The sequence below is a fragment of the Gossypium arboreum genome, chromosome 7 (genome assembly GCF_025698485.1).
Source record: "Gossypium arboreum isolate Shixiya-1 chromosome 7, ASM2569848v2, whole genome shotgun sequence".
In the NCBI taxonomy this organism is placed as follows: domain Eukaryota; kingdom Viridiplantae; phylum Streptophyta; class Magnoliopsida; order Malvales; family Malvaceae; genus Gossypium; species Gossypium arboreum.
In genome coordinates, this window is record NC_069076.1 from 3100300 (window position 1) to 3171396 (window position 71097).

Genomic DNA, 71097 nt, shown 5'->3' on the forward strand with positions numbered 1-71097 from the left:
ATCATCACCGGCTCGCCCGGGATCCATTACTATAAAACAAAATATTTAAAAAAATCGTCGAGAGTCGTCACACTATCAAAACACAAGTATGGCATGTATAGCTAGACTTTTTCTCACACTAACTGTTCCGAGAACCGACTAAACCTGCTCTAATACCAATAAATGTAACACTCCTTACCCGAGACTGTTGCCAGAATCGAGCACGAGGCATTACTAAACTTATTCTATCCCTTAAATAGGTTTAAATTGTTTATTTAAGCATTTCAGAATGTGCTGCCATTCTGCGTCGTAGTCGACAAAAAATTCATATCTTGAGTTCCGAAACTCGAAATTAAGATCCGTAAATTTTTCCTGAAACTAGACTCATATATATATCTACTAATTTTTTTCATAGATTTTTGACTTGGCCAATTAGTACAGTTTATTAGTTAAAGTTTCCCCTATTTCAAAACTCGACTGCACTAACCTCTTGTTACTATGAACCATGTTTCTTCCTGTAAAAAATTCATATCACTAAGCCGTTTGTTTCTCTTAAAACTAGACTCAACAATGATTATAACCATATAAAGTATACCTTCTAATTAGTTTTGTACAATTTATGGTGAATTTCCAAAGTTGAAATAGGGGTTCCAGAAATTGCTCTGACCCTGTTTCACTAAAACTCAGATATATCATGAAATATAATACCTTTACCTATTTTTCTTATTCCATAAGAAAATAGACATAATAAGATTTAATTTCATATATTATTCATCTTCAAACTATGTTTATACAATTTTAGTGATTTTTCAAAGTTACGTCATTGCTGTTACTTGAATCTGTTTTAGGTTACTTTCACATTTTCATAATTTTCATGTGATAATCACCATTCAATCATACATATTAATAAACATGCATATCATCGGCCATTTTATTAGCTAATCACTAGCAAGTATTTACACATCATTCATTGTTCATATTATACCAAAAGTGGCTAAGTTTCTATACATGCCATACACAAAACAAAACGCCTAATTATACCGAGTTATTTCTTTGATAGTGTGATCGGCCTCCGACGTTTCCTTCGATCCCCGAGTGGCTAGATAAGTACTATAAGAAGAAGAAAATAAAGAGATTAAGCACTAGGCTTAGTAAGCTTACAAGCAAATAAATCACAACATTCAACATAATGGATAATTATGCATAATATCATCTAACATCATAAATTTCTTTACTTCTCAATTTCTATCTTCTTCTTTATTCCCTTACCTTCTTTCTTACTTGACCTTTCCTTTTTCATAAGTATAATCTACTTTTCCTTTGCTGTTAATTCACTGTAATTTAACTCGTATCCTGACCCGTTGAACCACTCGAATACTAAGGATACTAGGGTCGCTTCTGTCTATCAATATCTCGCCAATGCCATGTCTTTGACATGGACTTACATGAATTATTCTGTCTCCAATGCCATATATAATATGGACTTACATGGCTCAATCCTGTCTCCAAAGCCATATTTCTAATATGGACTTACATGGCTCATTTCGTTACATCTGTCAACCCTAATATCCTAACATTCCTAGGGTTCAACCGGCTTTCTAACACTTTTCCTCTGTCACTTCACCTTAAATTCGACTTTAAATATTTTCATAACATAAATATATAAATGCTGAAATTGACAATAATAATGTAAAATAAAAGAATATTGCATTTATTTACTGTAAACTTACCTCGATACAAAATGTGACTAAACTTTACAATTTAGTCCTTTACTTTTCTTTTCCCGATCTACTCTCAATTTCGCTCTTCTTGATCTATAATAGCAAATTTAGCTTATTTAATATCAACATTTATCAAAACAACCCTTTACTCAAACTTTGGAAAAATTACATTTTGCCCCTAAACTTTCACATATTTGCACTTTTGCCCCAAGGCTCGTAAATTAAACTTCATCCCATTTTCTTATGTTTTATGACATGCTGATCATTTTTCCTTCTATGGCAACATCAAATTCACACACTAACATGTACTTATGACTATTAGGTATTTTTACCGATTAAGCCTTTTACTGTTTTCACTTAAAACCAAGTAGCACAAGTTGTCTAACATAATTTAAAACCTCATATTCCATCATAAAACATCAAAATACACAAATTTCACCTATGGGTATTTTTCCAAATTTGATTCCTAACTTAAATTATTGCTAGCATAAGCTTTATCGAGCTACGGGACTTCAAAACGTAAAGATCATTAAAAACGGGGCTTGGAATCACTTACTATGAAGCTTGAAAGTTGAAGAAACCCCAGCTATGGAGAGAGGTAAGGTTCTGCTGGTAACTTGAAGAAGATGATACAATTTTATCATCTTTTTTACCTTTTTATTAATGTTAATAACCAAATGACCAAAATGCCCCTCCTTACTAAACTTTCAAAAATTCCTTCCATGTCCTAATTTTGTCCATGAACTTAAAATTGGTCAAATTACCATTTAAGATCTCCTAATTAATATTCCAAAATAATTTCATACTAAAAACTTCTAGAATGCAAGTTTTGCAAATTATTCAATTTAGTCCCTAACCTCAATTTAAGCACTTTATGCATAGAATTTTATCACGAATTTTTCACACAATCATGTAATCATACCATGAACCTCAAAATAATAATAAAATATATTTTTTTTACCCTGAATTTGTGGTTTCGCAACCACTGTTCCGTTTAGGCCCTATTTCGGAATGTTACATAAACAATTGTTGACATGGCTTATCAACAAAGAGGAGATTCGACTGAGGTGAGGAGCATTTCACCCTTGAAGAATGGAAAGTCGTTGTTCTACGACGGTGAGGAAAGTTGTAAATGTTGGAAAGGAGAAAGGAAAGGTTGAGGGAATTGATTTATGTTTTTAATAGTGAGATTGGAAGAGATCTCTACTATTTGAATGAGAGGGCTTATATACATGGGATAGAAAGGATACCACGTGTTAACATTTCACGACAGCAAGGTTACATCTTGTTTCTTTATAGACATGGCGATGTGACCCAACAGATCAGTGATGTGACATTATAAAATGACTTAGCAATTAATGGGTGTGGGGTGGGGCTTTAGGTACTTTTAACAATGGTAGTCAATCGCTCAGTTGCGTGGAATTTAAGAAGTGACATATTGAGCCATTTGCCGAGATGGTATAACAACAATATTAGTATAGGTGTCTCAATTAAAATTGTTTTCATATTGGTACGTGCTTGATTATTATTAATCATTTTATTTTGTTAGTGGGGTGAAATCGAAACATAAAAGGGACCTCATTTGAAAACTCGAAATTCATGAGGGACATTTCAGTTATTTACTAGGAATTAAGCCCTAGTTTGTAAAAGGTCAATTAATTAAACTTACGATAATAATAAAGAATTTAAATAAACAAAGAAACTGGAAAAATCCCGCAAATTTCCGGGCGACTTCTCCAACAATTGGTGTTAGTTCCAAACATTGAAACCCATTGCCGTTAGTATATATATCCAAAACCTGCTTCCGATAAGGCCATTTGAATCACGAAACACAGAACAGCAAAATGAACATCTTCAGCAAAAAACCTAATCCCAAAGGTAACTTAATTCAGTTTACTTTTCGCACCTTAACCATATTAATCTCTTGAATTTCGATCAAACGTCACTTGTTTTTCTTCTTCTGGAATCTTTTTTAAATTATCTTCAATTCAATGTTCATATCTTGGAACAATAAAATTTTACAATTTACATGATTCTAGCCATTTTTTTTAATCTTTGGTTACGGTTCGCCTTGACTTGTTAAAGCTTAACGATCATGGCTTCTTATTTTGTTATTATATATATACACTTTATTTTTATTTTTTTGGATTTGCAGAGGCTCTTCGTGAGAGTAAGAGAGAAATGACGCGTGCTACTAGAGGTGACGTTTGATCATTTTCTCCGAACTTGGCCTTCTACCTTTTTATGATAAAATCAATTAAATTTATTTATGTATTTATTAAATTTACGAAGTTATAAATTTGATGACAATGATTCTGTATATATATTTTGGAATGGATCGTTGCATTAGTTTTACTTATACTTTGGAGTTGGATCATTGCTTTGGTCTGAAATTCGATATACTTTGTGGTCTTGACTCAGGTATAGAGAAGGAAATAGGAACCCTGCAATTAGAGGTACATCCTGTTGCCAACTCATGATGATCTTGTGAGGGTTTTCAAGCTGATTCTGACCTGATTTATCTTAATTTCAGGAAAAGAAACTTGTTGCTGAAATTAAAAGAACCGCTAAAACCGGGAATGAGGTATTTTTAGCTTTGTACTTCGATTGCATTTATGTCTCTCCTAGAGAGTTGAGTGTCAAGTTCATTTGAATGCTTAAAGCTGTTTAAATTGTCCCCTTTCTCCGCATATGCATTGTGCAGGCTGCGACCAAAACTTTAGCCCGACAGCTGGTCAGGCTTAGGCAGCAGATAGCTAATTTACAAAGTAGTCGAGCTCAAATGAGAGGCATTTCAACTCATACACAGGTGTATATCCCTCCCTCCTCTTTCCTCCGCTATTGCATGGTGTTATGGTCAGTTTGTTGCACAGTACCTCTAGTAATGCTTGTCTTTTTAATAGGCAATGCATGCTCAATCTTCAGTTGCCATTGGCATGAAAGGTGCCACCAAGGCAATGTCAGCTATGAATAAGGTCAGTTAATATGATATATATATATATATATATATGTTAATTTTCTTTTGACACATTCGATTTTATGGATCATATTCATCTTTGCCTTTAATAACCAGTTTACCAAAATGTTCCTCTTAACTGTTGGTGGATATCTGTCTCACGTGTAAACTTCCATCCATACATCACTATATACATTTATGTTATCATGGACTTCAGTTCTTACAATCATTCTCCCCGTTCAAAATAGTTCTTGATTCTTAAACAACTGATGACAGAGACTTCATTGCAGCAAATGGCCCCTGAAAAACAAGCTAAGATTATTCGGGAATTTCAGAGGCAGTCTTCGCAGATGGATATGACTGTAAGATGATGCTTGATTTTTAGAATATTGGAAATGTGGAGTTGAGTTCATGCTTGTGTTTTTAGTTCATATTCATGGAATTCAACAGTCTAGCATCCATGCTTGCAGACTGAAATGATGTCAGATGCCATAGATGATGCTCTTGACGATGATGAGGCAGAAGATGAGACTGAGGACCTTACCAATCAGGTGTGATTTTTTCCCTTCCATTTTTTCTGAGAAAAGAAAAAGGGGATTTGTGGGATGGAGGGTTATATCATAAAATTTAGGTTTGGAGCCGATGGGGTAGATTAAAAAACTGGCGAAGTGATAGATTTTGGGTGCTTCTATGGAGCTTAGACAAGCTTTCTTGGGCAGGACAATAGTTTTAAGTCCATTGTTTGGCTGTTGTAGCTCCCAAAGCAAAGAACTGTTACTGACCTTTGTTAATTTTCTTCTGTTCAGGTTCTAGATGAAATTGGTGTTGATGTTGCCTCACAGGTTGGTATTTCACAGTTTTCCCCTTTCTTTATTTTGGGATTTATTGTGAACCAATTATCATATTTTGTGCAACAGTCTGATGTGTATAAGTTTCTGCAGTTGTCATCAACTCCAACAGGTAGGATTGCAGGAAAGAACACTGAAGCCGTCAGCAGGTATTTTTCTGTCTTCTCCCTTGTCCTTCTCAATTGGAATGTTTTTTGCAGTTGTCAGAGACCCACGTGTTTGATGAAGATCCCCACCTTAGATTTGAATTTCATGCCCAACGATTTCCACCTTACTTGCAATAATAAGCTTACACGTCATTGTGCAATGTGTGTGTATAGGAAGATCACCCAAATATTCTAAAAGTTGGGTCTCATAAACCACTGTTTGAATTTGTTTCCTGAAAGAGAATGCGTTATATCTTTTGTTTGATAATTTTTTATTCCGTAATGCAGCTCTGGTGTTGATGAGCTCGAGAAGCGGTTGGCAGCCCTTAGAAATCCATGAACCAAAAATATAAAAGTTAAACTCCAGGTTTTACTTCATTAAATCATTGAAGTTATTCCCTAGAATTATCATATCTGCAAGTTGGTAATTTTGTTTTGTAGATATGACAGTGATGATTCATGTTTCCACAAGGTAGCAAATACCTCCATGTAACTTTGATATAATTGTGTATGGTATACCTGTCGATACCGAATTTTCTTCTACTGATATGGTACTGACTATGACTATCATGATACAAATGTTTGAGAAATACAGAATGCATAAACCTTAAACGTTACTTGTTAGTAAAATTTAACCATCAATTACAAAAGTTGATTTCGATTTTAGACAAATTAAAAGGAACACCAAAATAAACCAAAAAAGAGAATTAATCTAATAATTCAATTCAAAAATTTTCACAAATAAATTTTTTGAAAGATGTTGGTGAGAATAAAACGTCTACAATTGAGATTGTAAGTTATTAAAAAGATCAGCTTGCAACTGATAATCTTCTCCATCATTTCCTTAACGAGAGGAGCTCAAAACTTCGAAGAGGGTGATTGTCACGGCTACCTTTAACAGTGGCCGAACGGTTGGATGTTTTCGACTCGAAGGCAAGGAGTCTTTGTGTGGTAGACATGCGACTGCTACTTGAAACCTGTCGGTTTTGCGGAATGTCATTGGGTTCACTGGATGAACCAGGCCTGCTTGTTACTACAGCTTTCCTTGAAGTGCTACCATATCGAGAAGAACTGTATCTTTTATCTGAATCTGGGTGCTGAAAATACCGGACTGGAGATTAGAATGTCGGAAACTGCAGTCAAGGAAAATGGTAAGATAGTTTCTTTGACTGGAAGTTAAAGCTCACCGTATGCTTTGACAAGGTTACACCCTCAGCAGTCTTGTGTCTAGAATGATCACGACGAGGACTAGGACTTGAACCATTTCTCTTAGAAAATGCTTCAACCGCACCAGAGAATCTATCCCGAATCTCTCTTCCCACTGAATGATTTCATCAAGAATGCATAGAGGTTAGTATAAATCATGATAGTTAAAGAATGGCCATCTTCTAAACCAAATAGTTGAGCAACAAATGTCTAAGTTCCCCAGTAAAAAAGTATGATCATACGACTTAACGAGAAATCTAGTTCTTTTGAAACAAAGCAGACCTGAGATTCTTTCGGGTTTTTCAATGGCTGCTTCTGCAGCTAAACCTGCTCTTCCACTGGAATGCTGAAAAAGCAGATGCAAAAACTAAGCAATGCTCCTGAGATGACTGTAACTGAATGCTAGAAGTTTATAAGTACTTACCCGCACTCGGGAGCTGCCACCGAGCTGTGGGTACTTTAATACGGTCCAATCAAAGATGTAGTCAAACTGATAACCTGCAGCAATACGATTTTCTTAACCGAATGAACAGAAAACAAAGAACTTGACATTCTATGGAGAAATAAGTTCAACAACATCCTCTGGTTTGAGTATGTGTGTATGTGTGCGAAAGAGTAACAGAATACATAACCAGAATGATGATAACTAGCCTTCTCTTATAAACAAGTCTCGGAAAAGCCTCTTCAAATAGGAATAATCGGGTTTATCTTCAAACCGCAAAGAACGACAGTAGTGAAAATACGAGACAAACTCAGATGGATATGACTTACAGAGCACCTATTAAACATGTATAAACCAGTACCAATGAATTACGAAGCAAGAGTGATATCATAAAGATTAAATTTCTCAAGGGGAACCAATCTGTCGAAGGATGGGGCAAGTAAACATACCTCTATCGAAGTTGACACTTTTTTTTCGTTAATCTTATCATATTTTTGCTTTTTTGTGCCAGCTTTTAGCCCCTGCCAGGGAAGGCTGAAGCAAAGAAATGGTGCAAACTAAATCAAATTCAAAATCAATGCGAAGGAAAACTAAGAACAAAGGTTCAGCAACAAGAAACAATATAAAACCATGAATGAAATGAGCATGGGGTGATCATATACACAACCTTCCTCTCAGGAAATACATAAGCACATAACCAAGGGATTCCAAATCATCTCTGCGGCTTTGCTCTGCCGATAAAATAGAAGAATGTATTAAAACAAAGTAACAAGTAAACTTTCATCTATAATATATGATTTACTGCTACTAGTTGAGTCGCAAAATAACAGAACTTACCAATTCCAAGGTGAGTGTTAACACTTGCATAACGAGCAGTGCCTGTGAGGTTTTTGTTTTCTCTGCAGCAAAAGAATCCGATCAGTCGTTTCACAAACAAATGTATTTGGTTGCACCAAATATTTGGTATATCTTTACCAAGTAGGAACTTGATACAAAGAAAGTAGGCAATATGATATTCCTCAAATTGTACAATATACTAAGGCATTATAAGTTGCGTCCATAAGTAAATCAAAAACTAAGCTGAAAAACGTAGCTAGACCATGAAGTAACTTTCTTATCTAGTATCTTGACTTGATAGTCATGCATTATGATGAGAACTATACAATCTTGAGATCTTCAAGTTTCTGTATTAACAAGTCAACAAAAAGATAATCACCTGTATGGGATGTGCTTATGAGTTTGAAGATCCCTATACTTCTTCGCAAGACCATAGTCAATGATATATACCTGTAATAACAATAATGAAAAACCGATATCAGAATATTTCATACTTTTCAAGTGTAACAAACTCCTATACGTAGAAATGAAATAATATTTTTATTGTGACCAGCAATTCAAATTTGAAAGTGGCTGTGCAAGCAGTGTAATGAGTACCGTATGTGCATGTTATGTTTGCCAAAAAAATATAATACAAGATAACTTTAAATACCTGATTTGCCTTGCGTCCTAGGCCCATCAAGAAGTTGTCAGGCTTTATGTCACGGTGAAGAAAACCTCTTGAATGCATATATTCTACTCTATTAATCTGAAAAAAAAAGAAAAAAAAAGTTGAAAAGGGAGAATATTATGAAAAAACTGAACTAATTCTTCATCATGAAAAAAATGTTATACTTACTAACTGATCAGCAAGCATCAACACTGTCTTTAATGAAAGTTTCCGGTTGCAGTAGTTGAACAAATCTTCCAAGCTAGGTCCAAGAAGGTCAATTACCATGACATTGTAATCTGCCTCAATTCCGAACCACTTGAGGTGTGGAATACCCGCTGTATCAAGGAGAACCCTCAACAAGTTATTTAAAGATAAAAATAATTGCTTTCTAAAAATTTTCCAAAAAAACTAGCAACATTATTTCAAGATAAGACATCAACCTCCTAGCTTGGCCAGGAAAAGAAAGTTAGTAATTTGTTCAACAATTGTTTAAAGACTAAGTTGTTAGTGCGATAATCATCTGAAGGAAAGAAGGCCAGCTATTCACTTTCTAAACCAACCACTACCAAGAGCAATCGTAAATTGAATGAAGACTGGTTTACAAAGATATAAATCAAAGAAATTATGGCTTCCACAGAGCTTGCATGTTTTTCTCTCTTTTTTTCCCTTTCACATAATGGCATTAATGGAAGTGCAATGGACAAGGCTACCAGAGAAGACCATAGTCAAGTTAGGAGAGTGAAGCACAAACATAGACTTACTTCCTCCTTGAAGAAGCATATACAATTTTGACTCGTAATGAAGCTGTGGATGCTTGGTCTTTGCAGATTCCTGCAAAAAAGGAATAGAGAAACAAAGGGTCAAATTAGAAAATAAAATTAATGTTTTGTGCCCGTCACTGTTATAATGATTAGGAATAGGAAATTTTCATTCTCTTCACAATCACACCTAAAATGACACATTCTAACATGTAAAGATCACCATAATACTTCATTTCAAAGAGGCCAAAAACATAAACTGCAGATTGGGAACACTTGGCAATTAGTATAAATTTGTGTAGAATTAGCAAACACTTTTTTCCCCTTCTTAGAATGGAAATCACCAATAACAAATTGTCTTCCCCTTTATATGCTTAAATGAAGAACCATATAAAGCTAAAACAAGGGTGGATATATGAAAACATTCTCTTGAAACAATAAACTTTCTTTAGACAAATTTATAACTTTTTTCTTTTTTGATTTCCCCACACTGTGAGTACTCTCAGAAAAGGTAAACGGCTAGACATGAAATGTGCACCATTCCTATAAACGGGATCAAATCCCCGACCACATGGTTAGGAATAAACGATCAATCACCAAACCTCATGGTTTACAAATTAAATTAATAACTTGTTGATTAGTAAAAACCACTTTTCCATTTTAAGAAAAAAAGGCAATCCCTCAACTAAAGATCATATTTCTAATCTTTTTTTTTGGTCAGTGTCCAAAATTTAATGCATTTAAAGTCCAAAGCAAGGATAAGCCAAAAAATAATAATAAAGCTTGCTTTATTTATAGGTATTCAAGGATCCAAAATCATCATTATAAATACCAAAGCTAGAAGCAGACCAGCAAAAGTACTATCTCAAGAAAAGATCAGCATACCAGTTTGACAGCAACTTCCTCTTTAGTTTGCACATTTACCCCTTCAACAGAAACCCCCAAAAAATTAGAAAAAAAGAAACCACAAAACTGACGAAGAATTAAAGAAACAATATATATTTTTTATTAATAAGAAAAGGGAAGAAAGCCATCACAGGGCTTTGGAGATACCATACCTAAATAAAGCTCTCCAAAAGAGCCACTGCCAATCTTTCTTCCAAGCTTGAACTTACCACCAATCACATTATCCATTCTCAAGCCAAACAAAAACAAAACACTATCTTCAAAGCTCAAGGGATTTACTAAATTGACAACTCCAAGCCTCCAACAGATCAACAAAAAAAGGGGGGGGGCGGCTGAGATTTTGACCAAAAGAAGAAGAAAAATGAAATCTTTTGAAGAAAAAAGCTAAAAAAGTCAAAGGGAAAATTAGAGATTCATATCCAACTTCATCAACAACACAGTTTGAAATTGATAACAAAATCCCCAAAATTTTGAAACGGAAAACATAATTAAGGAGAAAAACGCAGCTACATTGACTTGAGAGGAAGCCAATGATTCAACTGGCAAATCCAAACGTCCAACTGTAATCAAATTATATAAAATAACGGTTGAAAAATCAGAAATGGCTGGAAATAATAAATCAGATAAAATAAAAATCAGAAAACAGTAAAGAAATGATTTTCAGGTGTTTAACGATGAAAATGGAAAAAAAAATGAGAGAGAAAGAGAGAGAGAATATGAAATGAAAAGGAAAAGAAAAAACACAAAGTAAGAGAAGGAGACTTTTTTAATAGTTGTTTTTATAATATTGAAATTAGAGCATGAATTTTGCGTTTTTGTCTCAGTCTGACCCTTTCTTCTCAGTTTTATTTCTTCAAATAAAAATCAATTTTATGCGTTGTGTCTATGTCTATAGCCAACGATGTTAAGCTCCCTATCTTGGGCCCAGAGGAGTATTAGGAAGGGTGTCGATCTATTCAAGGAAGAACTTCATTGGAACGTTGGGTGTGATCAAGATGTTCTGATTTGGTAGGATTAATAGGTCCCTGAGTTTTCATTCTTCCCAATGTATTCTCCTCCCCCTCCTTGAGATGGTCAATGATCTTATCAATTCGAAGTGTTTCAAAGAGTGATGTTCTCCGCACATTCTTTAGCTGCGTGGAACACAAGATCATCTTGTGTGACACTTCTTGAAAGATGGATCTTACAATGCTTGCTCAGGGTAATCGTGGCTCAGCATCTCCTATAGGCAATGACCAGGATCAAAAGGGTTGGAAGCACTTGTGGACAACTTAAGGTGGTTCTAAGATGAAAAACCTTATTTGGAGGAGGGCTTGTCACTAAAAAAAACCCCCTTGATTCATGGCCCATGTGTCCATCTAGTAAGTGACACTAGTTGTATCTGTTAAGTGTAATTGTGATGCCTCTTTTGATTTGGTATTAGTGCAGTTATTCAAGATCATAATGGTGGCTCCGTGGATGGTTTGACTGATTTCGTTGTCTCGACGTTTGTCCAAGCTACTGAAGCTCTTGCCATCCAAGCGGCATGCTTGAAGGCTAAAGATTGAAGATGGTCCATTACTATTTTTGAGTTTGATTACCTTAACGCCATTGCTTGCCTCGACCTGGCTTCCTTCTTTTGACTGCTGGGGCACCTCTACTATTGAAGAAGACATCCATTCATTTTGCCTTTGTTTTCTTGTAACACTAAGAACTGTTGGGAGATAGCATTTTGGTTTTGAGTCATGTACGTTTGATTCCGATATTGGTGGCTAAGATAATTAAGTTTCGTATTATCTCTGCTAGTATAAGTATGGTGGAGCGTATTGATTACAAGGGTTGTAATAGTAGGTTGAAAAGTTCTAGGTTGGTTGGGTTTCATGGATATTTTGAGTTTGGGCTTAGTTAATTTGATCTGCAGTAATTGTGATTTTCAAGTTTGTCCTTAGAGAAATGTCACATTGAAAATGAATCTATCCTTACCACATCGATTATTGATGGTAGATTTGGACAAAGCAAAAATTGTAGTGAAGATGTACGACTCACCCCGTTTAGTATAGGGCGTAGAGTCATTGGATATGGTGGCCAAAGATAGAGTGAGAAGGAGTAGATGAGAGAGAGAGTTCATGTCAAAGAATAGGAATGATGATAGATCCGTCTCTTCTGTCTACTTGCTCTAGGCCTTGCATATCCTTAGTCCCTTATCTTAAAGTGTCGCGTGTCAAGTTATTATTGATGGGTCAAAATCAAGTGATCTAATAGTATAGGTCTAGACAGGATGGCACTATGATGTACCCTATGTCACTTCAGATAAGACATGATGATAAAAGTTTAGGGTGGCGGTTAATAGGTCGAGTTTGCTCACCTATTGACTCAAAGGGTCTCTATGAAAGCTTCTTTTGAAGGATTTGTTCACACAGTTCATGAGCTTACCTTTCTATTTGGACAATTGGGTGTAACTTGCTTCAATTGCTTTCTTCTCTTTATATTTATTATCTTAATCAATCACATTTTATCTATGCAAAAGTAATAAATATTATTTTGAGAATATTTTTGTTTTTATATTTTATATAAAATCTATAATAGCTGGGAGAAAAGCTTTAGTTATTCGAAGATAAATAAAGCCTGGTGAACAGCAAAGTGGCCTCGGTTGGAGCGTGCCCTCGGCTGGATGGGTGAAGGTGAACTTTGAAGGATCGGTGGATACGTTATTGCCCCATGCTGCTGCGGAAGGGGTGATAAGGGACAGTCAAGGCACTTGGCTGGTAGGATATGGCCGACACATTGGCCAAGCGTCGGTCTTGAAGGCAGAATTGCAAGCAATTTTTTATGGGCTGCAATTAACTTGACGCAAGGGCTATAGGGCGCGTCTTGCTTGAATCGGATAGTCTAGAAGCAGTTCAGTTGATTAATGCAGCTGAGCACGGGAGCAATGTTATTTCTCTAGTGCGGAATATTCGAGCTTTGCTGCGTCGTCCACGGGAGGTTCAGGAAGCTCATATCAAGCGGGAACAGGATATGGTGGCTGACATTGTTATGAAATCAGTGAAGGGTGGCTCAATGTTGGCGTTACTGCAGGTGTTTGAAATGCCAATACCAGAGGCTTGGACCGCTATATGCATTGATATGCATGGGCTGCTAGAGACTGCAGTGATGTAGTTATAGGATGCTTCCTGCATCCTATCTTTTGTCTCAATTTCTTTTGTCAATTTTTATTTAAGAATTTTCTAATAATAATGAATAATTTCAATCTTGGGTTTTCCCATTTTAAAATTAAAAAAAAAATATATATATATATATATATAATGAAATTAGTGGGAGGGTTCTGAAATTTGACTCAGTCCACATGGGATCATCATGTTCCTCATTCCTTAGTACGGTGCTATAATTTATTGATAATAACTGAAAAATATATGTTGAATTTTCTTTTAATTTATGTTATACAATAAATAATATTTTATTATAAACTTTGGCCTTTGGAGATTTTGGCCTATTTTTTAGTGTAAGTTGGAACTTTGAAACTGTAAAATAAAATATGAATTTGGGTTTGATTCCCAACATTATCCTATTTTCTTTATGCATATTTATTAATATATGATTGATTAGACATGTAAGGCTTGTGATTAAAAAAAGGTAAAAACATAAAATAGAGGGAAAAAAACTATAGAAAACGTGAATAAATATATACAATTAACTTGTCGAATGAGTTTTAATTTAATGGTATAGATATTGTTGTTAGTATAGGAAGTCGTGAGTTCAAGTATGTTGGAATGCATTATCCTATTGTTTATAAGTTAGAGAGAGACTATAAATAATTCTAGATATTATATTAAAAAAGAGCCATCAAAATTTATAATAATAGTCCATCGTCGAAAACTCAGATATTTCCAAACACATTTAGATTTGGAGCTTGTTTCTTCTGAATTATTGAGTCTCTTAATGTTTGATTTTTTTTAAAAAAATTTTAAAACTCAAATAGTGGTCAAAACATTCAGGCTATCGGTTCAAACGTAAATTTTTCTTATTAGAATATGATTTTTTATAGTTTCTGTGTTTGGACCCTCCACTTTTGTGTTTGTTGGAGATTTTCCCTTGTAAGTTCCTGTATCTCTCTCAATGAATGCCTTGAATGTAGAAAAAAGGTTGATAGATTTATTGTTTTTTCTTTAATTTTCTTTTTAATTCTAATCTTGCCCCAAAAATAGAAACATCTCCATGTGAGCAGATTATTAGATTCTACAATGTCTGTTTTTGCAGGTGCTCAACAGTCCTCAATCAATTCAATCAAAATATTGATTAAATTAGGAAAGGAAAATTTTTAAAATAAATATAAAAAATATTTTAATTATTTTTCACTTATTTGCAACACCATACATTTCTCTTATTTTTAATCACTAATTAAGCAATCCAAAATAACATCTTTCATATTTTTATTTATAAATAAGATGAAAATGTGAAGGAAATAGATGTTATGAATGTTGTTGTGATCATCATCTTCAGCTAATATATATGTATTATGGATGATGGCATAGAGCCTTTCAATCAGTCACATTTCACTGTCACATCCATATAATTTACTGCACCCACTGGACCCCCATTTTGATAGAATCCTAAGCTGAATTAAGAAAGAGGGAAACAACAGAAACAATACCAAGAGTTTCGTTTATTTTAAACACGATATGTTTAATTTTTTATCTTATATTATAATGTCATTATAATATTTAATTTTGTTATTATAATTATTTTTATATTAATTACAAATAAACGTACAGTATATTTAAAAAGACTCAAAATTTTATTATTTCTCAAAATGCAATAAAATCAATCCACCAAAGAACGCGGCCCACTGTTAATCACAAAGCCGAAACATGAACAGAGCATTAGAAAGACAGCATCAAAGGACAACAATGGAGGATTCAACTCTCTCTCTCTATATATATGGACTGGGGAAAAAGCCCACACTGCTGCATTGATCCACCTTTGCTTTATGTGCTTGGTTACACCTACTAAGGTTTCAAATATAAATATTTCATTACAAAAAAGATATTCATTGATTTCAGTTTGGTTGCTTCAACAGATGGTTTTTGTTTTAGTTAAATAAATTACAATATGTTTAAATTGGATTAGATTAATAGTTGGATCAAGAATCTATCGAGATATCAATTTGGAGAATGACTTTGAACTAGTTGATTCGGTTAAAAACTTCTTAAACCGACAATTGAATTTAATATTTTTATTTTTTAAAATTTTTAATAATTTTTTAATCGAACAAGTTGAACCGGTCTAATTCTAAGAACATTGATAAATTATAATAAAATTTATAAAAAAATTTAAAAATAAAAATATTAAAAAAATAGATTCAACCAATTTTTTTTAACCCAATTCAACATATTCCGAATGGTCGTACGTAGTTAGCTCAAAAGCTAGTTCAACCCTTTGTCTAGATTGATGTGTTGTCCGATCTTCGATCTAATCGACCTGTTTGGTCTGGTTCCAGCAACCATCAACCTTACACTCACAAGAGAGATAAAAATAATCATTTGGCATAAGTCATTTTTATTCGTTTATTCGGTTGTGGTCTTACTTAATTCGGTTGATTGTTAGTTATTAAAATTTATAACTGAACTAATTAACTTATCTCACTTAATATACATATTATTTATTTTTATATATAATTTATAATTTAAATGGTTAAAATATGTTGTTAGTCCTTGTACTTTAAAAAATTTGAGATTTAAACCATGTACTTTAAAAGTTAAAATTTCAATACCAATATTTATTATTTGAAAATCTCAGTCCAATTATTAATATAGTAAATATTTTCTATCAAAATTTTGATTAGGGTGTCCTCATATGACGTGGCATATAATTGATAGAAAATAAACATGTTCACAAATTTTGACAAAACTACCAATGACGATAATGGTTGGACTAGAATTTTTAAATTAAAAAAAATAAGAGGATTAAATTTTTAACTTTTAAAGTACAAAAAATAACTCTCAAATTTTGTCAAAGTACAAGGACTACCAACATAATTTAACCAATTTAAATATATCGTCACAGCTAACATATACATATTTTATCATATATACGAATATATGTTAAAAGTGGTAGTAGATTTTTTTTTCCTAAGCATTTTGATCAAGTTCGAATTCTAGAATCGTTATTATTGGGAGGACTTTACCCATACCACTTCCGATCTGAATAAGACTATGCTCAAACCGTAAAAATGGATGACCCTATAGTTATAAAAAAAAAAATTCATGGATTTGGGCATCTAAGATGTCTAGAATTCAATCACGAGCTGGTGTGATTGGTGCATTCATCAATTGTTTTCATATATATATTAAAGTACATGAGACATCTCTACCTTATGCGAGCTGGATTAAATTAATCCATTTAATAATAAATGGATCAATTTAATTTTATATTATTTTAAAAATGAAATAAATTTAAATTCTATCAAAGTTAATATTTATTATATAAAATATATTAAAAATATTATTTTATATAAAAAATTTCATTTATCGAACCATAAAAACTTTAAAATATTAACAATAAATATTAATTCTATTAATCTATTTAATAGAATAACTACATATCTAGAGACAAGAACCACCCAAAGAGTCCCAACAAGCTGGTCTTTCAGTAAGAAATAGTTTTAATACCAGAATCCTGCCGGCCTAATTGCAGGAAACGAGCAGATGAAAAATATTCATCCTTAAACCCCCATCCTTTTCTTGGTTTTATATTTACTTTTAGTGATTCCTAATTGAAATTAAGTTAAGATGAAGTGTCTGGATTGCAAATTAAGATTGAATATATATGAAAATGGAATACAAAGGAATTGAAAATTACAACAGAAAGTAGCCAGGTAGCTATCGAGAGACATGGGATGTCCAAGCCGAAGCAGTAAACAAGCTACTATCTTTCCATCCAAGCCTAAGTGTTCCATCTCCTTGTACAAGCCTATACCCATGAGCCGGTGGGAACATGTTCAATATCAGCTGTGCTTGTGCCATCGAGTTGCTGCTCATCGGCACCTGCACGAAGCTATTTCTTGCTGCTAGCTCACTCCTCCATTGCTTCATCTTATCTTCCCCACTTCTCGCTGGCCCTCCTATTGCCAATATATTGTTTATTTCCCTAAATAATAGGCAATGTTCGATGCGATGCCTGTTGGGGTCATCAGCTGCTAGGTATGCTCCTAGTGAATCAAACAAGGTGGAATAATAATGGAGAGACCCCACAAAACGGTCCAAGAACGATCCACCATGGGACAAGTCTTGTTCCACCAATGTGATTATCCTTGGACCTAATTGCTCCATCAGTCTCATTGTCTTCCAATCGGGTCCCGTAGCGTCGTATAGTGAATGTTGTAGCCAGTGAATAGCTAATGTCTCCCCTCTTCGGAGTCGAACCATCGTGATGTCGATTTCCCCGAATTTCTTCGCGATCGGATGGAATTCGAACGACATTCCGAGTCGTTTAGCGAAATTCGAGAGTTGCTTGCCTGTCTCCGTCAGAAGCTCCATCGAACTGCCCATGCCAGTCATCGTGACATGTGGAGGTCCTTCCATACGCGTGGCTAAGATATGGAACAAAGCCGGCCATTGCAAGCCTTGCATGATATCAAGGTCTATGATATGAACCCTATCACGTCGATGAAATGCTTCGAGGATGGCTTGGTTAGAGGTGAAATGAGCGAATTTGATAAAGGGAGAGACATTGTTGAATGCTTGAAAAGCACAATGAACGGTTTTGTAGTTAATCAAAGGAGAACATATCCCTAACCATGAATTAATAACCCTACTAGACATGGCCTTGGCGAAATAAGCAACGACCCTTTCAGCACAAGAAAGAGCATAAGGAGAAGCCATTTGGGTTAGTTCAAGCAACATTCGATGAGCTTCCCCAAGGTTGTCAATGGAGATAGCTACAGCACACTCTAAAAGCAGCGTTATCAAGCTTAAACCTTGCTCGTCTAACCTACTTAACCCTCTATCATTCCCTCCATTAACGTTGCTCCATTGAAGCTCGTCAAAATCACTACTCGTTACAGTTTTCCTTGGCCTGAAATCAGCCAGAAGCGATGGAGGGAAGCTATCCTCGCATACCATTGGTATATCAGCAGGTGCCTGCAAGGTACTGCTATGGTGATCATCAGTGTCTGTATTTTGAGCTGGCAAGTCATCAATGAGCTTCTTCGTAACTTGTTCGACCCAATCGGAAAGCTCATTTCTCTCCAAGTTTATGCAACGATTTTCAAGACTTTGCCTGGGGATGGAGCTGACAGCAGCAGCAGCAACACTAGTAGTTGGGAACCCAAAAGAGGCGAAATCCCATATAGGTTCACGATGAGGCTGGATCATATCTAGAGTCGCATGAACCACTTCGAATCCTCCTTTCATCATTGAAAGATGAAGCAAAAAGGGGGACCAAAAAGAGAGAGAAATTAGAAGAGGGGGTGTGGGAGGGTGTTAAGGAAAGGTGGATGCCATTTTTAAAGGGGATGGATGATCAAAGAAATGAGCAAAGACTAGAGCATTTTGGGACATTGTTTAATGCTACAGCGCGGCCGGCATAGCCAGGACACGTAAATGAAGACAACAAGCTAAGTGCCAAAGCAGACGTCATTTTGGTAGTGATTTTCACCATTATTAACTTTCTTTAAATTTTCAACAGAGTATATATATATATATATATATCATATATAAAATATATATTCAAGCTATGAAAGCATAATTTAAGTTAAATATGGTATACATATGAATATATATCACAATGGAATTGCTAACTAGAGGAAGGTGGAATATTTGCATAGATGTAGAAGGAAGAACTAACCATTTTAAAACTATCAATAAAAAAAAATCATGGCTCATGTGTTATATATTAAATTACTATATTAATTAATACATATTTATTGATAAAAAATTAAGGAATAATATTTTATGCATAAGCTCTCAATTGAATTAAACAAAAGATAAAGAAGGATTTCTAAATAAATTTATTTAAACATAATTAATATTAACTAAATAAATATCAATAACTCTCAGATTTAGATATTGAGTTTAAGGATTTAAGGTATAAAATATTAAATTTATAAGTTTTAGGATTTTAACACTTATTTATTATTAATTATTAATTAATTATATTTAAATAAATTTATTAATATTTATTTATAATATTAAAAAAGTGTCCGAACCTTTAAGCAATCATTTTAGTTAAATTTTAATTATCTAGAGTGCCTAAAAGTTAATATAGAATTGAATATATACAAGATTTTTCTAGTCAAAGCCAATAAAAAGAATCACACTAAACTATTAATATTTAACGGATTCTCTGCAAATAGCTGTAAATCTTTATTCTAGTCAAAGCTAATTTTGCAATACGATCAGCTTCCATGTTTTCTTCTCTAAGGATATGAACAAATTCATATTGAACTATCTGCTGAATTCGCTTGATAAGTGTTGAATAAGAAGGCTTTGTAAACGTTTCTTTAATGGACTATATAACCTCCATGTTATCCGTTCGACTTAACACTTCCTCCCATTTCCTGTTTCGAAGAATGTTTCAACATTGAATACAAAATACCGCCCCAACCTTCTATTAAATTCAAGAATTCACTGGCCATAATGATCCTTCAACACTCCACCTGCAGCCTAATTTGAGATTTGTTAAGTACTTGATTGGTGTTGTTAATTTTTGTACTAACAATTAATAAATTTTAGGTATTTTAGATTTTTTTGTTCTATTTTAGAAAATTCTCTTGAATTTTTATTATTTTATAATTTTTTATTTAATTATTTTAATAATTTATATATTTGAAGATTTGAAGATGTTATTTTTTTAGGGTTAAAGTGTAAAAGTCCTCAAACTTAAAAAAAAAGGCAATTAAGCCCTCATTTTTTTTGCACTTAATTGAATACTTGAACTTTCAAAATGTATCAAAAAAGCCCTCAAACTTCTTCAAAAAAAAAAAACACTTAAGCCCCTAATTTTTTTCACTCAATTGGGTACTTGAACTTTCAAAATGTATAAAAAGACCCTTAAAATTTTTCAAAAGGCAATTAAGCCCTGCTCTTATTAAAAATTAGAAAAATAATAAATAATAAATTTTATAAAACTTAATAAATTTTAATAAAATATAAAAATTAGAAATTTTTATAAACATCGTAAAAAAATAAAATTTTGTAAAATTTTATAAAAATCATAAAAAATAACAACCCTAGTTTTTTTCAATTAAAGTCATCATCTGTTGCAACACAGTTTGACATGTAGCGGAAAATGATAAAAATTAAAATTAATAAAAGTTATAAAAAATTATAAAATGCTTCTTTTGGTATGATAATTTTATAAAAAAATTATGAAATTTATATTTCTTTACATTTTGTATAGTTTTCTTACAACTTTATAAAATTTTATAATTTTTTTATATTTCTACATATTTTTAATTTTTACAATTTTATAAAATTTTACAATTTTATTTTTATAATTTTTATATTTTTTCTAATTTTCAATATTTAAATTTTTAATAAAATTTAATAAAATTTATAGCTCTTATTGATTTTATTTTTATATTTTTTTTCTATTTTTAATAAAACAAGGGATTAATTATTATTTTTAAAAAGTTTGAGGGTCTTTTTATGCTTTTGAAAGTTTAAGTACCAAATTGAGTGCAAAAAAAGGTAGGGCTTAATTGCTTTCTTGGAAAAGGTTTAAAGGCCTTTTTAATATATTTTGAAAGTTCAAATACCCAAATAAGTACAAAAAAAATAGGGACTTAATTACTTTTTTTTTTTAAGTTTAAAGGTTTTTTGCACTCTTAAACTTATTTTTATTTTCAAATATTGTCCTAATTTGAGACTGCTAGCCTACCACATGACATTATGTCATTAGTTGTCAATGTCAAATCACGAAGTTAATTAGGTATCAATAAAATATACCAACTTGATTAAGGTTTTCAAATTTAGGTACCAATTAAATTTACAAAAATAATTACTAACTATCTAGAAATTACTAAATTTAGAAGCTAACATTAAAAATACTTTTTAAAATGAATTAACGTTTATTTATAAGAATAATCATTAATTAAATGTTGGGTGTAATGGTATGATATATTGTATTCTTTAGGGAATAATGTAGGTTTGATCCTTGAAAACCATGTTGTTTAATCATGAATCTTGAAAGAATTAATTTCCATAAATTGTAAATATATATATATATATATATATATATATGGCTTAATATAACATTTGGTACCTAAACTTGACACTTTTTTTTTAATTTGGTATCTAAATTTGACATTTTTCTTAAGTTGATACTTAATTTTTTGGGGGCTCATTTTGGTAGCTGAACTTGACTCTTTTCCTTAAATTGGTACCTAATCTTTTTTTTGTTCGATTTCGTTCTTGAATTTGTTAAACGTCTTACAAATTACTCCAGTATACTGATAATGTTATTTTTTTATGAGGTAACAAAAATAACCAATGAATGATCGACATGTGACAGATGGAATGATATTTTTTTGTATTTTATATGTTCAATTATCTGTTACTTTTATTTATTTAATTATGTTATTAATTAAAATAATGAATTTCTTTTAATTTTAATTTTAAAACTCTTTTTTTTCTTATTTAACATTAATTCATTAAGCATAACTCAATACCTATTTTTTTTACGTGAATTTCCTCTAACACCGATAATATTTTTGTAGCATAACAAAAAATTTTACGTGAATTTCCTCTAACACTGATAATATTTTCGTAGCATAACAAAAAAATTTTAACAGTGTTAGTGTTTTTACGTAATTTGTATAACATTTAATAAATTTAGGTACCAAATTCAAACCTAAAAAAAGCTTAAGTACCAAATTAGGAGAAAAATGCCAAGTTCAAGTACAAATTGTATAAAAAATTTAGATATCAAAATAATAATAAAAAACTAATAATTTTAATTAATTTTTTTGAACTACCCAAAGTCTCACCCTAACCCATAAATAGGGGAATAACGCGCTTCAGCGCACTCGAACCTACATCCTCCTGCATTGACAATAATACCCGTTCCAATCAAATTAAGACTTAATCGACTTTAATTAAATTTATTAACAACTACTAACTTCATAATGTATACAATATTAAGACATAAAATATGATGAAAATCTTAGTTCATGAGGGTTTAAAAGGGTAAAATTCATTTAGGGTTTAAATAACTTAAAAAGTAATAATGATTCATGGTTTGGTTAATGATAATGACACATGTTGGGGCCGACGGGGTGAAAGCCACATCAATAATGACACATCAAGACTCAAACGTTAATACAATATCTAATCTAGAGCTCCACAAATTAATTAGGTTTATATTTCTATATATTATTAGTAAATTAAATAATATTATAATATCAAATAAGTTGATTTATTTTAAAAAATATTTTTAATACTTTTAATATTTTATTTTAAATTTTTTATATTTAAAAATTAATTGATTACTAACGTCGGATGCCACATTAGCAAAATTAATACACGTTAATTTTTCTATCTATTTGGGGTAATTTGATAAACAATACATATTTAAGAATTAAAAGAGATGAAAAATTAGATGAAAGACTAATTTTTTCTTTTTTATAAAATTGGAGGCCAAATAAGTTATTATGTCTATATATATTATATTACTTTTGACATTACTATAACTCTAAATTTAATTAATGGAGATTGGGTTTTATTTTATCTTCTTTAAAATGGTTGGAGGTACGAAGGTGTAAAGTTTGAATTTAAGATTAGATAATAACTAATGACTTCAATAATACAAAAATTTTTATCAAGATAAATAAGTTAATTGATGATATAAATGATTTTTTATAATTAAGGGTGAGATTAGATAGGTGATACATGTAATTAGTATAAAAATAACGATGATGATAAAATTAAATACTATAGCATAAAACAAAGTAAAATAAACACATCGTTTCGCTCAACCCTATTCATTCAAACCCACACTAAGAATACAAGAATGAGTAAAAGAAATAAAATGAAAGATGGAAGGAAGCTGTCTTTGATAGGAAGGGGTCAAATGATATTACAACCCCTTTCCATCAACAACAAAGCGCCAAATTCCTTCAAATTAACAACCTCGCCTGCTTCATTTTTTTTAGTCATGCCACACCCAAACAAGTGCTAAAGGCTAAACCACCCCCATTCACATGATGAGGTAATGATTAGCTTTTTTTTTGGTTCCCCTCTTATTTTTGGTAGAGTTTGCAACTCATCAAATTTCAGGGCACAGAATACTACCAAGATATTAGTAATTGCTCCAATTGAAACCACATTTCCTTTGACATAACATCAATAGGTTATGTTTGTATAGGATTTGGGTACATGAAGGTTTTAGAGGATGAGAGAATCTAGTGATATTTGGGCAGAGTTTTGGTGAAGGTGTTGGTTTCTTTGGTAAAAAAGAGTAGTTTTATAAAGACGAAAGAGTTAGTGAGTGATTTATTTGGATGCGATTGACTATGATTTGGTTAGTGTTACGAGCCTAGAATTTTAGTCTGGCAAATCGTGTAGTTTTCAGTGATTTTTTAAATTTAAATCTATTTAAGTTAGCTTTACTTTTAAAAATGTGAAAAGAGGAAATAAACTCGAAAGAGAAAGAAATCAAGAATGAACAGAAAAATTACAAGAAGAATAACGCATACCAAATGTTTGAGTAAATAATGTGGTTACAAATAGGGAAAAGTCATCTTTTTATAATTGAGCTCATCCAGATCTAACGGTATATATCAAATTACATCAACGACTAAAATTAGTTCCTATCTACAAGATAAAAATTCCAAAAAATTTGAACCCTATACATCTTTAAAATTCATTTAAAGTCCCTATCTAATTTTATTGATGTGTTCAAGTGAATCAAATGAGTTTCAATTGACTTTCATAGAACGTTTTATATGTAGTTGTTATAAACTTTAATCCGCAGCATGTAACAACGTAAGAAAGTCAATTAGTAAATGATGGCAAATTTTATTAGATGCTATAGAGGTAATTCATGAGTGGATCTTGACATGATCTCGTGAAGGCACACGTGATGGACAAGTGTCTTTAGTTGGCCGAGTTCTTATGCGAGTGAGTAGTGTTGAACAGCCTATGTAAACATAAGGTGTGATCCATGTTCGTGATCGAAATTGATTTGGCGGCTTATGTAGCGAATGTCCGACAACAAAGGACTGCAATCTTTCAATGGGTCATCAGCTTCCCTTTGATGCTGTCATCTTTGGTAGAAGTAATCGGACCAACAACAATTTACAATATAATCTTGAATCTCCTTCCAGAGTTTTGCTTATTATTAATTTATTGTCGATGTGAATCGTCCAATGAGACTGCTGCACCACCATATTTCCTTGGGACCCTATCATAAGCCAATGTTACTTTTAAGCAATCATTGTTTCTGACAAATAACAGTCCCCCCACAATTTGGTTAATGTTTTCATCACTAGAGTTTTCACCTGCATTACTCTCCTGTATTGTCTTTGTGTTAAGGACTTTACTTTGGGATACCATTGAGGTTTCTGAGAATATTTTCTTGACTTGCTTGACAACTCCGCATGGCTTAGGGACTTCCAACATTAAAACAGACATTATTTTTGTATATCCATACCTTCTAACTACTGTTGGATCCATTTTCTGAAGTCTGTCACTTGAACTTGATCAATTTTAATGCCCACATCAGTCCCGAATCAGACTGCTCTAGCTTAGAAGCAAGTGCGAAATAAATGATTCAGAGTTTTCCTCCTCTGAGGAACAAAAGGGGCATTCTCAATTTACAACAATGTTTCTCCGCCGTAGTTCAATTCGAATAGGGAGCAAATTATTACAAACCTTCCAAAGGAAAACCAAACCCTTGAGTAGGGGTGAGTATTTGATGACTAGCTGACTAATCTTATTTTAACAATTGAACTCAATTTGAATTTTTTTTTTAAATCAAATTGAGTCAAAAAATTTCGAATCAAATCTAGTTAACAAATTTTATCATTTATACTCAATGTTATGTTTACATGGACCGATTATTTAACTATAGACGAAGTACAAGATTATTTAACTACATAAACAATATAGTAGTTTTGATTTTTAACTTTAGAAAGGTAAACATTTATCAAAACAACATAGTTTTACCTTTTCTTATTTGAATTTTCAAATAACTCGAATTGTATAATTCATATTCAAGTTAAATCGAAAAACTTAATTTTTTATTCAAGTTGATTAACTCAAATAACTTAAATTATTTAATTCAAAATTTATTTCTTTTATTGAATTTTTTGAATCAAATCGGATTTTGTTCACTTCTACTCTTGAGTGACAGTTTAAGCTTCCATAACTAGGCTATATCAGGGGAATTCAAATATTTAGCAACCTGTTTCCAGAGAAATTCATATGCGGATTTATCCGAAAATTGTCCCCTTCCATGCATATTTGTCGATTTATCCGAAAATTGTCCCCTTCCATGCATATTTGTCGTTACCATTCAACAGCGAAAATCATCTAGTGCTCAGCTCCTGTTACCAGACATCCCAACCTGACATTTGACAAGTTCCGACTTCCATGTAGGGCGAGCTGGATCTAGGAATGAGCTTATCTGATGGCCCGGTAATATTAGCTTCTGCCTGCGCTTGGAAGACAAAAGAATTACCTTGAATGGGAGGAAAACAGAGTGTTCCATGGGCTACAACAAACAGGTAAGGGGAGATAGGATCCCTTGTGCAACCCACTATGCACTAGAAAAATAACCACCAAGGCCTTCATTTATAGACAGAACGTAGAAGCTGTATAGCATTTTTATTGTTTTGATAGCTATGTAATACAAACAAGTTGAACCTTCCTTGTCCGATAGCAGATCAGCAATCTGAAATTGGCTAAAGCTGTTTCAACTAGTTCTCCAGATAACTAACAAATCTCAAAAGATACATGTACCTTGTACTCAAAGCTTTTCCATTATTGAAATGAGATTACATTATTTGCCAAAGGCAGATCGATGGATCAGGGCTTCGTTGTGTAGACAACAAGATCCACAAGCAGCTATTCAGCATCGACTTCATTCAACAAATATCGTATGTATTTCACTACCAAGGTGGATCATAAATTACAAAACTATTTGCTAAAGACAGACCATCAGTTTCACAACTTTCATTTTTAAACAAAGCTGCCAAAAGAATATACGAAGCCATCCATCAGGCAACCGCAAGCAAACAAGTATATAAATCCATAATGGCCAACTCTACGTTAATAGAAGATGACTAGAAAGAAAGTTTTCCGCTCTGCATCTGGTTTTGGCCTTCAAAAATTATTGAAAAATAGCTGGATTCAGAAAGATCAACGGTAGTATGCCATGTGCCTCGACGACATGAAAGGCGAAGTACCAAAAGGCGAGGACTTCTGGACTTGGGCAGGGGAATTGGAAGATTTCTTTTTCTCACACTTGGTTTCAGAGCGAAGCCAGGCTTCAACAACAGAGAGCAAATTTTCTGAGCTTTTCAACTCATTAATTTCTGTTAACTTCTCAGATCTCTTCAATTGACCATCTTGGATGTAAGCCAAATGTGTTGCCCATGTCTCCAAACCATCAAAAATATGGGTAGCATATACGACTGTGGCTCCTCTCTAATACAATAGTAAATATCAGTTAGAGAATGGACATGAAATCATCAATGAGAGTACTCGAACGGTACAAAAACATCTATGCCCTACATGTGGATGGTGATCGAATAAGTGGCCATAATCAAAATGAAACCATCAATATTACTAATTGTTGCAGAAAGAAAGTGCCAAATAACGAAGAGCTGTATCAATTATATACTTTTCGTAAGAAATATTCAACATAGTAATGTTCGAGCACCTTATTGATATTCAACAACCAGTCAGTATTTTAGGATGTGATTGCAAGGGCAGAGAACAGAAGTCAGTACCTGCTCACATTCTTCCTTAAAGAAATCAAGTAAATCCATCCTCGCAACAACGTCAAGGTCCACGGTGACCTCATCTAGCAAAAGAACCTGCAATCAAGGAAAAGAAAACATTGAGTTACAAACAAATCAGGAAAACTAGTAATCATGCAGATTAGAAGTCACAAAATTATCCAAAAGCATGTATAAGCTTGAAGTGGAAGGTCGCAGTTGAATGTTTGCTTGTCACTAGGTAATTAAGGTACATTATAATTCATCAGTTGTAGATTATAGCAATAGCAGAATCGTAAAGCTTCAAGTGAAGATATCAGTCACACAAAAATGGCATATTAATAACTTCAAAACACCTGAAAAGGATGAAGAAGACCCATGCAAATTTGGACTCGACGTCGTTGTCCATCAGAAACCTTATGCATTCTCCATTGCAAATCAATATCAAGCAACTCAATCAATTTATCTCTCCTTACAGGATCAATTCCTTCAACTGTCAACAATAATTTTAGACCCAAAAAGAATGTTTAATTTCAAAGGAGAACAAAGGAGCAAGTAAAGAAAGCAACAAACAACAAGAGACTAATTAGCACTCACCTCCAAATATCATGTGTTCCGCTGAGAAGTCTCCCTGCAATGGAACCTCTCCCTGCATATGTTTGGCACAGTAAATTTGTAGTGTTAAACGAAAATGGTGGATATTAATCTTAAAAACAGAAATAGAAAATTTTACTAACAGCAGAGCCAATAGTTTTACTCCAAGATCCTCCCAAATAAGCTAAATCACCACCACAAACAAGTTGAGTATCGTGAAAAGCCGAACGGTTTAGTACTCTCACGACATCTCTTCCACCCACCATATGTTTTCCTGCTAAAATTTTCAACAATGTCGTCTTCCCTGCTTACAGTTAAAAAATTAGAATCAAAATTCCTTTACAAAATCGTCGTCGTTCGAAAGCAAATAGAAATTACCAGATCCGTTGGCGCCGACGAGAAGGCAACGAGATCCACGAGCGATGTCGAGATTGAAATCGAAGAAAAGCGGATGCTGTAATTCGTAGGCGAATTGCATGCCGCATACGGTGATGCCTTGCAAGTCTCCTCCATTTTCCTTTCCTTCTCCTGATCGGCAACAAGCTTGTTCCGCCATTTTTCGTGTGAATCCCCCGGTTCTTTACAACTCCTGTTTTTGCGGCCATTTTAATATTCATGTCTTCTAATTGTTATTGCTGGGATTTAGCCACGTAAACGGTTGGTGGAACTGGATCTCCTTGCACAGAATTTTACACGTGGAAGATATGTGTTGGGACACGTTATTCGTTTCAATTTTATAATGGGTAAAGAAACGGGGATGTGCGGCTGCGTTTTGATAGGAAGTGTAAAAGCTAAAAACGACAGCGTTTTTCTTTGTTTGCTTGCCTTGCGGAGAAAGCAGGACCGAATAATATTTTTAAGATATCTTCACTAATTTGAATATAAAGTACTTAATGTTATTATATAAAAATAAAAATTAAATAAAAATTCATTTCTGTTTGAATAATAGTTTTTAACTTGTGAAATAAAAATTAAACTAACTTAAATTAATAAAATTTACTTAATCAATTTCCAAATTTCTTAATTTTATTAGCTCTAGGAAGACATTTGAAATGATAAGAAATTTTGTGTCTCTTAAATATATATATTAACTTAAATGTTTGCCTTGAATAGGATGGTAATTCAGGTTGCGAATATCCAATATGTTTTTCGTGAATATGGATATTGTGAATTCAAATGATAAAATTACCATTCATCGTAGACCCAGAATAGATGTGAATAAATACATTGAAAATCCATTAGTCGCATACGCCAATATGAATATTAAAATCCACTTTTACAAAATGTTTATAATTTTTATTTTCATATATATAAAAGAGTTTTAACAAACTTTTGCAAATTTGGATATTCAAAAATGATTAGAATTTTTAAAATTGGGTTTTTACGGATCCAGTTATCCAACAAATAATAGTATTTAATTTAAATTTAGATAGTAATACTTGAATAATTTACCATTAATAAACGAACAATTCAAAATATACAAATATCTGACTTAGTGCCATTCCTAATCATTATTCACAAATATTTGGGTGCTAAAACTGTTTTGTTTTGTATTCTATTCTTTTTCTGGCTATAAATTTGTGCAGAAGATGCGAGGGATAAGGAAGAACAATGAGCAAATTCCAAAAGGGAGCAGAGTTTTGAGTACTTTTGGCATGTCACGTATCAATTCACACAATGTTTAACAGAAAATTTATTAATTTTCTCTATTATATTGAAATTGTATAAGAAAACATAAATGGTTCACGTCAGACGAAAGAGGCATATATATATATATATGATATTATTTTCCAAACATGAAAGTGTGAAGGCACCCTGTCCCTTTTTTCCTTTCCTTTTTCCTTTCTTCATTTCCTTTTTCTTTTCAAATATCAAAAGCATCAAACACAAGAGCTTACATACTTGAGAATAAATGATAATGCAAATTTAGAAAGCTGCCCATCCTGATGCAGTGGTCTTCGTAGATCCTGATCCGGTTGCTGGAAGGTGATTCCTCTGTAAATGTCATCAAGGGAGTTAATTGTGGAACCAAACACGAGTTTCTGTTACTCGGAAAATCAGAAGCCTCCTAAGAAAACATCCATAGATCAAGCATGAAAATATTTTAAAAGCCTAAAGTTAATTCCATTTTCTTATATCAGAGCTTCCATTCCAAATCTACACCTACACCACCGCTTGTGAACAATAAGCATTTGATTTAATCGCCAGTAAGAGGTAAAGGAAGTCAATGTGGCTATATGTATACAATGTCAAAGAAACAATTAAGGCCCCGTTCTTCATTGCATTTGGGGTTTCAAAAGTGCTTTTCTACCGTAGAAGCAATGAAGAACACCTGACTTTTGGAGTTAAAGTGCTTTTCCACCCAAAAGCAAAAGCTATGTAACACACAGAATCATATAGATGTTGGCACAACTTTGCTTGACAAAAGCTACGAAAAATAACGAATGTGGATGTGGTAAACATATTATGATACCCAATTCCCTAACAATGCTACATTCAAGAGAAAAACAAAATCAGAATTTGCAGATCTTTTGGGTATGTAGAGCACACGAAATCTATATTTGGTTTAAGTATCATACATGCTAAAGGCATACCTCTAGTTGAGAAAAATATGTTGATGGGTTGGTTTGTTTCATGTTTTCTTTGGGTGCTCTTTGACCAACACCTTGACTAGTAGAGGCAAGCCGAGCAGCAACAGGGTCATTGGGAGGGGGTGGGAGAGGAGACCTTGTTTTTCCAGCACCACTGGGTGGTGGAGCAAGGCTCAAGGTCTTAGGCTTTCCACTAGCAGACAATCCCGCAGCTGAAAGCATACCGGTTCCACTAGATGGCTTGTGCTTCACATTAATCCGGATAGTCTCACCTTCCTACAACCCAAAACACCATAAGATCAAAATCCATCTAAGTAAAAAACGAACACTGTATTGAAAACCCGTTAGTAATGACAACAATAATAATTAAGACTACATTGTACACTTTAGAGCAGAAAACCAAAGACAGCCAAGTGCCAATGATGACTGATGAATCTAATTTAACCCCTTAATTTCTTTATCAGTAAATCAAGAATTATAAGAACAACAGAACCTGCAAAAAAGAAAAGATTATAAATAATTCATTTAAGAAGGCACATTGACCGAAAAGATGTTGCACCACAATCTCTCCATAATATTTAGATTCAACTTATGAATAGAACCAACGGATCAACTAAATTTCTTCCTTTGTTCACTTACCCAAAACCCCAAATTCTGAAATCAATCAAATTTTAATCTAACAATTTTAGCTGAAAAATATGAAAATCAACCCACATTCTAAAATCAGTTACAAATTGAAGTTTAAAACTAGTAAAAAAGTAGAAGACTTGAAAGTTTCTACCTTCAATCTATGATTAACAGCGGGATGAATATCAATATGAGAATCACTGTCACTCGTCTCGCCAGTCTCTTTCTCGTTCTCTCTTCTAACATGCTTCTCGTGATCTGACAACGCCACGTTGAAATCAAACGCCTCGTTCCGTTCATTAAAACCGAGCCCAATAAACGCGTGTTTTCCATTGCCATCCTCGATCTTGAGCACGAAGTATCGAGATGAATCGAGAGCCGGCTCGACGGAACTCTCGCGCTGTCCCGGGTGGATGAAACAAGCGGCAAAAAGCTCACCCGAGTTGGGATCCTCTAACCGGATCTCACAACGGTCCTTGCAGGAGACAACCCGGAGTCGACCAGACCAGATCTTGTCGGATTGGAGCCACTCCCCGCATTTGTAACCGCCGGAGGTGGAGCGGGGCGGGATTTTGAAGACGGAGACTTCGCGAACTACGAGGAGGGTGTGTTCAATAGAGTCTTCTTCATCGAACGACATTTCGTGGGGAATGTGGGTTTGTCTTTGAGAAAAAAAAAGAGACGAGAAATTTGGACAGGAGAAATATGGGAAGAAAGAGAGAACAGAGGTGGGAGGGAGTAATCGGATGGTGAGAGGGTGGCAGAGAGACTTGGATTCAAAGAGAGTGCTTGAAATGTCAACTGCCTCCTGGGGTGGGAAGAGGTGCCCATCTCATTTACTGTTTTACCCTTTTTGTTATCCAAAATATCGATTTGGTTCTGCGTATCTAATGGAATTTTTATTTTATTTTAGGTCCCTATTTGAGATATGAAATTAGGCTTTTAACTTAACAATTTTTCTTCCTACTTAAAATTCTCCTTTCTAATATTTTTATGAGTAAGGTCAAATTTGAATTAAATTTAAGTTGATATTAATATATTTTATGTTTATTTAAGCTTAGACTCAAATTTAGACATAAAATTTTATCTAAACCTACTCAAATTTATAAAAAAACTAACCCAAATACATTTTGACTCACCCATATTATTTTTTAAAATTTATTTATATTATATTATTTTAATTTTTATTTATTAAAATTTTTATAGTTAAACATTATTTTAATAGTTATATTAAAGTAGTATTATATATTTAATATAAGTTTATTTTTTTAATCTGTTCTAAATTATATAACATATAAAAATAACATAATATAAATTATTATAAATTTAAAATGGGTCGTGCCGGGCTCAGGTCTTAAATGTTTAAGCTCGAGCCAGACTCATATTTTAAACAGACCTAATTTTTTGTTCAAACTCATTTTTTAAATCTTATATTTTTATTAAAATCCTCTCAAATTTTGAATCGGCCTTCAAGTTTGGGCGAATAACCTGATATATGAATAGGTCTACTATTTTCTTGAAAACCCTACGATTTACTAAATTCAGACCGCAATATGAAAACAATTCTTAAGTTTAAGGACTAACTTGAAAAAAAAGTTCAAACTCAGATACGTAAAAAAAAAAGTTCAAACCCAAATACGTGAATAGTTACGTATAAATAATTATTTAATGCTTTTGCTTTTTTTATTTCGGTGTATCTAATGGATTTGAATTTACATTTTGCGTCATTTATATGACTGTAATCTCGTTTCCCTTTATATTTATGGATTCCTATAATCCGATTCTTTTGGTAATTACTATAGTGATGCAGTCTTAGATTTTTTTCATAAGTATTTTTACTTTTACAAATTACTATATCTTGGTGTTTTATATATTTTTATAATTAAATTTACATAAAATATTTTTGGTAAACTACAAAATAGTCATTTTTGTTTGTCTCAAATTACATTTTAGTTACTTATGGTTGCAATGTTACGTTTTAGTCATTTATGTTATCGTTTTGTTACGAAGTGATCACTCTACCATTAAACTCCGTTACCTCTCAACGGCAGTCTTACGTGACAACCTAAATGGATTTTAAGTGCCAACTTGGATGACCTACATGGCAATCCAAATTAAAAACTATTTTCATCCTAACAATTGGATATCGAAATTGGCAGTTAAAACCAATTTGGATTGTCATGCAGGACTACCGTTAAAGAGGTAACGGAGCTTAATGGTAAAGTGACCACTTCGTAACAAAACGATAATGTAAGTGACTAAAATGTAATTTGAGACAAACAAAAGTGATTATTTTAAAGTTTACCCAAATATTTTTATATAATTAATTTTATTTAAAATAAAAAAGTGTTGAAATTTGATTTAATATGAACCAAATGAATAATTTAAGATATGGAGAGATTTTATTATTGTTAATGATTGAGTAAAAAACACAATTTTTGAAATTTTAAATTTTTTATATGTTTTGTATTTTTAAATTGTTTAAAATGCACTTTAAATTTATTTTGTTTTAAATTTTAAAGATTTTTAATTTTTCATAATTTTATATTTTTATTAAACATATGAATATTTTTATAATTATTTATATACTTTTAAAGGGTACAGATCAAATTGATAAAAATTATAAATATTAAAGACTAAAAAATTATTTTATCTTTTATAACAACCATATAATTCTAATGACAAAATTGATGGAGAGACAAAATTTTAAATAAAAAAATTATAAGGACTCGTATCTTAAAATTAAAATATAAAAAATAAATTAAAATTTTTAAAAGAGAATAAAAACCTATGACATATTTAAACCAAAAGAAAATCATTATCCTAATTCTCTTTTCTCAGTAAAGACATTATAGTTTAGTGTTGTCTTGATATTAAAGTATTCAATCATTTATAGTTAAATGAATCACTCATTCCACTCGCATCTAAACAACCATTTAATCTTTTAATTATTTTATTCCAAGACACACTCATTAAATTCATCTTATCACATAATTTAACTATATATAGGGTTGGTAATGCAAAAAAAAAAAAATCACTTTTTTGAGTATTGCAGAAAATATTTTTAGTTGAGGAAAGTTTTTTATTATTTTTGAAAATTGACGTTGTTATTTTACCCTTTTTTTCTCTTTCGGAAAATAATATAAATAGTTGGTCATTCTTTTCATTTTACACAACACAAGCAAACAACGGTTATCCTTTTTCTTTCGTCTGTTTTTTTTAGTAGTTTTTCTGGTCAATTTTTCCGACTAAATTTCTGCTTTATTTTCTGATTCCTTTCGAGAATAGCAACATCATTTGTGTTTATTCCAACTGAATAAGGCAATTAAATTAGTCTTTGATTTCGATAAACTTGTACTTTCTCGTAATGAATATTATGTTGGGAAAGATTATCTAAGTGGAGGTTTATTTGTGATTAAGATTATATTTAATTATAATAATAAAGTCACCACTTCTGCTTATTTTGTTGAATCCCTTGATATGTGACAGTGCTAGATTAGATCATGTGAATATTCATTCTCTAAAAAAGCTCATAAAAATGAGTATACTCTCTAATAAATGCGAAATTTGTTTTGAAGCCAAGTATGCTAGACCTTCCTTAAAAACTCTTACTGATAGGAAGACTGAACTTCTAGAGTTAGTTCATTCTGATCTAGCATACTTTAAAAACACAGAGATTAAGAGTGAAAAACGCTATTTTATCACATTTGTAGATGACTACTCTAGATATACAAAAGTTTATCTTTTAAGATCAAAAGATAAAGCTGATAAAACTTTTCTTTTTTATAAAGCAGAAGTAGAAAATCAGTTTGATAGAAGAATAACGTCTTAGATTCAATAGTGGTGGTGAAAATGACAGTAATTTCCTTAAAAGAGCTATGAGAAAGGCGACATTATACATGAGTTTTCTACTCCTTATTTCCCACAACAGAATGACGTAGTTGAAAGAAAAAGAAAGCTTTAAAAAAATAATGAATGCTTTACTATTAAGCTCTGATTTACCTGACAGTGGGGGCAGGGAGGTCGTACTTTCTGCAAACCATATTCTTAATAGAGCGCCTCATAAAAAATTAGACTGTACCCCATATGAATTGTGGAAAGGTTATGCCCCTAATCTGCAATACTTGAAAATGTGGGGGTGCTTAGCAAAAGTGGGTCTGCTTGCTTTTAAAAAGAGCACTATGGGAACTAAAACCGTTAATGTTGTGTTTGTTGGGTATGCTCTAGATAGTGTTGCATACAGATTCATGTCGTTGCATGATCATTCCATACGTGAGTCTAGAGATCCTGTTTTCTTTGAGAATGTGTTCCCTTTAAATAAATCTAGTATAAGTACTAATATATAGTTAGATGAGCATATTTCTTCCTCTAGTACACATAATAGAGGCATTCATAATAATGATGTTGAACCTAAGAGGAGTAAAAAATAAAGGACTGTCACTAGTTTCGGACCTGATTGCCTTACTTCCTTTGTGACTGAGATTAGTGATTTAGACTTGATAACTAATTCTGTAGACAATTTTAATAGATGAAGATCTAAAAACTATGATGAAGCCATAAAATCTATATATGCTAGTTTTAGAGAGATGTCATTAATAATGAACTAGTGTCTATTATGTCTAATCACACTTGGGAACTAGTAGACTTGCCTAGAGGTTTTAGACCTATTAGGAAAAAATAAATCTTTAGAAAGAAACTTAGACCAGATGGATAAATACAGAGGTATAAGGTAAGACTATTTGTAAAAGGGTTCACTTAGAAATTTGGAGTATGTTATTTTGATACATACTTTCTTATGACTAAGATCTCAACCATTCATATTTTGTTTGCTTTATCTTCCACTCACAATTTGCTAGTACATCAGATGGATGTGAAGACAACTTTCTTGAATGGTGATCTGGACGAGGAGATTTACATAGAGCAACCTTTAGGTTTTGTGACACTTGGTATGAAAGATAAAGTTCGCAAACTCAAAATTCTTTGTATGGCCTCAAACAAGCTCCAAAACAATGATATGAGAAATTTCATTAGACTATTCTTAGTTTTGGTTTTATTGTTAATTGTGCAGAAGCATGTGTATATTTTAAGATGTTTGGTTCTGATTATGTCATCGTAAGTCTGTACGTGGATGACATGTTAATCTTCACCAAATTCCCATCTAATTCTTTCTCTATCTTATCCTTAGATAGGATGACATCCAACAATCGATGACACTCGTACATTGAGTTGACGTTACTAGATGTGATTATTGCCTCCCTATCAATTGAAAGGCCAATTATTAAAGCGACATCTTTTAGCATTATACTTGTTTTCCTTTATGAAAAATGAAATGTATATGTTTTTGTCTCCATCTATCCAACAAGGCAACAAGCAACTCCAATAATATAATGAACTTTGTAACAATAGATGTTATATATGAACCAACACTCTTCAAGAGCTATACAATATGTCCATCAATCTTCAGGGATTTTAAATTATGTCAATCACGAACAATTTGATCTTCTCGTTTTTCAAAAAATCACAAAAAATGACCAAATGCAAAATCTTAAAAACATATTTGAAAAAAAATTACAAAATTAAAAACAATTGAGTTGGAAATCCTACTGTATCGATGACTTAGTTTGCAATGTGTTCTCCATAAAATCTTGATGTGACCATTTTTCTCTAAGAAAAGAACAAAATAAAAGTTCTTTTACGGTCTAAGAGTTCAATAAAATTTTGGATAAGGAGAAAAACAAAATAAGTGGGGGTATTAATAGCATGGAACTTAACTCTTATGGTTGTTGACTTTCACTTGTTAAATAGGTTGGGTGGGAGAATGGGTAAATAAATTTTCTAAGCATACTTCAAACCTCTAAACTCTCGACACCCATAAGTGATGAGGTATTGTTGATTATACTTTGCAATATTAACTCACGATATTTAGAGCATTGACTTTGTGTTGATTTGACAAAAATATTCTTCCTAAAACACATATTTTAAGAAATAAGTTTTGGAAAAATATTATAATAAAAATACAAAAATATGATATTTAAGTTAAAAATGGTAAATGCGATTAAAAATATAAAATAAAATCTTTTATCTTAATTATGAGTCATTTTCATCTGATTTATGCAAAAAATATATAAAATGACATAACCTATTATTAAGGTATAATACAAGAACGATACGATACTTTTACTAATATTCAATATATATTTTTGATATATTGTTTACTTTTACCCATAATTCTTCCACTTTTTTTTCTTGTTTTACCTATAATATTTTAACTTTTTTTTCTATACGATGGTTACTTTTACTCATATTTCTCAAATTCTTAAATTAGAAGGAAATATGTGTTTAAGCATGTCGGAACTAGGCCTGATCATAGGTCAAGTCACCCGTCCAAGTTTTGGGAAAAATATAGGCTTGGAAAATGAGATTTGATAAAAAATAATGCTTGTTTTCTAAATGGGTTGGGCCTCGAGTAAGATTTTTTTGGCTTGAGCCAGCCTGAATTTGCCCAAAAGTTTTTTCTTGCTACTATTTTGTTATTATATTGGTACTAGTTTGTTATTATTGTTTGAATATTGTATAATTCTTATTTTATTATTAATTTTGCTACTATTTTAGAGACATTCGCTTGCTAAGTTGCTGCTATCTTAATGTTATTTTAAGTATAAAGACTTTTTTTAATGTATTTTCAATTTGTTATGAAACATTTATTTTAATATTTTTAGTGTATTTGATGTATTATATTTTTAATTTATTTTCAAATAAAAATATTAAAAAATTAATATAGGAGGACCAAACTAGACTCAAGTTTAACTTTTTTTTATGTGAGTTGAGCTTCAGTAAAATTTTAAGTCTATTTTTCAAGTTGGGCTGAACTTGAAGTCTAAAAAACGTGTTTGAAATTTTACATTGGCTCAACTTGACCTTTAAATCTAAACGAAACCCATGTCATTTTAATTTCAATGACATCAATTGCGACTCCAATATTCAATGATCATGGGTCAAGGGCCCGCCCAAGACTCACTTTGAAAAATGGGAGGGTTTGGGTAAAAATATAGGCCCGAAAAATGGGTTTGGGAAAAAAAACGAGGTCCATTGGGTAAGAGTTTTTTGGCAAGAGCCCACCCAAATTTCCAATTCAATTATATATTAATATATTTTTATTTTATTTTAATCATTTTAAAATTTTAATATAACATTTTTTTATTATATTGTCAATTTGTGTATTGTTTTAAGAATTGTTTTAGTATCATTTTATTTGTTTTAATATTTATTTTTATGTTTTTAAATATATTTAATTTATAATATTTTTAAAATTTTTATTTAATGAAATAAGCAAAAAAATTAATATGGGTCGGGCCGGGCCCGAGCCTAGTAGACGGGCCTAAAATTTTGTTTGGACCCAAAGACGGCCCGACCCATGATCACCTCTATTATAAAGTAACAAATATACATTTAAATAATATTTAAATTAGTTAATATTATCATATATTAATAAGAATATAAAAATAATTTATTATAATTTATTGTTAATATTTTAATATATGAAATATATTTTTAAGCCATTAATATTAATTATTTATAAAATTTAATTTGAATATATAAACAATATTTTAAATATTAAAATATGAAAAAATTAAATTTAAATACATAATATTATATATTTAAAATAAATTTCAATAGAAAATAATTAATACCTAATATAAATATTATATAAAATACTTTATAAGCGTTAAAATTATTCTTTATTCTTAAAAGCACTTTTATCAAAAATACTTTCGACTCAAAAATTATCTGTTAATGGTTTATAAAACATTTTGACTCAAAAATAATTTTAAGAAGTAATGCTAAATTAAATATAAAAGTTGAGATTTAATATAGGTTTAGATGAATAAAACGATATATTTAAATTATTTTTATCTCATACAACAACATTTAATGTCACTATTATCCTAAAAAGTCAAATAAATGCATCGCGTATTTATATTAATTGTAATTTTGATGTATGAACTAACATCCTCTACACGTGTACGGGTGAAACTTAAAAACAGAAAGCATTAGGGTTAAATTTGAGTTAAATAAGAAGCCTCTTTTGTTGTTTAAATGCTTTTTATATAAACTTTGTTTAAAGCTATAAAACTAAAATCCTTTCATTTGATTTGGTTCTGTTTCAAGGTCGCAATTCAACCTTTCTTTGTAGTCTCAATTGAATAGCTCCAGCTTTGGTTCCTCAACCTTTTTGAATTAAATGTTGTTGTTGAGTTTCTTTGCATGTTATGCTTGTGTATTTTACTCTGAAACCTCGAATACTATAGCTAGTTGAGTATTCTTGTTTCAAATGTCGGTACATATCTGGGTAATGTTTCGCTGAACATAATAATCAAGATCCTAACTATCTGGATGGTAAGTGTCTAGTTCTTTTGAAGTGAGCATGTAAATTTTATTGCTTGTTAGGGGTTTATTTGATTGGAAAATTTCTTGCTACTTTTTCCCCTGCATTTACATATTCAATGACGTTGCTCAGTCGCATGTGGTTTCCCCTGCATTTATGTAGGATAACTTTTTACTTAGTCCCATGTGATTTTTGTAATATGTTCTCTTTTTTTGCAGTCTCTAAGGAGGGAGGAAGCATAAAGCAGTGCATATTTTCATTCTCGATACAGGGCAGGGTGATCATGTTATAGTGCTTTTAGATGATTACCTAAAACAGGTTGGTTGATAGATGTTTTTAAATTTCGTTGATTAAGGACGGTCCAAACTGGGACCTGTTACATATCATCTAGGCTGGCCTCAATTGAGGTATTAATCTTCATGGTGCTCGGTATTCTAGGTGAAGGATGCTTGTTTCGTTGCAAGGCTAACTATGTAGGCTATCTTTTGACAGATTTCTCAGTCTATAATATGTACAGATAGAACATGTAAAATGATTTAGGAAAGGAGACAAGGTGAACTTGAAGTTTTTGAGTGGCTTCAAGTGCATGTTATTGCATACAAGCTAAAACTAGGATTGAACATCTAGAACTTGTGAGTGATCCAAACATCAATGGACTTAGTTGTTCGTTTACGTTTTATGTTGCTTGAGATAGATATGATTTTGTGTTTATTAGAGCTCTTGGTCAGCAAATTTATTCTAAAAGTGCCATTTTGAGTCATTGTTTCAACCATATTTATTGGTCTGTATTTGCAAGTGTGACAGATCCGAGCCATTACATGTCAGTTAGGTTTTTAGTTTGCATATTCAGCTTTTTTTCCTTCCCTCTGTGTGTGAGTGCGTGTGAGGCAATATCGCATGTTTTATTTTGCAAAGGAGAAAATGTCCATCCTTGATATGTTGATTAGTTTTGTATCTGAAGTTCTAATCATTTTGTAAATTAGGTGCTCAGAAGTCAGAAATATAAATATACTACCAATTTATCATTGGAACTATATGGAATGTTAGATTTTGCTGGTTACAAAATGAGTTGAACAGAAATGTAATATAGAATCTGTTACCGATGCCTTTGTGGCGAAGAATTATGCCAGATGCAAGAAACCAGCAGTAGGAGAAGGGATCTGATTTTGATTTCATTGTGATGTGATTCTATTTTTGTGGGATTTAATTCTGATTTTATTTTTAAGAATTTCCTTATTAGTTTAAATAAGACTTTCCTAGTATGCTATCTGATTTGGGCTTGGCATCTATTACCTAATTTTTAAACACTGTTTAAATAGGAAAATAATTCATGAATAATACAAGTTGAAAGTTGAAAGTTCCAGTAAGCTTAAGGTAGGCAACTCGCTTAGAGTTTCAAGGTAGGCAACTCCTAAGAGTTAAATAACTACAGGCAAAAATAGGAATCGAAATAAGGGCAAGGACCCTTCATTCGAATCTGATTCTTCTGCTGCTCGTTTGGTGACTCATATCTTAAAATTAAAATATAAGGACTCATATCTTAAAATTAAAATTAACCAAGTTCGTATAATTTGTTTTGTTTCAAGTTTGCATGTACTTGGTTTTTAATAAAGTCATTTGGCTATAGATATAATTTTTGTGACAAAAAAAAATATTAACTTTTGGTTGCTATAATAATATTATTAGTTAATTAAATTGTTTTAATGTGATATACTTAGGTTGCGGTATGTTTTGAAATATGGAAGTGTTGGGAATTGATTTGGGAGTTGATTTGAATATGAATATATTGTGAAATCTAAATTTTTGTAGGGGGTTTAATGTAAAATAAGTAGAAATGTTGTCGAATTTTTTAAAAACAAATTTACGACTACACTACCATTTCAATAAAGTGAAATAGTAATTTAGGTTGTTTCGGCATTTCAATGTGGCATTTTATATTCGGATCCTCTAATTGGGTTGGATATAAGTTGTCACATTTAGTGGTATTAGAGTTATAGGTTTAGCCAATTCTCGGATTAGATCAAGTTAAGAATTGAGTCTAAAAGTACATGCCAAAGTTAAGTCGAGTCGGGGTCGAGATTTGGATGTTGGTTATAATTTTAAAATTTTTTTCTTGTTTTATAGCTAAAGATGTCTGTAGAAGCCAGAAATGAAGTTGATCATGATGTAAATAACGGTGGTTCTTCCGCTAAGAATGAAAGTAGAATTGGGTCAGAAACACCTGTTATGGACTCAGTTGGTGCTAAACAGTTTAGAGATACTAAACCTAGACTCGAGGGTCATATTGATGAGATCTTGCTCCGTGTTATAGCAGAAGCTCTTCAACGAGTAGATGGATCTACTCCTACAACTTTTCTAGCGTCAGTAATTCGACAAGCACTGATAAAAGAATTGCGAAAATATGGTGCCACAGAATTTATGGGTTTAAAAGGGATTGATCCATCATCAGCTGAAGCTTGGTTGAAATCAACAAATCGAGTATTGCAACAGCTCGGGTGTACTCCAGGGGAATGTGTCACATTCGCTGTCTCTCTTTTGGAAGAAGAGGCGTATCTATGGTGGCAGACAGTTACCCGTCATGTATCAGCGGATCGGATTGATTGGGAATTTTTTCAGTCTGAATTTCAAAAGAAATACGTTGGTGAATTATATTTGGAAGACCGGAAACATGAGTTCTTAACATTAAAGCAGGGTGAGATGTCTGTGATGGATTATGAGCGTGAGTTTCTTCGGCTTAGTAAATATGCCTCGGAGCTTGTGCCAACAGAAGAAGAGAGTTGTAAGCGGTTCCTTCAAGGATTGCGAGATGAACTCAAAGTTCAGTTGGTTTCTCATAAAATTAAGGAGTTTGTTGACTTGACTGAACGAGCTAAAATGGTAGAACACGTCTTGGGTCTTGATAAGAAATTTGAATTCTCTCGAGCTATTGGGAAACGAGCAGGGACTTCTAGTTCGTATCAGACATCTAAGAGAGCTAAAGAAACTCGTGAGTCTAGGAGAACGACCTCAAAAATTTCTAAACTTGAGAGAGCTTGAGATTGTCAACCGTCGGTACCAGTGCGTAGCGTGAGAGGTCCTGCAAGAGATTTTGATATTCCAACGTGTGTTCATTGTGGGAAAAAGCACCGAAGTGAATGCTGGAAGTTGAAAAAAGCTTGTTTTCGATGTGGATCTTTGGAACATTTTTCTCGGGATTGTTTGAAGAATGAAGATACTTCTCTAGTGATAGCTCAAAGGTCCATTCCTTCTGCTAGGGGGCGAGGAAATCCTCGTAGTGGTTTTGTTTCACGAGGGATTCAGAGGAAAGATACGGGTTCTGCTACTCAGCAGTCAAAGGTCAGAGCTCCAGCACGAGCCTATGTTGTGCGGACCCATGAAGAGGGTGATGCTACAGATGTTATAGCAGGTATATTTCTTTTATGTTCATAATCTGTATATACCCTGATTGATTTTGGTTCATCTTACTCCTTTATAAATGTTAGTTTTGTGAAAAAGAACAATTTAAAGTTGGAAATGTCAAGTATTGCAATGGTGGTAATGAGTCATTTAGGACAAATCGTATTAGTTGATCAAGTTTGTAAGCGATGTCCATTGGAAATCCAAAACATATTCTTCATTTTTGATTTATTAATCATGCCATTTGGTGATTTCGATATGGTTTTGGGTATGCACTGGTTGACAGAATATGGTGTAATTCTAGATTGTCGTAGGAAGAAATTTTTAATCCAAGGTATAGATGGAGAGAAAATGGAAGTAAATGGTATTAGATCGAACAGTTCGTCTCGCATCCTTTCTTTAGTTTAAGCTAATAAGCTCATGAATCAAGATTGTGAAGCTTTCCTAACCTATGTCATTAATTCAAATTTGGAGGAGGGGCAGATAAGCAAAATTCGAATGGTATGCGAGTTTTCTAATGTGTTTTCGGAGGAATTATCGGGACTACCACCTGATCGAGAAGTTGAGTTTGCAATTGAAGTTTTTCTTGATACAACCCTTGTATCAATAGCTCCATATCAAATGGCACCGACAGAATTAAAGGAGCTAAAAATTCAATTGCAAGATTTATTGGATTGTGGATTTATATGCCATTGTATCTCGCCTTGGGGAGCTCCAGTTTTCTTTGTTAAGAAGAAAGATAGATCTATGCGACTTTTTATTGATTATCGTCAACCAAATAAGTTGACGATTAAAAATCGATACCCTTCACCGTGAATCGATGATTTGTTTGATTAGTTGAAGGAATCTTCGATCTTTTCTAAAATTAACTTGAGATCGGGGCACTACCAATTGAAGGTGAAGGATAGTGATGTATCAAAAACAATGTTTCATACGCGGTAAGGTCACTATGAGTTTCTGTTAATGCCATTCGGACTGACGAACGCTCCTGCGGCATTCATGGATCTCATGAATCGTATATTTCAACCTTATCTAGATCAATTTGTGGTAGTATTTATTAATGATATTTTGGTATATTCAAAATCGGAGATCGAGCATGATGAGCATCTCAGAATTGTATTGCAAGTATTGCGAGAGAAACAACTGTAGGGGAAGTTCAATAAATGTGAATTCTGGTTGTCTAAAGTGGTTTTTCTAAGGCAAGTGATTTCAGCTGAAAGAATTCGGGTTGACCTGAAAAAGATTGAAGCTATTCTTCAGTGGAAGGCACTGAAGCATGTGTCAGAGATTAGGAGTTTCTTTTGTCTAACCGGCTATTATAGAAGATTTGTAAACGAATTTTTCAGGATAGCAATGCTGATGACTAAATTGTTTCAGAAGAATATACCATTTGTTTGGACAGAACAATGTCAAAAAAGTTTTGAGAAATTGAAAGTGATGTTAACTGAAGCTCCAATTTTAAACCTATCTGAATCGGGGAAGGAATTTGTGGTTTATAGTGACGCCTCGTTGAATGGGTTAGGTTGTGTATTGATGCAGCATGGTAAAGTGATTGCGTATGCATCCTGACAACTGAACTGCATGAACGCAATTACTTGACGCATGATTTAGATCTTGCTGCAGTGGTTTTTGATGTAAAGATATGGAGACACTATCTCTATGGTGAGAAATGTCGTATCCTACATCGACGATAAAAGTCTTAAATATCTTCTATCTCAAAGGGAATTGAACTTGAGACAATGTCGTTGGATTAAGTTGTTAAAGGATTATGATTGCGTGATTAATTATCATCCTAGTAAAGCAAATATTGTAGCTAATGCGTTAAGTAGAAAGACAACGATTGAATTGCGAGCAATGTTTGCTCAGCTCAGAATTGGTGATGATGGCAATCTAATAGCTGAATTACAAGTTAAACCTGTGTTGCTCGATCAAATTAAGGAGGCACAGTTGATCGATACGAAATTGTCCGAGAAATGGAAGCTTGCTTGTTAGGGTGATAATGAGAATTTTAGCATTGATACTAATGATTGTCTTCTCCTTCGTAATCGCCTTTGCATTCCTGATAATGTAGAGTTGAAGGAGTTAATTCTATGTGAAGTTCACGATGGTCCTTTTGCTATGCATCTTGGTGGTGCAAAAATGTATCGTGATCTACAAAAATTATACTGGTGGTTAGGAATGAAAAAGGAGATTGTTGAACATGTTGCTAAGTGTTTGACTTGTCAACGGGTAAAAGCTGAGCATCAGGTTCCCACTGGATTATTTCAGTCTATCTCGATTCCTGAGTGGTAGTGAGAGTGAGTTACGATGGATTTTGTGATTGGATTAGTGATAGTTGATCAACTTATAAAGTTATTACATTTCTCAGCAGTAAGGATAGATTGGTCACTTCCAAAGTCAGCGGAAGTTTACATTCGCAAGATAGTTAGATTGCACGGTGTACCTGCGTCTATTATCTCTGATCGAGATTCTCGTTTTACATCTAGATTTTGGAAGCAGTTGCATGAATCATAGGTACGAGGTTAAATTTTAGTTCAACATTTTATCGTCAATCCGATGGCCAATTAGAACGAGTCATCCAAATTTTGCAAGATATGTTACGTGCTTGTATTATAAAATTTGAATCAGGTTGGGAAAGTTATTTACCGTTAGCTGAATTTGTGTATAATAACAGTTTCCAATTAAGTATTCAGATGGCTCTGTATGAAGCATTGTATGGTCGGAGATGTAAAACGCCAGTCTGTTGGGCTGAGCTGAGTGAGAGAAGTGTGACCGGGCCAGAGTTGATTCAAGAAACAGAAAATGTAGTTAAACTTATACAAGATAGATTAAAAGTAGCATTCGATAGACAAAAGTCATATACGGACTTGAAACGGAGGTATATTGAGTATTCAATGGTAGATAAAGTATTTTTGAAAGTTTCCCTGTGGAAGAAAGTCCTAGGATTTGGTCATAAGGGAAAATGAGTCGTAGATTTATAGGACCGTATGAAATTATTGAGAGAGTGGGACCAGTTGCTTATCGTCTAGCTCTACCACCAGAATTGCAAAAGATTAATGACGTATTTGATGTGTCAATGCTCAGACGAGACCGTTCTGACTCATATCATGTGATTTTGGTAGAAGAAATTGAAGTTAAACATGATTTGACTTATGAGGAAGAACCGGTGAAAATCTTATCTCAAGAAGTGAACGAGCTAAGAAATAGGCGTGTACCACTGGTGAAAGTTCTATGGCGTAATCATAATATAGGAAAAGCGACCTGGAAACTAGAGGAAACAATGAAATCCCAATACCCTTATCTTTTTCCAGGTAAATTTTAATGACGAAATTTCTTAAAAATAGGAGAATTGTAACAACTCGATACAGTGGTGTCGAAAAGTACGATTGTAGGTTTCAATTTAATAAACTGAGTCTATAGATAATTAATAAAAATATTTACTGAGTTATGCTATAAATGAATTGAATCGAGGATAAGTAATTTAGTTGATTTGAATATTTAATCTAGTCTAAAGATTAAATTGTAAATTTAGATTGCTATAAATTTTAATTTGAAAATAGTTAAAGAGACTAAAATTGATTGTAGCCCAAAATTTTGAATGGCAATAAAATTGCCAAATTTGTAACTAAAAAACCGTTGATGTTATATGTTATTATTTATTATTAAAAATTAAAAAAAGTTAATTAGTTTAAGTGGAAGGAAAGAGAAGATGTATTCTCTATCCTTCCACGTGATAAGAAAAGAAAAAGGAAAAAAGAAACAAAATAGATTTGGTTAGGGTTTCAAACTTTAATCCACAAATTGGTAAGTGTAATTTATTACTTTTCTTATAAATTTTATGTTTTTGAGATCGGAGAATCATAATTTAACTAATTTGTGTATCATTTATAAAACCGTTAAAGTTTTAGAAAGTTACCATTAATAATTTTTCTATATTTTTTATGTTAAATTGATTGATTTTTAGTTTATACATGAAAAATGGCTGAATTTTTGAAGTTAGATGTTAGATTTTTCACTTGAGCAAATAAAGTGGATATCAAGTAGAGTGGTTATGAGATTTTGTTAGAAATCGATAATAAAGGGTCTATAATAGAAGGAAATGAAGTCAGACTATAAATTGAAGCTTAGAATGGAGAGTTAGCACGTTTCGATTTTAAGAATTTAAATTGAATGAAATGTAAAATTTGTTTAAGATAATAATTGACTGTGAATTGGGTGAATTATTGATGGTGTTATTTGTTTATGTTAATTTGTAGCTATTGACAATCCGGTTTCTTCAAAAGCGAAGGAAAAAGCTAAAGTCACCGACGAGTAGTTTGAAATTCCCTGTAAGTACCATCATAACTAAACTTATTATTTATTTTTCCTTTTAATTTCATTGTTAGGTAAGTTGACAAAACGAAGGAAGTTACACATGAGTGGCTGACTAGAAATACAATATTGAGATAGAGAGTTAAATCGTAAAAAAAAAAAAAATTGAAACAATATAATTTATTAAAATTACGCATTTGGCTTGAACATGAGACAAATTATGTCATGTTTAATATGAAATGACATTTAATGGAAGAATTGTTGCTGAGATCAATATAATGGAAATTGAACTGAGAATGAAATTAGACTATGGTTTATTGTATTAATTGTTGGGCAAAGTTGAGAATAATTAACGAGTTAAAGAATCAAGTAAAATAATAGTAATAATAATTGCTTAGACTATAAGTTGATGAGCGCTAGGTGCATTTTCATTCGAACGTCCCAACTGTGGCTTTCACAATTACGACTTAGGCTGAGTCGATGAGCGCAGGGCGCAAATTGTTTACGTTGGATGTACCGATATAAAATTACTTCGACTATAGGTCAATGAATGTCGGGCGCACGTGCTGGGCACGATTATTGCTTTGGATTAACTAATAAGTGCTGGGCACAATCTGTTTAGTTTGGGACATATCGATGAGGCATTAAGTGTCAAATTATAGTATTAATAGGATCTGTAAATTAGTTCGGATCTGAGCTGTGTATTAGCGAACATCAATATTGAACAAGAAGAATGGTTAGAATCAAATTGGTAATGTAATGCAATATGACAAATTGAGACAAAATTGAATAAGGTTGCGCACGCCGTTAGCAAAAAAAAAAAAATGTTAATAAGTTCGTTAAAATAGATTTGTTAGTTATAATATCACTTTTGGTTGTTTGGGATACATATGTATATTAATGTTTTGGATACACTTTGATATGAAACATACTTGAATTGATCTTAGGAAGAAATAAATCTCCAATTATTTAAATTTTATGCTATATTGAGTAAATTATAGTAATACCATTTGAAATTAATACTCACCGAATGGTCTTGTTTTCATATACAGGCTAGGTATATTTTGAGATTTTGTACTCAGAGTTATCAGCATCCAACCGACAAATCTTGAACTCAACCAAGTTCGTATATTTTGTTTTGTTTCAAGTTGGCATGTACTTGGTTTTTAGTAAAGTCATTTGGCTATAGATATATTTTTGTGACAAAAAAAAATAACTTTTGGTTGCTATAATAATATTATTATTAGTTAATTAAATTGTTTTAATGTGATATACTTAGGTTGCAGTATTTTTCAGAATATGGATGTGTTGGGAATTGATTTGGGAGATGATTTAAATATGAATATATTGTGAAATTTAAATTTTTGTAGGAGGTTTTATGCAAAATGAGCAGAAATGTTGCCGAATTTTTTAGAAACAAATTTACCATTTCACTACTATTTCAATAAGGTGAAATAGTAATTTAGGTTGTTTCAGCATTTCAATATGGCATTTTATATTCGTATCCTCTAATTGGGTTGGATATAAGGTGTCACAGAGCAACCTTCAGGTTTTGTGACACCTGGTATGGAAGATAAAGTTCGCATACTCAAAACTTTTTGTATGGCCTCAAACAAGCTCCAAAACAATGGTATGAGAAATTTCATAAGACTATTCTTAGTTTTGATTTTATTGATAATTGTGCAGAAGCATGTTTATATTCTAAGATGTTTGGTTCTTATTGTGTCATCATAAATCTGTATATGAATGACATGTTAATGTTCACCAAATTCCCATCTAATTCTTTCTCCAGCTTATCTTTAGATAGGATGACATCCAACAATCAATGGCACTTGTCCATTGAGTTGACGTTACTAGATATGATTATTGCTTCCTAACGATCGAAAGGCTAATTATTAAAGCGACATCTTCTAGCATTATACTTGTTTTCCTTTATGAAAAATGAAATGTTTATGTTTTTGTCTTCATCTATCTAACAAGGTGACAAGCAACTCTAATAATATAATGAACTTTGTAACAGTAGATGTTATATATGAATCAACACTCTTCAAGAGCTATACAATATGTTCATCAATCTTCAGGAATTTTAAATTATGTTTAAATTATGTTGATCACGAATAATTTGATTTTCTCGTTTTTTAAAAAATTATAAAAAAAATGACCAAATGTAAAATCTTAAAAACATATTTGAAAAATTTTACCAAATTAAAAACAATTGAGTTGGAAATCTTATTGTATAGATGACGGAGATTGCAATGTGTTCTCCTTGAAATCTTGATGTGATCATTTTTCTCTAAGAAAACTTGATGCGATCATTTTTCTCTAAGAAAGAAGAACAAAATAAAAGTTTTTTTACGGTCTAAGAGTTCAAGAAAATTTTGGATAATGAGAAAAACAAAATGAGTGGGGATATTTATAGCATGGAAGTTGACTCTTATGGTTGTTGACTTTCATCTGTTAAATAGGTTAGTTGGGAGAATGGGTAAATAAATTTTTTAAGTATAGTTCAAACCTCTAAACTCTCGATACCCATACCCATAAGTGCTAAGGTACTGTTGATTATACTTCGCAATACTAATTCATGATATTTAGAGCATTGACTTTGTGTTATTTAATAAAAATATTCTCCTTAAAAAAACATATTTTAAGAAAAAGTTTTGAAAAATATTATAAAAATAACACAAAAATATGATATTTAAATTAAAAATGGTAAATGGGATTAAAAATATAAAATAAATTTTTTATCTTAATCATTAATCATTTTCATATGATTTATACAAAAATATATAAAAATGACATCACCTATTATTAAGGTATAATACAAGAACTGTACTTTTACTAATATTCAATATATATTTTTGATATACTATTTCCTTTTTCCGATAATCCTCTCAATTTTTTGTTGCTTTTACCTATAATATTTTGACTTTTTTTTCTATACAATAATTATCAGAAAAATAAATTATTTTTAAAATTATTTTCAGTGAAATATATAAAATCTTAAATTACTTTTTATTTCACATTAAAATATTTAATATCACTGATATTGTTACCCATTCATCCTGGTTGTAATTTTGTTATATGAACTTAGCTTCTTTACACGTGTACGGGTGAAACTTAAAAACAGAAAGCATTAGGGAACCAGCAGAAGAAAAGTTCGAGGCCAACAGTGGCGATGCTGATCGTTCATTTTCTCTCGGTGCAATAAAAGAAAAAACCCTGACGATTCAAACAATTACTACAAAATTTGCTGACATGGTTACCTCTCTGCTTCTTAAATTTGAGTTAAATAAGAAGCCTCTTTTGTTGTTTAAATGCTTTTTATATAAACTTTGTTTAAAGCTATAAAACTAAAATCCTTTCATTTGATTTGGTTCTGTTTCAAGGTCGCAATTCAACCTTTCTTTGTAGTCTCAATTGAATAGCTCCAGCTTTGGTTCCTCAACCTTTTTGAATTAAATGTTGTTGTTGAGTTTCTTTGCATGTTATGCTTGTGTATTTTACGCTGAAACCTCGAATACTATAGCTAGTTTTCTTGTTTCAAATGTAAGTTCATATCTGGGTAATGTTTCGCTGAACATAATTATCAAGATCCTAACTATCTGGATGGTAAGTGTCTAGTTCTTTTGAAGTGAGCATGTAAATGTTATTGCTTGTTAGGGGTTTATTTGATTGGAGAATTTCTTGCTACTTTTTCCCCTGCATTTACATATTCAATGACTTTGCTCAGTCGCTTGTGGTTTCCCCTGCATTTATGTAGGATAACTTTTTACTTAGTCCCATGTGATTTTTGTAATATGTTCTCTTTTTTTGCAGTCTCTAAGGAGGGAGGAAGCATAAAGCAGTGCATATTTTCATTCTCGATACTGGGCAGGATGATCATGTTATAGTGCTTTTAGATGATTACCTAAAACAGGTTGGTTGATAGATGTTTTTAAATTTCGTTGATTAAGGACGGTCCAAACTGGGACCTGTTACATATCATCTAGGCTGGCCTCGATTGAGGTATTACTCTTCATGGTGCTCGGTATTCTAGGTGAAGGATGCTTGTTTCGTTGCAAGGCTAACTATGTAGGCTATCTTTTGACAGATTTCTCAGTCTATAATATGTACAGATAGAACATGTAAAATGATTTAGGAAAGGAGACAAGGTGAACTTGAAGTTTTTGAGTGGCTTCAAGTGCATGTTATTGCATCCAAGCTAGAAACTAGGATTGAACATCTAGAACTTGTGAGTGATCCAAACATCAATGGATTTAGTTGTTCGTTTATGTTTTCTGTTGCTTGAGATAGATATGATTTTGTGTTTATTAGAGCTCTCGGTCAGCAAATTTATTCTAAAAGTGCCATTTTGAGTCATTGTTTCAACCATATTTATTGGTCTGTATTTGCAAGTGCGACAGATCCCAGCCATTACATGTCAGTTCGGTTTTTAGTTTGCATATTCAGCTTTTATTCCTTCTCTCTGTGTGTGTGTGTGTGTGGGTGTGAGGCAATATCGCATGTTTTATTTTGCAAAGGAGAAAATGTCCATCCGTGATATGTTGATTAGTTTTGTATCTGAAGTTCTAATCATTTTGTAAATTAGGTGCCCAGAAGTTAGAAATATAAGTATACTACCAATTTATCATTGGAACTATATGGAATGTTAGATTTTGCTGGTTACAAAAGGAGTTGAACAGAATGTAATACAGAATCTGTTACCGATGCCTTTGTGGCGAAGAACTATGCCAGACGCAAGAAACCAGCAGTAGGAAAAGGGTTCTGATTTTGATTTCATTTTGATGTGATTCTAGTTTTGTGGGATTTAATTCTGATTTTATTTTTAAGAATTTCCTTATTAGTTTAAATAAGACTTTCCCAGTATGCTATCAGATTTGGGCTTGGCATCTATTACCTAATTTTTAAACTCTGTTTAAATAGGAAAATAATTCATGAATATTACAAGTTGAAAGTTGAAAGTTTCAGTAAGTTTAAGGTAGGCAACTCGCTTAGAGTTTCAAGGTAGGCAACTCCCTTAAGAGTTCAATAACCACAGGAAAAAATAGGAATCGAAATAAGGGCAAAGACCCTTCGTTCGAATCTGATTTTTGTGCTACTTGTTTGGTGACTTGATCCCAGACTCGGGCCCGCAACAGAATCCCATTGAATCCTTTATTGCTATTTTGGGTTCCCAATAGCCAACTTTTCACTTCACTTATTTGGTTTCCATCAAATTAAAAGATCAGAAGGAGCTTGAACTTTGGAAGTGGATGTAATATTAAAACCTGTGTACTTTAAATGAGTATGAATGACATAGATACTTGTCCTCCCTTTGCACTTCACTAACTACTTTGAATAATTATGATGCTGTTTTGGTATAGAAAAGATAGAGCACTCTTTAGAATTTATAATATCTGAATTTTAAGTCCAATATTCTATCAGCTTTGAACTTGCAGTGTTCTTATTATGCTCAGTATGCAGGGAAGGAAAGAAGTCCTCTCTCTTTTAAATTGTAGGAGATGTAAAGGGATGATGTTGGTCCATTTGGAGAGGAAGTGCCTTTAGTTGTTTCCTTTGATGTAAGGTTTCACTTTCTTTGCTTGATTGGATCTGGTCTCTCAAAACTGCTCATATACCAACTGCCATAGGTGTTTGCGTCTCAAAAGATTAGCTTCCAAGAAGACATTACTAGCAATGACAGTTGGACTATATTGCTTCTCTTCTGGTTCAGTCTTGAATATGAGGTGTAGTTACTAGTACACTGGAGTCATTAGCTTTTAATGCTTTATATCATGATGAAAAATTTTAATCAGGTTGCTTAATACACTGTCATGCGATCAGGCACATTGGCATTGAATGCTGGATGAAGTGAGCGTCTTCTCTTCTAAGTTTTGTATTATTCATTTATTTGCCAACCTTGACTGATTAATTGCTGTAAGAGTCAACACTAATAATACTTCAGTTGATTGCATGTTACCATGATCAGTTGCAAATTCATGAAGTTGTTTTGCTTCTATCAAATAATGTGTAAGTAGTTTCCTTTTGATCTCTCTATGTTAAAGCTAAAGTGAATCACTGTAAATGATCTTTTTTTCAATTATAATGACGCAGACCTGAGCTGAGAGAATTTGAATATATATTGCCAAAGGCAGGCTAGTGCTGCAGAAATCTTAATCATTTGAATTGATAATAAACCTGAAACTCCACTGTAAACATCATAAAACATATTAAAAAGCAAAATGCATTTTTGAAAGTGCGAAACTTTTAGTGAAGATCTTGACTACATTTATAAGCATTCACTTACATATATTGTTGTATTTGTGTGCATCAATGAAAGAAAAAGCCCTTTCCTTTAAAGTATTGAACATTGAAGAGATCCTAATATATATGATTAAATACTCTTAATTGCTTTATAAATTATGTTAAACAAGTATAGAGTTTGTAAGACTTTCTCGTTAGAATTTCTTTAGAATGAAAACTGTTAAAACTGTTTAAATCAAATTTAAAAGGGACGATAGCTTATTTGTTAATTTTTATTACAGAGAGATAAACACCCTTGGGATGATCATTTTATTGATGGGTTTCTTTTGGAAAACGAAAATGTGACTTTTTAGTTCATAAATAATTGTGTAGCTGTTAATCATAAAAGATTAGAATGATTATATAGATGCTCCAGCAGCAATTATTAGTTTTATGTTATCTTTGATCTTGGTGTAGCAAGAATCTCTTGGAAAATATTTTGCCATGCTTGCAGACCTATGTTAAGAGAGAAAGTCCTTGATATCGCGTCATACTAACTTGGCTTTTATGCCTTATGGCTTAGAATTTTGGTCATTCGACGAAATTTAGCACAAGGAAAATAAAATCAGTTGAATTGAGTGACATGACCATTTGGTCAAAAGTAAGGATATCAACCTTCTATCTGAAATAAATGCATTCCTCAGAAAGTAGTCTCTGCTGCTAGGGACTAATTTCATTCAAAGAATCCGGATGCATACATGCGTAGACTGGTAACTGTTATTTGGGGTGACAAGGCGGAGTCATCCGACTTTTGATTTAATTGAAGATGTTATATAAGTTAATGTTAGAGAACTTATGCTTCTAATCCGTCTTTACTTACCCTGCAGTCTCTACTGTGAATTCTTCTCATTGATCGACTTTGCAAGTATAACCATCCATGATCTGATGTTACATCTTCTAAATTTTGCGTATCCGATATTGTAACATCAATTGTATTATCATACTAACTGGAGAGAGAAAGAAAAAATGTAGGACCAGCATGATTTTAGTTTTGTGATCTCCATGCAGATATGTCTTATCGTAGGCTTGTATGGCGAACTGGATTCTTGTTACCCGTTCCTCATACTTAGGACAAATTCATTGCTGAATGATTTCTTTTTGGGGTCCACTGTTGTGGACTTGAATGATCACTAGTAGCGAGTACGAGTTTCGCAAATTGGCTTTAGATTTCTTATAATTGTGATAAGGTTTGTCAAGAACAATTAGTCCTATTAGGTGGAAAAGCTTCCATCAGCTGTATGTTTTGGTAATTTGCTTCAATTACAGTCCCTATTGCTCCCCATTGGCCTGTATCGGTTCTATTATTTCGTTATGTTCCTCAGCATAATCCATTTGATCCTGTTGAATATATTTATTTTATCATCTTAGCTAAATTATCTTACAATTGGTTGTTTATAGAAATATTGGATGTGAAAATTGAATGTGGATTTATGCATTTAGTGGTGGCGAAAGCATTGATATGCATGCATGTCTCTTGAAAAGTGTATTATTAGTTTGATGATTTCTTCTAGTTTGGAAACCAGTTTCATATTTTAAAGATCATGCTCTGTTGATTTTGAAGAAAAGGTAAGATACAGTGTTTTGGGATGCCCCAAGTCTTTCTAGGGAATGGATTAAATCCAAAAGCATCACTGGATTTATGACATGATTGCAAGGGATTCTCCTTTCTTTAAGATTATTATTTTTATTTTGTAAAATGTACTGTGTGATGTGCTATAAATGTAATAATTATATAGTTTTGTTTGGACATGAATGCTGGAATAATATGACTAAATTAGCACTCATTACTATGGAAGAAACAATAATGTTTTTGGTGGTTTTCATATCCTACTGAAGCTTATTAGTCATTGGATGCTGATCGCAAACCCCAACTAGGTCTGTAATGGAGCTGAACCGAACTCATAAGAAACTCAAGCTTGACTTGAGACTCAAAGTTCGGCTCAAGCTTGAACAATTTTTGTTTCTAAAGGTCAAGCTTTATTAAAAATTGAGTTGCTTGAGCTTGCTAGACTAGGCTCATTTACTTAGTAGAAAGTAGAAAGTAGAAAGTAAGCTTGGTTTTCATGCTCGACTTCAAACTTGATTATTTAGTTTCGAGCTCGATTTTAAATTGAGATTTTACAGTATTAGTTAAAAAACTTGGTTTTAAGATATTTCCTCATTAGTATTAGGATACTTGAACATGGTTGGTTCAATAACTCGAACTTGTTGAAGAATTCGGTTTTCTTTTTTTTTTTTCTTTAAACTCAGACAACCAAGCTATAGGTCTGATCTATGATATCTTTGTCTGGTCTATGCAATTAAGATCTCACTGTCATTTCTAATTGACAGTCTAGGCTTCGTCCTTTGGGTATGATAGTGTTTCCTAGATCTTTAGTATTAGGTCAAATTTTGTTATTATTTCATTTAGTTTTTTTGGTAAATTTTAGTTTATGTACTTATGAATCATTTAATTTTGAATTTTTTACTTTTTTGAATTTTAAAATTTTAGTCATGAGTTAAATGGGTAACGTTAAATTAGTTAGGTAAAGTCTCGCTATTGGTTTTAAGTTATGGATGTAATCTTTATTATCTAATTTGATCATTTAGTCCCTATATTTTTGAATTTTGAAAATTGGATATTGACTTAATCATTAAACATTAAATTCATTAACTAAAATAACTAAACTTTTCTACTAATATTATGTTGAGATGGTAAACTGACACGTCATTAGAAATGTAATAATATGTTTATCGTATAAATAACAAAATTTAAATTAATGAATATAATAGTTACAGCAATTTAAAATTAGGGTTTTTTTTAATTCTTCTAGGAATGAGATGGGGTAATTGATGTTGTAGAGATTTATTTCATATTAATCAAATCAATAAATTTGATATGATATAAATTAATCATGTTGATGTAAAGTTTTCAAAAATTTCAACACCCTTTTGGATTTATTAACAGCTATCAAATTAGCCAAATATGTAGATGACTCTTCCATCAACCTTAACCACCTAATTATCTTAAATTCTACTTTTATATATAAATTAATCATCAATTTGGTAATTATGTAAAAATTATATCCATTTTGATGACTTAAATGTACAGCCTTAATGTTTTATACAAATTTACTCATCTTAATTATTAAAAAAATTAAAAATAGTCCAATTGAGTAACACTGTTAAACTTTACCATTAAATTGTTGATTAAAATTATCAGTTTAACAATTTATATGTAAAGAATTAGTAAAAATCAACAATCGAGTAATTTTTATTAAATAAATTAGCCGTTTGAGTTTTATACTCAAATTTTAACAAGTTAAAACACATAAACTAACGTTGAGAGTTGAAATTGATAACTAAATAAAACAAAAAAAATAAAATAATAAAACCCAAATTGATGATAAATAAAGACTTTGAAAGGCATCACCATCAACAAGAATGTGGGATAAAATCACATTTGCAAGAGCAGTTTTGAAAGCTTCCCCAAGTCCACCTGTGTGTTGTGTGTGTATGTATGCAAAAAATCCATGTAATCTGTAAAATCTCTTATTTAAAATGCAATTTGCTGCTGTTTCTTTTAATATCTTAGGATCAACTTAGGTGTTAGTGACATTTTCGTTTCTTGTTTGATTATAATTCTTTGTGATGTTGATTATTTTTATATTACAATTTAAATGAAAATAAGCAGACTAAAAAATACTGGCTATTGTCTCATATATCTTGTGAGTCCAGTTAGGCAGATGAGTTTTCTTAAAGATTGTTTAAGGTGTTTGCTTTAAGATTCTATGTTGTTTCTTTGTGTTGGTGTCATAAACACTTCTTTTTTTTTTTTTTTGTGATAATAAATCATTAATCAATTGTTTAGTAAATCACATTTGGATTGCTTCTCATGTAACTTTTTGTGACGACTGTTCTTCTTAATCTGACCTGGACAACCCCCATAATAAATCAATCATGAAGTGGGATTTGAGAACATAAGGTCCCTTTTGAATCCCCAAATCTCAAAATATAGGATTTCTTTATTATATGAATCATCATAATTCATATGAAAAAAAGTATAGGTACTACTCTCTATGGTTTCATTTTTCTTGGTACACATCTTACATAACAATGTGACACATTAAGTGATACCACACACTTCGGCTAATATATGTAATGATTAAATTAATAGTTTTTTATTTATAATATATCAATTAGGACTTTAGTTGTCAAAAATTTGAAAGTTATCTTGGGGATAAAGATTGAGTTGTATTGTGGTCAACTTATCATGATTCAAGGGGTAAATTTTTCGTAGAAGGAGAGGACAAATTTTAATAAGACATCCTTTTAAGGAAATAACACACTTGAGAGCATCAAACATATTCAGAAATGAGCATTGCCATTGATGATGTTGAGTTTTTTGACTCTTTGGAAAAAGAGTTCATAAAGCCTTTGGGATAAAGGTTCGTAAGTGCAAGGGAAACTTGCAATCATCCCCAAGATGGTGTACAACATCAAGGTTGTGGTAGTTGTAAAAGGCCATAGATTGACTGAGTTGTAATTGGTAGTTGTACTATTGATTTGAGTAGTGGTATTATTTTTCTAGGTGTGACTTGTAAATGAAAGTGCGATCTCCAAATAACATAAATAATTGGCTAGTGTCCATTCTCTTAATTGTTTCACACATTAATTAGAGGCATTATATCCAACAATATAACACTCTGAAAAACACTCTAGACGACACTCGAATATAACTAGATCTTTTAACTGGTATCAAAGCATGTCATCAATTAATTTTTGGCGAGTTTCTTATTGTCTGGTTATTCATCATGAACTCTTTGAAGGAAAAAGGATATGTATTTTGAACACCACTGCTTGATGGATCTAATTATACATTAGAAAGTTTGTATAAGACATTCATTAAGGCCATTGATGAGAAAGTATGATAGGTTGTCATAACTAGCTACACTCTTCCTTTTGGAAAAGGTGTTGATGGAAGAGATGTATAAAGAGGACAGGTTAATCAGCTTTAACGCTAGACATTGAATGCAATCTTTGATGGTGTCGATGTCAACCAATTTAAACTAATTTTCACATACATATTTGCTTGAGATGTATGACTTACCTTACAAATAGCTTATGAAGGAACTTTGATCATAAGATTGTCGATACTTCAAATGCTTATGAACATTTTGAAATTCTCTTCATATGCTACAAGATGAAATAATTTCTAAATTTAATGCTAAATTATGTGACATTACTAAAGAAGACTTTGCACTTGATGAAAAATTATTCAAGGCTAAACTTATGAAGAAAATGTTCCTACTTGAAATGTTTGCAATCAAGGTGACAACAATTCAAGAGGCCTAATAGTTGATGTAATGAATCTTAATGAGCTAATGAAAGGTTTGCAATAAAGGTGACAATAATTGAAGAGGCATAAGAGCTAATGACATGTCTAAGAACTTTTGAAATAAACCTGGAGGTGAATTGAGAGAAAGATAAACAAGAAAAGGGTGATGCACACAAGGTTGTTGATATTGTGAAAGACACTAGTAATTCTTCCTCACTCTAGAAGATCTTGTGGAAAAACTTACTTTTCTTACTAAAAGTTCCAACAAATCCTTTTGGAAGTATTCAAAGAAAAAACATGAACAATGATGCAAGTTGATCAACATATAAGAATAAAGGCAAAACAACTATTATAGAAGAAGAGGATCCAATTCCATGACTACAAAGGCTATAGAAACACCAAAGCACAATGTGCTGACACTTTAAAAAAGAAGTAAAAAAATCTTTTAATGTCACCTGTAGTGATTAGGGTTCAAAAAGTGGAGAGGTTAAATATGAAGAACATATAACCAGCTATGTTGCTTTTACTTCTAAGATTAGAGGAAGTCAATCCTGGTGTTGTAACACCTTCTGATACAAAATTAGAAGATGGAGATCCACTAGAGGCATTTTAGGAAGCTTATAAAATCATGTTGGGAAAACAATGTATAATGTCCAAAGTGAATAAGTTCTTAAACGTTCAAAATAAAGATATTGAAAAGGCTATTTTAAAACTTGTAGAAGCCATCAAATAGAAAAATGCCTTGTTTGTTAATCATGAAACCAAATTGAAAGCAACTAAAACAAAGTTGAATGTTGCAAGGAATATGTTGAAGAAGTTGGCTCAATGGATGAAGTATCAGTTGAAATCCTTGTCATAGAAAAATCTAGTAGAGATCATTATGAACTAGGTTACATTTCAGAAGCATCCTATTGAACCACATTTTTTTTTACGAAGGAAAACAAATTGTGGTACCCCCTAAAACTTACAAGAAGAGGAATGAAAGGACAATCTACCATTGTTTTGGAATTGAAAGCCATATCAGGCTTTGATGTTATAAGCTTTGCAATGATCTAAAATGGGGAACAAGCTAATAATGTTTCTAGAAGAGTTCCAGTAAAGAGAAATACAAGAAGACCTCACGATCAGAAAATAATAAGTGTCAAAAGAGTAAATATGTTTAGTTGTGGCTCACTCCTCTTTGAATGTTAGTACGGACAATGTGTGGTATTGGGATAGTGGCTGCTCGAGGCATATGATTAGAGAAAGTGGATTACTAAAGGAGATTCACGACTTTGGTGACGATAGAGTTACATTTGGACATGATCATTGGAAAAAATACTTTTAACATTGAAGGTCTACCAAAATTGCAAAATGTATTATTGGTAGAAAAACTTAAAACGAATCTCATTAGTGTAAGTTGTGGGATTTAGTGCCCTGAGTGTGGTATATTCATTTTGTATACTTATATTTTTTGAACAAATTAGTTTAATAAAATATTCATTAATTACATTAATACCCATTGTATATTGTCATCAATGTTTTTACACGCAAAGAAAAATGGAAGCAAATATTGGCTCATTGGTTATCAAACATTTAACCAATACTAAGCAGTATTATGTGGTTGGATTTGTTGGATCACCGGTACGCCCCGTGGTGCAGCAAAAAAAATATTCCAGTAATCATCAGCCATGGATCCATGTACGAGGAACGAATCGGTGTTGAAACAAAGGTTGAAAAATATACCTTTTGAAACTGAAAAGCGACAAATAAAGTTGTTGATTGGATCCCTTTTGCTGATGTCGATTCCAAGCTGCAACAATAACGTCTAAACTTCTACGTAATACACCCAGTCAAAGAATGAACAACAAAAAACTCTTGAGCTTTTTCAGAGAGTATTTTAAAAACGGCTGCTAGATCTTTTGTTTTATTTTTCACCTAGTAACCCTAACACATTAAGGGATTCTATTTTTTTTTATTTTCTTTGATATCATTTATCAGAAAAAAAAGAGATTATTCCCTAATTATTAGAGAAACAAATAGAAAGTAAAAAAAATAAATCTATTCTTTCCAAAATAATATTACTTTCCATGTCCTTTTATATTTTAACCAAAATTATTATTATAACTATTTATATTAATAATTTCGGTAAGCTATATACAATTAATATTTTATATGATTAAATTTATATATTAATTTTAACTATGTTCTTTATTTGTGTACAACAAGTTTGTACGTATAATGTGTTCAATACTTAACTATCAAATTATATTAATTCAATAATTAACTTAATTTATGTGATGACTAAATACAATACCAAATATATTGGGATTCTATTTGCTTCAACTATAGGGTGTGACCCTATAGGCTCTTATAATGTTAGTAGTAATACTAGAACATTTCTAATATTACAAGCAATGCGTGACATCTAGTAATGCATCATTGTTACCCAAGTTACAAGAAGTCGTGAATCGACATATGCTTTTTGTGACAATTTTTCATGTATTATACCTTTTTATCCTTAATATCTAGATTGGGCACGAGTCATGGAATAATCACGCTTGCATAGTCCAACATCATATTTCTTGATATTCTAAGTAGATTATAATAAACAAATAAGTGTGATATCTCATATCAACTTATTCGAGCATGACCATGCATTTCTAATTTTATTTCATTAAGAGGCCTAAGATATTGCTCCTATTATGTAGGAGGGACAAACCCTATCTTGATCAATCATCTCCTACATAGATTGTGGCATACCCAACATCAGTTTTTATAATAAAATATGTTATGGTGGACGTCTGACTGTATCAACATATACAACTCACGATGTTGTGACAATGATGATCTCAAGTCTGAGGATCATATACATAGTTATCAATATGAGTAATATTGTGACAATTACATAATAATCTAAGAAACATACTTATAGCGGGTCAATCCTGTAATGGGCCTGTCGAAACCATTATCAAATCGAGTTTTGGAAAATGGGAATCGATTTTAAAAAACGAAAACGGGAGTCGCCACCAATCTTTTTGGGTGTGATTGGATCACCTTTAAAACATTTTGTTTTAAAATCATTAGTTTTGGTCCACGAAATAGAAGAACGGGTTCGAGTCGATTCGTCGAGGAAGGATTAGCACCTCGTAACGCCCAAAAATTGGTACCTAATTGATTATCAAATGTCTTTAATGTCGAAAGAAAAAAAATTTAAGATGTAGTCCTCTTTAAAATATTTTAACTTTGAAAATTGGGATTCACTAGCGTCAAAGTATTGACATTAAGTTATCCCTTTTTTGAAATTCCTATCTCAAACAAAGAAAACGCTATATCCAATAAGTTAGGACATATTGCTTTGAAATTCCAAGATAGTGGCTTGCATTTAGAAAACCTCTAAAACTTAGAAGGGTACTTAATTATTCGAATTCAACGAGAAAAGTGGCAACCCAATAAGTTAGGGCACTGCTTTCTCGAAATTTCCAAACACCAAGCATTGCCTTATTTGCAAAAAATCTTATTTCGAGGTAACAAATAAATGAATAAAACGAATAAAAAGATAATAACAAATAAGCTAGGAAATATTTGAGATTAAAAAAAACTAGTAATAAATAAACAATCATTATGTAAGATTAAAGAATGATAGTATAGTGAAGATAATAATAATATTAATAGTAATAATACAAATAAAAATTTTGGAATGATGTGTGAAATTATATATATGTATGTGAATATATAGATAAGTAAACAATATATATAGTGAGTGAAGAGTAAAAGGTAAAACAAGTGTATTTAAAAAGTAATGGGTAAAAATATAATAATAGTGTAATAGTAGTAATAACGTAATAGTATTAGAAATATACGATATATAATATTGAAGGTAAATACATAATATATACTTATTAGAAATAATCATACTATTAGAAACAACTATTAATAATACTACATAAATAGATATATAGTAGTAGCATATACATGATATAGTTAAAAATATATAAAGTAAGATAATATGGGAAATAAAAAAATATATAAACGATATAATATTAGGGCATATGCAAAACAATAAAATACAATATTAAAATATATATATATATATATAATGTATACATAATATAATATTAAAATATTTACATGGTATATACATAATAATGTAAAAATAAACTATTAGTAATATTATAAATATATACATATGGTAGTAATAATAATATAAAGGTATTTCATATAAACAGTATGCACGTGAAAAAAAAAAAAAAGAAAAATAATAATTACAAAAGTATGAAATCGAAATAATATGTAGAAACATGTTTATTCTAAAAAGAATAACTGAAACTTAATTGAGAGAAGAAACAAAATCCAAGAGATAACTTACAAGTAAAACAAATTATTGAAACAAAAATTTGGGCTAAAATTAATTGTGTATAAATGTCCGAGATCTAAAATTAAAAATGCCCCAAATCTTAAAATACCGCGCAAAGAGGGCAAATTGAAATAGCACATAGACTGCAGGGCCAATTTAAAATAATATAAAACTTAAATATGGCCCGATTGAAGGCTAGCACAAAGGAGGGGACCAATTGCGCAAATTACCCAATTAAAGGTAACATGCATGGTCCCAAGCAAAAAAGTTGATTCCACTCCCCCCATGCTACTTTGTTTTATTATTAATTAAAACTACTCCCCCATACTATTTTGTTTTATTATTAATTAAAACTATTCCCCCATACTATTTTGTTTTTATTATTAATTAAAACTATTCCCCCATACTATTTTGTTTTTATTATTAATTAAAACCATACTTTATTTTCTCTTTTTTTTATCATAAAAAAACCTTTTTTTTAAGAAAAAAAACAACAAAAAAAAAGAGTTAAAACACCACCTTACCACCCTACATTCATTTTTCAAAATAGAGAGAAGGCTCTCAACTCTCTCAACCCTTCCCCTCCTCCGGTCATCGGACCGGCCATCAACCGTCATCACGGTCATCGCCACCGACGGCAACGGCCTTGTAAATCCACGGTGACCGGAAAATCTTCCAAGGCCCTTTTTCGCTTCTCTTCTCGAGTAGAGCCCAGATTTGGGGTTAAAATGACCCAAAAACCTTCAAAAATTAATGAGAAGCACCCTAGAACTCAAGAATCCATTCGGTTTCCGGCCACCAATCCTCGGCGATGGCTTCCTCGGTCGTCCACGATGTTGGAAAACTAAACACCGGTAAGATCCTTCCCTCTTTCCCTTTTTTTTTTATATTTTTTACAAGTTTTTTTCTTTGTTAAAAATATTTGTAAAATAGATAAAACGAACGAATAGAAAGAAGATCAAAAAAAAAAAAAAGGACAAACACCTTTTGAACTTGTTTTCTCCTTTTGATTTCTCCCAAAGTCTCGTAATACAACCCCTCTAATACAATCTCTTCTCTCCCAAAATACAATCGATTCTTCCTCAAAATACCATCGATCCCCTCTTTACAATCGGTTCTAGTATGGCCTTTATAGCCATTTACAAACTTTATTATATATATTTGTTATCTTTTCTTCTTCTTGTATGGCAGGCAAACGGTGGTGGAGGCATGTGCCACTTGGTAGTGGTTGGAAGTGGGTGGTTGAGGCTTGCGGCTAGAGTTTTTGATTTCTGAAAATAGGTTGTGGGCTAGGGTTTCTAAGCTTTTGGGCTTCTTTTAGCTTTTAATTTTTGGGTTGTAATTGGGTTGGTAGCTTTGTTTGTAAATGGACTTTTAATGGGCATTTTGATTTTTTTTTTCAAAATTTGGTTTATTTATTTTAAGGCCCGGGCAAAATATGGGTTCTACAGCTGCCCCTCTTTGCTTATTGTTGTGTTAACAGGAATAGAGCAAAGACTAAAAAGACCCAATTTTGCTCGGGCTTGCCGAGTTTTGAGTTCTTCGATCTGTTTCTTAGATCTGTTCCCTATAAACACAGGGATGCCAAATCCGCTGTCTTTAACTTGTTACCTATAAACATAGGGATGCCAAATCTGCTATCTTCAACTTGTTCCCTATAAACATAGGGATGCCATGCTGAAATCTTCGATCTGCTTCACTGTAAGCATAAGAATGTCAGATCTGCTATCTTCGATCTGTTCCCTATAAGCACAGGGATGCCAAATCTACTATTTTTCAACTTGTTCCCTATAAGCACAGGGATGCCATGCTGAAATCTTCGATCTACTTTACTGTAAGCACAGGAATGTCAGATCTGCTATATTCGATCTGTTCCCTATAAGCATAGGGATGCCAAATCTGCTGTTTTCAACTTGTTCCCTATAGGCACAGGGATGCCATGCGAAATCTTCGATCTGCTTCACTCTAAGCACAGGAATGTCAGATCTGCTATCTTCGATCTGTTCCCTATAAGCACAGGGATGCCATGCTGAAATCTTCGATCTGCTTCACTGTAACTCAGGAAGGCTATATCTGCTATCTTTGATCTGCCCCCCGTCTACTACAGAGACGCCAAATCTATTTCTTCGATTTGTTCCCTGACAATACAAAGATGCCAAATCATCTTAGATTTGCTTTAACGTAAGCACGTGAAAGCCAAATCAACTATGATTCGATTTGCTCCTTGTAAGCATAAGGATGCAAAACCATCTTGGATCCGCTTCAGCATAAACATCCGAAGGTGAGATCTGCTATGTGTCTGCTCTCCATCAAAGTGAATATGCCAAACTTTGATTCGTTTTCTAATGATACAGAGACGACAAATCATCTTAGATTTGCTTTCTCATAATTACGTGAAAGCCAAATCAGCTATGTCTTCGATTTGTTCCTTGTAAACACAAGGATGCCAAACCATCTTGGATCTGCTTCAGTGAAATCATCTGAAGACGAGATCTACTATGTGTCTGCTCTCCATCAAAGTGAAGATGCCAAACTTTGATTCGTTCTCTGATAATACAGAGACGAAAAATCATCTTAGATTTGCTTCATCGTAATCACGTGAAAGCCAAATCAGCTATGTCTTCGATTTGCTCCTTGTAAACACAAGGATGCTAAACCATCTTGGATCTGCTTCAGTGAAATCACCTGAAGGCGAGATCTGCTATGTGTCTGCTCTCCATCAAAGTGAAGATGCCAAACTTCGATTCGTTCTCTAACAATACAGAGACTACAAATCATCTTAGATTTGCTTCATCGTAATCACGTGAAAGCCAAATCAGCTATGTCTTCGATTTGCTCTTCGTAAACACAAGAATGCCAAACCATCTTGGATCTGCTTCAGTATAACATCTGAAGGCCAGATCTGTTATGCTGGGGCCTATTACCCTACTGCCTAAGGGATTAAGGCGCGTCATCCTGTAGAATAATTATGCCTGATAATTAGGATGCCATGCTCGAAGTGAGTCAAATGTTCCTAATTAAACATGTTATGATGCAAAATGTCATGAATATGACCCCTATCCTAGACGTCATCATTCATTCTTTCATTTGCCTTTCTTTTCTCAAAGCTTCATTCACGCTCAGCCTGTAGGCCTGTACCCTTCCTCCAATGCTACGATCCGATGAGGATGTTTGTAAAACAATCTTTTCTTAAAATTGAATCATTGATTTTGTTCATTTTCCCTTTAGACTGGATGAAAGAAATTCCTCGAGTTCCTTCATCCTTTACTTACGTGAATTTCTCGAACAATTGTCCTGTTTTAGTTTCTTGTATTGTCTAGAAATTTCAGAGTAATGCGCAAAACTTCGTTTGTAAACATATTTAGTTCATCTATCATTATTTCAATGCAACATGAAAGATGAATAAATCTTTAAGAATAATTGGATTTGAATGAATTAAGAAGAAAGAATACAAAGGAAATTAATCTGAAGGTCTATCTTTAGGAAGGAATAGAATCTAAAGATGGAAAACAAGATAGAAGTTAGATCCTCCAGATATCACTGCTTGAGTGCCTATACACCAGCTCCATGAAGTCTTTCTTGAGTTTAAAATGTGTTTAAAAGATCCCAAGTACTTTGTTGATGCTCCAGTTTGTAGCATTCTTCGCTCTTTGTAACAAGATCACTGTGTACTCTTCAAAATTTGAGCTGCCCTTACAGGTTTTCAACTCAAAAACCTTTTGGTCACAAAGTGCCTTTTGCGGGTTTTCACCTTGGCCTCTCCGCTTTTGATTTTTTTTCAAGGCGCCTTTGCGGTTTTCACCTTAGATTCTCTTCTTCTTTAGACAAAGTATTTTTTAACTGAGTCCGAGTTCACTAGATTAGGTAAACTTTTCCCATCCATTTCTGCTAAGATCAATGCACCACCGGAGAAAGCTTTCTTCACAACATACGGCCCTTCCCAATTCAGCATCCATTTTCCTCTAAAATCCTTTTGAATAGGAATGATCTTTTTCAGTACAAGGTCTCCCTCATGGAATTCTCTTGGTCGAACTTTCTTGTCATAAGCTCGCATCATTCGCTTCTGATACATCTGACCATGTCGAATGGCTTTTAGCCTCTTTTTTTCAATCAAGTTCAACTGGTCATACCGGGATTGAACCCACTCAGTTTCATCTAACTTTACTTCTGCCAAAATTCGAAGAGAAGGTATTTCTACTTCAATAGGTAATACTGCTTCCATCCCGTAAACTAACGAGAATGAAGTTGCCCTAATAGAGGTTCTGACAGATGTTCGATAGGCCAGGAGTGCAAACGGTAACTTCTCATGCCAATCTCTATAGGTCTCAGTCATCTTCCCCACTGTATTCTTAATGTTCTTGTTGGCAGCTTCTCCCGCCCCATTCATTTTTGGACGATAGGGGGAAGAATTGTGATGCTTAATCTTGAACTGGTCGCAAACTTCTGCTATCGTTTTGTTGTTTAGGTTCAATGCATTATCGGATATGATCTTCTCAGGCATTCCATACCGACAAATGATCTCCTTTTTCAAGAATCGACTCACAGCTGACTTAGTAACATTCGCATAAGAAGTAGCCTCTACCCATTTTGTGAAGTAGTCAATTACTACAAAGATAAACCGATGTCCATTCGAACCTCTCAGTGATATTGGTCCAATAACATCCATGCCCCACATGGAAAAGGGTCATGGAGAAGTCATAACATGCAAAGGTGAATGTGGTACATGAATTTTATCCTCATAAATTGGCACTTATGGCATTTCTTGGTGTAGCTGATGCAATCCCCTTCCATAGTGGCCCAATAATAGCCAAACCTCATGATTTACCTTGCCATCGTGAACCCATTTGCATACGTCCCTCATACACCTTCGTGAACTTCTTATAGAATTAACTTAGCTTTCACAGCATCGGCACATCTCAAAAGTACTTGGTCTTTTCGTCTTTTGTACAAGATATCTCTGTCTAAAACATAGTCGCAAGCTAACCTCCTCATGGTTCGTTTTTCATTTTCACTGGCCTGTTCAGGGTATTTACGATCTCTCACGTATCGCAATATATCTTGATACCAGGGGTTATTGTCATTTCCCTCATTCTCAATGTTACAACAATGAGCTGGAGCCTCGTAAACACTCATTTGAATTGGCTTCATTTCTTCTTCTTTATTTGCCTTGATCATTGAGGCCAAGGTTGCTAAAGCATCTGTCATCTGATTTTTGTCTCGTGGGAGATAATTGAAGGTGATGCTATCAAATTCCTCAAGTAACCCCAAAACTACCTTTCGATAACTAATCAATTTAGGGTTCCTTGTCTCCCATTCACCTCTAAGCTAATAAACAACCAACGCCGAATCCCCATATACTTCTAGAGTTTTTATACCTCACTCTATAGCTGCTTGAAGTCCCATGATGCATGCTTCATATTCAGCCATATTGTTTGTGCAATTAAAGTCCAACTTGCACATAAAAGGATAATGATCGCAATTCGGAGATACCAAGACTGCCCCAATTCCATTTCCGACTACATTGGAAGCCCCATCAAAATTGAGCCTCCAAGAAGAATTTTCAGTCATTGCTATACACATCAACTCCTCATTTGGAAAATCGAAGTTTAGTGGCTCATAATCCTCTAGAGCCCTACTAGCTAAGAAGTCCACTACCGCACTTCCTTTTATAGCTTTCTGACTTATGTGGACTATATCAAACTCCGAAAGTAAAATTTGCCATCTCGCCATTCTCCCATTTAGAGCTGTTGACTCCATAATGTATTTCAATGGATCAAGTTTTGAGATGAGCCAAGTGGTATGGTATAGCATGTCTTGTCTTAATCTCCGAGTTTGTCCAAATCAACAAGACAACACAACTTTTCGATTGGTGAATATCTCATCTCACAACGGTGAACTTCTTCTTGAGATAATAAATTGCCTTCTCCTTTTCCCCGACTCATCATGTCGCCAAGCACACATCCCATAAATTATCGAACAACGATAAGTACAGATTAATGGTTTATCTGGCCGGGTGGAGACAATAAGAGCATTCAACAAATCTTGCTTGACCTTTTCAAAAGCATTCTGGTATTCCCCATCCCAAATACCTTGATTGTGCTTTCTGAGGAGGCGAAAGATAGGATCACATTTCTCGGTTAGTTGTGAAATGAACCGAGCAATGTAATTCAACCTTCCTAGGAATCCTCGAACTTCTTTTTGAGTATGTGGTGGAGGTAATTCTCGTATGGCTCTGACCTTGTCTGAGTCGACTTCAATTCCTTTTTCATTGACTATGAAGCCTAACAACTTTCTGGATCTGGCTCCAAAGGTACACTTTGCTGGATTGAGCTTCAACTGAAATTTTCTCAACCTTACAAACAATCTTCTCAAGACCTCAATATGCTCTTTTTTCGTACGGGACTTGGCAATCATATCATCGACGTATACCTTAATATCCTTATGCATCATGTCGTGGAACAAGTTCACCATGGCCCTTTGGTACGTTGCCCCTGCATTTTTTAGTCCAAATGGCATTACTTTATAGCAAAAGGTGCCCCACAAGGTTATAAATGTGGTTTTATCCATGTCTTCTAGATGCATCTTTATCTGGTTGTATCCTGAGAAACCATCCATAAAGGAGAACAATGAATATCCCGCTGTGTTATCTACTAAAGTGTCAATGTGGGGTAAAGGAAAATTATCTTTTGGGCTTGCTTTGTTCAAGTCTCTGTAATCAACACACATTCATATTTTTCCATCCATCTTGGGGACTGGCACAATGTTAGCTACCCATTCGGAGTACTTCACTTCTTGCAAGAATCCTGCATCAAACTGTTTCTTGACTTTATCCTTTATCTTCAAAATGATATCTGGCCTCATTCTTCGCAACTTCTGTTGGACTGGCTTACAATCTTGTTTTATCGAAAGACGATGTACCACAATGTCAGTACTTAATCCAGGCATATTCTGATATGACCAGGCGAAGATATCCTTGAACTCTCGAAGCAACTCAATCAGACCATGCCTTGTGTCCACGCCAATTAGGGTTCCGATTTTCAACTCCTTCCCTTCCTCTAGGGCTATATTCTCTATTGCTTCTTTCTCATGTGGCATGATTTGTTTCTCCTCCTGCTTAACCATTCTTAACAGATCGAGAGATACGTCACAATCCTGAACATTTTCAAAATCCTGAGGTTCCTCTAAACACATGTCTTGCTCGCTAGAGAAATTAGGAGCTGTAATATCAGGGCTCATATCATTGATATCTAGGGACCTGTGGGGGTATGAAAGAATATACAAAGAATGAATGAATCAAAGAATGATTGTTTATGTGCTATGAATAAAAGAATAAGAATTGCTAGAATTTGAAGGAATATTGGTCGATAAAAATAGAACGATACTCGTTTAAATTGATAAAAAGTTATGTTTTATTTAAATAATTATAGATGAACATAAGCCTATTTCACGAATATAATCTTACTACTCCTAGGCCCTAGAGTAACAGGCATGTTTTGAGAATTACTCTGAAAAATTCCTAAAGACTACAGGAAGGTCTTCTGCAGTCCAATTATTCAGAGAGCTCCCCGGTTCGTAAGGGCGAATGCCCTCGAGGCTTCCTTGCTCCGATCCTTCATTGTGCACAGTATTAACTTGATGACTTTTCTTTATCAACAGTCCTCCTGATTTGAAAGATTTGGATATAGGTGGGAATGTCATCGGTTCCCACTCTACTTCTCTTCCATTCAAACGCGCCTTTCTTCTCGCTTGGCTCTTCTCTATTTCCTGCCTCTTGTGCTTGTGGTCTGGCTTGAAGCCCAAGCCAAAGCGGTCCTTCTTCTCAATCAGTTTTGGGATTTGAACCTCTCATTGCAACTATCTTCCTAGCCATTTTCCCGGCAATGCTCCT

General features: G+C 32.8%; 7 protein-coding genes and 1 long non-coding RNA gene across 11 annotated transcripts; 4 read left to right on the forward strand and 4 right to left on the reverse strand.

The window, feature by feature from the left end:
- The first annotated feature begins 3381 nt into the window (after nt 1-3381).
- On the forward strand, nt 3382-6596 carry LOC108470922 (vacuolar protein sorting-associated protein 2 homolog 3-like). 2 transcript variants are annotated; one of them, XM_017772831.2, is made up of 11 exons: nt 3382-3578; nt 3856-3900; nt 4122-4156; nt 4234-4284; nt 4405-4509; nt 4604-4675; nt 4947-5018; nt 5127-5207; nt 5463-5498; nt 5598-5653; nt 5939-6596. In XM_017772831.2, the coding sequence occupies exons 1-11, from the start codon at nt 3545-3547 to the stop codon at nt 5988-5990; spliced, it is 639 nt and encodes a 212-aa protein (XP_017628320.1). In that variant the 5' UTR covers nt 3382-3544; the 3' UTR covers nt 5991-6596. The 2 variants fall into 2 exon arrangements, with proteins under 2 accessions (XP_017628320.1, XP_052886810.1); XM_053030850.1 differs by lacking the exon at nt 5939-6596 and adding an exon at nt 5705-5914 and having other exon boundaries at nt 5598-5616.
- LOC108470101 (casein kinase 1-like protein 9) lies at nt 6232-11769 on the reverse strand. Of its 2 annotated transcripts, none has more exons than XM_017771672.2 (14): nt 10604-11769; nt 10431-10471; nt 9549-9618; nt 8974-9122; nt 8788-8883; nt 8515-8585; nt 8136-8197; nt 7966-8029; nt 7748-7832; nt 7508-7634; nt 7281-7354; nt 7139-7202; nt 6838-6971; nt 6232-6747 (listed from the first exon to the last, which is right to left on the reverse strand). In XM_017771672.2, exons 1-14 carry the CDS (start codon nt 10677-10679, stop codon nt 6487-6489), a joined length of 1374 nt encoding a protein of 457 aa, XP_017627161.1. In that variant the 5' UTR covers nt 10680-11769; the 3' UTR covers nt 6232-6486. The 2 variants fall into 2 exon arrangements, with proteins under 2 accessions (XP_017627161.1, XP_052886809.1); XM_053030849.1 differs by having other exon boundaries at nt 10661-11768.
- A 5459-nt stretch (nt 11770-17228) lies between these two features.
- On the reverse strand, nt 17229-19019 carry LOC108476731 (protein SCARECROW-like). Its single transcript, XM_017779025.2, has one exon. It carries the CDS (start codon nt 18842-18844, stop codon nt 17309-17311), a length of 1536 nt encoding a protein of 511 aa, XP_017634514.2. The 5' UTR covers nt 18845-19019; the 3' UTR covers nt 17229-17308.
- Nucleotides 19020-26390: 7371 nt separating this feature from the next.
- LOC108467481 (ABC transporter I family member 21-like) lies at nt 26391-28591 on the reverse strand. The gene is made up of 6 exons (XM_017768107.2): nt 28342-28591; nt 28107-28267; nt 27967-28018; nt 27726-27862; nt 27382-27468; nt 26391-27076 (listed from the first exon to the last, which is right to left on the reverse strand). The coding sequence occupies exons 1-6, from the start codon at nt 28517-28519 to the stop codon at nt 26789-26791; spliced, it is 903 nt and encodes a 300-aa protein (XP_017623596.1). The 5' UTR covers nt 28520-28591; the 3' UTR covers nt 26391-26788.
- Nucleotides 28592-29643: 1052 nt separating this feature from the next.
- Nucleotides 29644-32022, reverse strand: LOC108460312 (uncharacterized protein At1g03900). The gene is made up of 3 exons (XM_017759795.2): nt 31336-32022; nt 30558-30830; nt 29644-29958 (listed from the first exon to the last, which is right to left on the reverse strand). Exons 1-3 carry the CDS (start codon nt 31819-31821, stop codon nt 29890-29892), a joined length of 828 nt encoding a protein of 275 aa, XP_017615284.1. The 5' UTR covers nt 31822-32022; the 3' UTR covers nt 29644-29889.
- Nucleotides 32023-39193: 7171 nt separating this feature from the next.
- LOC108481480 (uncharacterized) lies at nt 39194-48680 on the forward strand. Its single transcript, XM_017784870.2, has 5 exons — nt 39194-39578; nt 39786-39885; nt 41692-42973; nt 47220-47291; nt 48327-48680. The coding sequence occupies exon 3, from the start codon at nt 41698-41700 to the stop codon at nt 42601-42603; it is 906 nt and encodes a 301-aa protein (XP_017640359.1). The 5' UTR covers nt 39194-39578; nt 39786-39885; nt 41692-41697; the 3' UTR covers nt 42604-42973; nt 47220-47291; nt 48327-48680.
- On the forward strand, nt 45926-47278 carry LOC108476739 (uncharacterized). Its single transcript, XM_017779037.1, has 2 exons — nt 45926-46274; nt 47220-47278. Exons 1-2 carry the CDS (start codon nt 45926-45928, stop codon nt 47276-47278), a joined length of 408 nt encoding a protein of 135 aa, XP_017634526.1.
- Nucleotides 48681-50352: 1672 nt separating the features above from the next.
- On the forward strand, nt 50353-53391 carry LOC108470282 (uncharacterized). 2 transcript variants are annotated; one of them, XR_001869297.2, is made up of 3 exons: nt 50353-50532; nt 51091-51190; nt 52731-53391. It is a non-coding gene; the product is annotated as an uncharacterized LOC108470282 (long non-coding RNA). The 2 variants fall into 2 exon arrangements; XR_001869296.2 differs by having other exon boundaries at nt 52738-53391.
- Nucleotides 53392-71097: the final 17706 nt, after the last annotated feature.

Coding starts and splice junctions, on each gene's coding strand:
- LOC108467481 (XM_017768107.2), bottom strand. CDS start 28,519: ATGGCGGAACAAGCTTGTTGCCGATCAGGAGAAGGAAAGGAAAATGGA. Junction 28,019..28,106: donor GTAAAACTATTGGCTCTGCT/GTTAGTAAAATT, acceptor AAACATATGCAG/GGAGAGGTTCCATTGCAGGG. Junction 27,077..27,381: donor TTAAGGAAGAATGTGAGCAG/GTACTGACTTCT, acceptor CTATTGTATTAG/AGAGGAGCCACAGTCGTATA.
- LOC108476739 (XM_017779037.1), top strand. CDS start 45,926: ATGAGTCGTAGATTTATAGGACCGTATGAAATTATTGAGAGAGTGGGA. Junction 46,275..47,219: donor ATACCCTTATCTTTTTCCAG/GTAAATTTTAAT, acceptor GTTAATTTGTAG/CTATTGACAATCCGGTTTCT.
- LOC108481480 (XM_017784870.2), top strand. CDS start 41,698: ATGTCTGTAGAAGCCAGAAATGAAGTTGATCATGATGTAAATAACGGT.
- LOC108476731 (XM_017779025.2), bottom strand. CDS start 18,844: ATGATGAAAGGAGGATTCGAAGTGGTTCATGCGACTCTAGATATGATC.
- LOC108460312 (XM_017759795.2), bottom strand. CDS start 31,821: ATGTCGTTCGATGAAGAAGACTCTATTGAACACACCCTCCTCGTAGTT. Junction 30,831..31,335: donor CTGTTAATCATAGATTGAAG/GTAGAAACTTTC, acceptor TTTGGGTTGTAG/GAAGGTGAGACTATCCGGAT. Junction 29,959..30,557: donor CATATTTTTCTCAACTAGAG/GTATGCCTTTAG, acceptor TGACATTTACAG/AGGAATCACCTTCCAGCAAC.
- LOC108470101 (XM_017771672.2), bottom strand. CDS start 10,679: ATGGATAATGTGATTGGTGGTAAGTTCAAGCTTGGAAGAAAGATTGGC. Junction 8,884..8,973: donor TGATGCTTGCTGATCAGTTA/GTAAGTATAACA, acceptor TTTTTTTTTCAG/ATTAATAGAGTAGAATATAT. Junction 7,203..7,280: donor GTGGCAGCTCCCGAGTGCGG/GTAAGTACTTAT, acceptor CTGCTTTTTCAG/CATTCCAGTGGAAGAGCAGG.
- LOC108470922 (XM_017772831.2), top strand. CDS start 3,545: ATGAACATCTTCAGCAAAAAACCTAATCCCAAAG. Junction 5,208..5,462: donor CTGAGGACCTTACCAATCAG/GTGTGATTTTTT, acceptor TCTTCTGTTCAG/GTTCTAGATGAAATTGGTGT. Junction 5,654..5,938: donor AACACTGAAGCCGTCAGCAG/GTATTTTTCTGT, acceptor TCCGTAATGCAG/CTCTGGTGTTGATGAGCTCG.